The sequence below is a fragment of the Meriones unguiculatus genome, chromosome 19 (genome assembly GCF_030254825.1).
Source record: "Meriones unguiculatus strain TT.TT164.6M chromosome 19, Bangor_MerUng_6.1, whole genome shotgun sequence".
NCBI lineage: Eukaryota > Metazoa > Chordata > Mammalia > Rodentia > Muridae > Meriones > Meriones unguiculatus.
The window spans coordinates 49,306,055-49,376,610 of record NC_083366.1 but is presented as its reverse complement, the minus strand read 5'-3'; the positions used below and the strand labels follow the sequence as shown (position 1 = coordinate 49,376,610).

Sequence of the window (70,556 nt, the reverse complement as noted above, 5' to 3'; positions counted from 1 at the left end):
AGGTCTCAGGGTCCAGCGGCACTCAGCTGCCAGCCCAGAAACCTGCTTGCACACCCGACTCTAGGACCCAGACAGAACTGTGGGCCCCAGGGCACTAGAGACTGGGTTTCCCTGTTGGGAGGAAACCCCACAGTGAGGGAAACATCAGGTCCAACCTCAGGGCATTCGGCCAACCTCTGATTTGCAAAAAGTTCTCAGGAAAAGTTCCTGGGTTCCTGCAGGTGCCCAGGTGCCCAGTCGCCAGCACAGCAGAGCCACTCTCCTGAGCCTGTGTGCTCTACTTGCCATCCCAGACAGAACTGTGGATCCCAAAACACCACAGACTAGGTCTTCCTGTTGGAAGGAAACCCCACAGTGAGGGAAATATCAGGTCCAACCTCAGGATACCCAGTTCCAGAAAAGTTTCTGGGTTCCCACAGGCTCCAGGCTCTAGCCTCCTGCTTCATGCATGAGCGCTGCTCTCACTTGCCGTTGATTACCGCTTGGGTATTGGGGATACAAACCTCCAACCTCAGACCTACAGAAGCCTGAGAGCCACTGGATCAGCCTCCAGATACTACTCCAAGGTGCAACCAATTACCCCTAGCTAAACCGACCAAACCGCAAAGCTCCCTGGTTCTTCAAGAGGGCTGTGCCCAGCAAACACAGTGTAAGAACGGCAGCAGCAGCTCACTAAATTCAGAACAAGAAACCCAGCGACAGGTCAGCTGTCTGCAGGACTTCTCCTAGTGAGAGGACAGACCCCCTGGCTACCAACAACCGCAGTCACCACACAGGTCCATACTCCTGAGGTGAGCACCGCCATTTAGTTGACCATAGCCAAAAAGCTGAGGAAGCCTTCTTCAGAACCCAACCAAGGGGTCCCCATCCCAGGATTCCACAGGCACCAGAAACTAAAAGCCAATACCTGAGACAGCCAGATGGGTAGAGGCCAGTGTAAAAGCACAACCAACAAAAGGCAAAGCAATCTGGCATCTCCAGAACAGAGTTATCCAGGGGCAATAGCGCTCGACACCCTAACATAAGTGAGATTCAAGAAGATGATCTTAAATCTATGCTTATGAAGAGGATAATGGAGGAAACAAATAAAATGGGTAAAGAATTATAGGAAGATAAAGTCAAACAGATTATGGCCATCTGTAAAGAAATACAAGAAGATGCAGCCAAACAGTCTGTGGCTTTCAGAGAGGAAATGATAAATCACTGAAAGAAATAAAAAAAAAAAACAGAGAAATGTTCAAACAAACAGGTGAAGGAATAGAAGGAAAAACAGGAAAATACAGTCAGACAGGTGAAGGAAATCAACAAAACAGTTCAAGATCTGAAGACGAAATTGTAAAAATTAAAGAAAACACAAACAGAGGAAATCATGGAGAGGAAGAACTTAGGGAAGAAAACAGGAACTACAGATGTAAGCATAAGCAACAGACTACAAGAGATGGAATCAGGTGTGGCAGATACAATGGAAGAAATTGATGTATCTGTCAAAGAAAATGATAATTCTAAAAAAATTCCTGACACAAACCATCAAAGAAATCCAAGACAACATGAAAAGACAAAACCTAAGAACAGTAGGAATAGAGGAAAAAGAAGATTCCTGTCTCCAAGGCCCAGAAAATATTTCCAACAAAATCATGGAAGATAATTTCCCCAACTTAAAGGAGAGGTCTATAAGCATACAAGAGACATACAGAACACCTAATAAATTAGACCAGAAAAGAAAATCCTCCTACCACATAATAATCAAAACAGTAAGTATACAGAACAAAGAAAAAATACTAAAGGTTGCAAAGGAAAAAGGCCAAGTACCATATAATGGCAAACCCATCAGAATCACACCTGACTTTTCAACAGAGACTATGAAAGCCAAAATAGCCTGGACGGATATCATGCAGACCCTAAGAAAAGATGTCAGCCCAGGCTACTATACCCAGCAAAAGTCTCAGTCCTCATAGATGGAGAAAACAAGATATTCAATGACAAAAACAAATTTAAACAATATCCACCCACAAATCCAGCCTTACAAAAGATACTAGATACTAGATGGAAAAAAATACAATCCAGGAAAGCTAACTACTTTCAGAAAAACACAGGAAATAAATAACCTCACTACAGCAAAACTGAAAGTAGCCAAGCACACAAACATACTACCACAACCAACAGCAAAATCAAACCTCTAACAGCCACTAGTCATAATCTCTCTCAACATCAGTGGACTCAATTCTCCAATAAAAAGACACAGACTACTGTCTGTTCCAGGAAACAGCAACTGTGTCTCTGTTACAAAAAGTTATAAGCATCTTGTAATCTTACTTTTGTTTCAATCATGTCTTTGTTTTAGGTCATCATTGACCAATATCCTAAGCTTATGTTCTGTTACTCTGTCCCTCTTACTTGTTCACCAAATCCCCCACTTAGAAATCCCCTACACCTGAGCTATCTAAAACCTTCCCTTCTTCACATCCAATGGTGATCTCTTCAACCCTGCTTTTAGAGTGAGACAACCCATGTACATGAATAAAAATGCTTTCTTTAATTAAAATAAAAGAGAGAGACTAACAGAATGGATGTGTTAACATGACCCAACAATCTGTTGAATACAAGAAACACACCTAAGTCACAAAGATAGACATTACCTGAGAGTAAAGGGCTGGAAGAGAGTTTTCCAGGCAAATGGACCCGAGAAGCAAGCAGGAGTAGCCATTCTAATATCTAATAAAATGGACTTTTAACCAAAATTAATCAAAAGAGATGGGGAAAGGACACTTCATACTCATCAAAGGAAAATTCCACCAGGAAGACATCACAATCCTGGACATCTATGTCCCAAATACAAGGGCACCACATTTATATATATATAAAAAGCCATTAATACACTTAAACCACACATAGATCCCTACATATTAATAGTGGGAGACTTCAACATCCCACTCTTAACAAAGGACAGGTCAACAAAATAGAAATTAAACAAAGAAACAATGACTCTAACAGAGGTCATGAATCAAATGGATCTAACAGATATCTACAGAACCTTTCACCCAAACACAAAAGAATTTACCTTCTTCTCAGTACCTTATGGAACCGTTTCCAAAATAGACCATATACTTGCTCACAAAGCAAGCCTCAACAGATACAAGAATATTGAAATAATCCCTTGTATTCTATCTGACCACAATGGACTTAAACCTGGACCTCAACAATAACAGAAATGGCAAGCTTACACACACAAGGAAACTGAACAACTCACTGGTCAACTGAACAACTTCCCCGGTCAGGGAAGAAACAAAGAAAGAAATTTAAGACTTCCTAGAATTCAATGAAAATGAAGGCACAACATACCCAAACTTAGGGGATACAACAAAAGCAGTGCTAAGAGGAAAGTTCATAGCATTACATGCCTTCAAAAAGGAATTTCAAACATCTCATACAAGTAACTTAATTACTCACCTGACAGCCCTAGAAAAAAAGAAGCAGACACTCTCAAGAGGAGTAGATGGCTGGAAATAATCAAACTCAGGATTTAAATCAATAAATTAGAAACAAATAAAACAATTCAAAGAATCAATGAAACCAAGAGCTGGTTCTTTGAGAAAATCAACAAGACACAAAAACCCATAGCCAAACTAACTAAAAGGCAGGTAGACACTATCCAAATCAACAAAATCAGAAATGAAAAGGGGACATAATAACAGACACTGAGGAAATCCAAACAATCGTTAGGACTACTTCAAAAGTATACACACCACAAAATTTGAAAATCTAAATGAAATGGACAATTTTATGATTGATTCCACTTACCAAAGCTGAATCAAGACCAGGTAAATAAATTAAACAGTCCTATATTCCCTAAAAAAATAGAAGCAGTTATCACAAGTCTCCCATCGAAACAAATCCCAGGGCCTGATGGCTTCAGTGCAGAGTTTTACCATACCTTCAAAGAAGAGCTAACCCCAATACTCTTCAAACTATTCCACAAAATAGAAACAGAAGGAACATTACCAAACTCATTCTATGAAGCCACAGTCACCTTGGTACCTAATCCTCACAAAGACCCAACAAAGAAAGAGAATTTCAGACCAATCTCCCTCAGGGACATTGATGCAAAAATACTCAACAAAATACTCGCAAACCAAGAACACATCAAAGATATCATCCACTATGACCAAGTAGGCTTCATCTCAAGCATGCAGGGATGGTTCAGTATGTGGAAATCCATCAATAGATCAATTTAGCATATAAACAAACTGAAAGAAAAAAAAAACACATGATAATCTCCTTAGATGCTGAAAAAGCATTTGACAAAATCCAACACCCATTCATGTTTAAAGTCTTGGAGAGATCAGGGATACAAGGCACTTACCTAAACATAGTAAAGGCAATATACAGCAAGCCTATAGCCAACATCAAACTAAAATGAGAGAAACTTAAATCACTCCCACTGAAATCGGGGTAAAGCGAGGCTGCTCACTCTCTCCATATCTCTTCAACATAGTTCTCGAAGTCCTTGCTAGAACAATAAGACAATTAAAGGAGATCGAGGGGATGCCGATTGGAAAGGAAGATGTCAAAGTATTACTATTTGCAGATGACATGATAGTATATGTGAGTGACTCCAAAAATTTACCAGGGAACTACTACAGCTGATAAACACCTTCAGCAAAGTGTTTGGTGAGGATGTTAAATTAATCATTTCTGCATGGCTGTGGCCAAGACACCTAAGAGGTCAATTTAAAAAGGAGAGAGGCATTTAGCTCACAGTGTCAGAGGGTCTGGTCCATGGTGGGTTGGCCCTGGGGCCAACCTGCACTGGGGCAGAACATGATGTTTGTATGTAAGAGCATTAAAACATCAGTCTGGGTGCAGCATGGCCATCACCAGAGACTGAGAAGGGTCAGAATTAGAGGAAAGCTGGATAATGGCTACCAAAAATCAGAAGTAGTTCTACACATTGGGGGAAAACCATGGTTCACAGTAATCTGTTGTTTGTTTTATACATAAGAAGATAAGAGGAGCCTGAAGTCTTTGAACACAAATCAGTGACAGGGAAACAGAAACATTGCTCTGATCTGGTCAACACCGACTGCACACATGCATTGAAATGTCACCCTGGCATATCAGGAATACATACAAGTAGATATTTTAACCCAAAATAGGAGGGAAAAAATGTTTCCTACCATCATGTGACCTTTACACACTACATATGTATATCAAATTGTCAAACTCCCCTCCACAAGTTTGGACAACTAAAACAATAATTTGAAGATTTCTGTGCAAGGCTGAGGTTCACTTCTATACCATAACAGGAAATTTTCTGCCTTCTCTGGAAATTTTTTTTTTTTTAAATTGAAATGTTGGAATTGCACACAAAATATTTGAATACACAGGCATGGACTCCCAAGGTTACTAACTCGCAGTGTGCAGAGGTGGGAATGAACCCAAAAGGCTTTCTCGGGAAGAACTGAGGTGATGTCCGTCTTTCACTCGGTGTCAGTGTCTTAGAAACCTGGGATCTTCTGTAGGTCTAGAATCTTGTTGAGATGTGATATTAGTAATTGCTATTAGCAAGTGATATTAGCAATAAAGTGCACGATGGGATGGTGGGAGCTATGTCTGTCACTGCAAGTGGGAAGGTTACAGTGAAGAAACTGAAAAACACCTCCTCAGCCACAAGGTCATCATCACCTAGCACCTAGCAGCAATTAGTCACAGTGACATGACATGACAAGACGACAATGGCACATTGTCCTTGTGGTCTTCCCCCAACTCCCCAAAAGCCCACACTCTGGGTTGAACTATGAGAAAAAAGATATCACAGTAGGGAGAGGCTACAGGGGAGGGACCAGGATGTGGGGAGGACACACCCAGCCACATCCTGGCCCTCTCCTGTACCTTCTCTCTACTGCCTACTGCCACCCAGAGGTGGTAACTCAGACCTAGCATTGTCCTTGACTCTTCAACCTTTTTGCCACATAGTAGCAGTTGTATTTGGTGTCTGTTGACCTGCCAACAGAGGAACAAAGGCTAATGAAATTCCAGCCTCGCTGGTTCCTCTTCTCCCTTCTGCATTCTCTGCTTGCACTTTCATCTTAGAATTCCCCGTGGGAAACCTCAGCCCTTCTAACCACTGGGACCTGACCTTACCTGCTCGCCTTGCTCATCCTCTAAACACACAAGCGTCAGCCACGAGATCAGCCTCTTTGCATAGCAGCCACTTCTAGAGGGTTAACTCAAAGGGTGGCTCGCTTCCTCTGGGTTTATTTGGAAGGTGAGTGGAGCTAAGTTGCAAAGGCACCTGGACACACACAAGTGCCCCCCTGGGCAAGCAACAGGCCAACCATGTTCTAGTGGGAGAGGTTATAAATGAAGTGAGGCTCAGGGATAAAGCCATTTCTCTCTTGGTCCGTTTTAGGCTCCAATTAACTCATAATGGATTATTCCTGACAAACAGAAACCCATTTGGTGCATGTTTCTGAAGGCTGAGAAGTTCAGGGTCTAAGGGTTGTGTCAAGTCGGGGACTTCTGGAATTATTTCTCAGTGGAAAATGAGAGGGTGAAGGGGGCAGAGGGGGCTACAGAAAGCAAGAGGTCGGCATTAATCCATTCGTGAGGATGGAGTCCACATGACCCAATGGCTCTCTTCAGGACCCAATAGTGGGGACCAACTTTCCAATCCATGCCGTCAGAGTGACTATCCAAACCATAGCAACTTCAGTATTGAAGGCTGCACCATACTCTGTGAAAGGGTTTGTGCTGTGATATGAGAATACCAGGCAGGGCTGTGGAACCATGATCCGCCTCAGAGAGAGCTGACATATTAGGTTGGTACCCAACTGAGCCAAACTGGCATGGCATCTCTGATAGTCTCTGTTCAAGGAGTATCTGTCAGGCAAAGCAGCTGACCCAGATGATGGATAGAAACTTTGAAGTCCCCAAATGTCTCATTTCAAATCTGTCTCTTGAGCTCTCTATTCCTCTGAGTGTGCCAGTCTGCCCCTGCTGATGAGTGCCTATAAGTGTGAATCCATGGCTTACCCATCTTTATGCAAAATCTTTACACTCTTCTGGGGTTTCCAACATGATGGGAGTTTCTCTGGTTACTCACAAAATACCCTGGCCCTACCTGGGTGTTTTCTGGGATCCATGCCAGGGTGACAGGGAGTTTCAAGGTGAGAGGTTGATTGTGCCAAGTTGACCAAGTTGAAATTTTGAGGAAAATGATTGGGGGAACATTAGGTTCTTTTTTCTAAAAATTATAGCAGAGGAACTGTCTCCTATGTTGATTGAAAGAGGACATCTGGGACATTTGGTTGTGATTTTTTTTTCACTCCCTTTCTTTGGAAAACCAGAAAACACTTAGGATCAGTTTGGAATTTTAGCGTGAATGACTCCATTTTTATTTGTAGTCCAGTATGTTAGAGTCTAGTGTGGGAAATTAGTCCAAACGAAAGGCCACCTGAATGCGTGCTTGACAGGAGCTTCTTTGCTTTGGTGGCCACATCACAGCAGCATGGGGCAGAGAGACCACAGAAACGCTACAGCTCTCTCTCAGATCCTTGCCTAACGCATCCCCCCCCCAATAAAACTGATTCTAAGTATACAGTATTTCTAAGTTCTCTGGGTCAAATGAGAAATAATTAAAAAAAAAAAACAAAAAAACAAAAAAACATTGACCAGAGCAAAGGGGCACCGAGAGGAGATAAAAAACAAAAGGAGTTGGTTGTGCAGGCAGAGCTGGAGCTGGCAAGCCAAAAAAAAAAAAGTCAGTTCTCTAACCTGAGACAGTGAAAGTGGCTAGAGTGGAGGGAAATTTCACTGTCTTTTCCGTTCGTGTTTTGCAGGCATTATTGAGTTGTGGAATTCTAGCTGCCCGAGAGAGCTGAATAAATGTCAGGGATCTGTACCTTCCAAAAGTCAGCAGCCTTTGTTGTGGAGGGGTGAATGTCTGCTACCTGGAGGGAGACGCTGTGTTGTGCTGCTGAAACAATAAAAACGTGTGTTGTGTTCTGGGCGCAGGAGGGGGGGAGTGGGGGAGGTGGGGGATGGGGGGTGGGCAGATGAAAGAACGAGAAGAAACCCCAAAGTCTTATGTTCCTGTTCTTGTGACTTTGGTCATGCAACTCCCTGACTTATTCACAGAAACTTTTCTACGATTGCCTTGTTACCTACAACCACAGTCCAGGCTCCAAAACTGCTCAGTGGCAACCAGCATCCTTCTGCCATTATAGGGAAACTTGATCAGTTTGGTGGCTTTGAGTTATTTTAACAACCAAAAAACAAGTTATTAAAACAAGGTTAAAGGGCCTGTAGCTCAGAGGCAGAGTATGTGTCAGGTCCTGCATCCCATGTCCAGTAGTACCACAGGACACACATAGAAAAGAAAAAAAGTTCAATCATAATTTAGACAAATATTAAGTTTTCATATTTATTTCATACAGAAATATAGACTATGGAATACAAAATTCACTGTTTTAAGTTTGAATGTTTCACATTACCTGAATGCTTATGGGATTATGGCCAACTACGTTTAGACTTTGAGGTATTTTTGTCTAAAATAAAATATGTTAGGGGCCAGCAAGAGGGCTCATTGGGTAAAGGTGCCTGTCCCCAAGTCTAACAAACTGGGTTTGATTCCCTGGACACACGTGGTAGAAGGAGAGAATCTGTTTCTGTAAGGTGTCCTCTGACCTCCCTGGGTTCACTGTGTGTGCTGTGGTGCCCCACATGCTTGCACACCCACACACAATTGGCTAAAATGTAATACAATGAAAAATTATCACCCAGAGAGTACAATCAGGGAAACAATTTGCTTTACAATCATTTGTGTGTGTGTGTGTGGTATGCATGCACTGTGATGAGTGTGTGACTTAGCTGTAAAGAAGAATGAAATGATGGTTTGTTTGTTTGTTTGTTTGTTTTCAAGACAGAAAATAGAACTGGAGGTAACCATGCTCAGTGAAATAAGCCCAGTCTCAGACAGACACATTGTAGGGGCCCTTACAGTCAAGACAGACATGCCAAGAGCAAGTTTTCAGTCCCAGACGGGCAAAGGGCAGACAATAAGAGACAAAGAAGGGAGATAGAGGTCTAGGAAGAATGGGAAAGGACCAAGGGGGAAGAGGGAAGGGATATTTGCCCTGGGAACAAAGGACTGACTCTGGATAGAGAGGAAACAGATATGGCCCACAGGAAAATGGCAGTTTATAAAGGTGAAAGGGGAAACCCTGTGTTAAGATAAGGTGTTTAATTTTAATTGCACAAGTTAATTAGATGATCCAAAGGGGGCTTTTGGTTGCTGAATTTCAATAATTTGATAGCTGGACCTTGGCAGTTAGCCTCAGGAGGAGGAAGTGACCAAATAGGGACTAGACCTTGGTGGCTAGCTTTAGGAATGTAATCTAACAATCTTTAGGAAAGCAGAGGGAACGGTGGAGAAGAGCAAAGGCTGCCAGAGCCGTGTTTGCCATTCTCGGGCAGGCTAGAGTCCTTTCACAAATATAGCAATCAAGAGAAGCCACAAGACTGTCCTTCCAGCCACTTGAGAGTCTGAGACAGGAAGATGTCAATTTAGAGGCCATTTTGAACAACTTAGAGCTTTCTTCCAGATAAAAACAATAATGGTCTTCAGTCTCTCTCTCTCTCTCTCTCTCTCTCTCTCTCTCTCTCACACACACACACACACACACACACACACACACACACACACTGAGAGAGAAACATAGGGAGAGAGACAAAGAGGACCCCAATGCACCATGGGACTTGGGATAACAGAGAGACAAGAGACAGAGACAGAGACAGGGAGGGCGGGAGGGGCAGGGGGATGAGGAAGGGAGGACTGGTGAGCACAGAACTTAACGATTTGGGAAATCCTCCACCATGTAAAGAAAGAAAGCCTATGCTCAGGAAAGAAGATGAAGGGTGTGCCAAAACTAACCTTTGATAAGGAGATTAATATGGCAAGAAGCCAATGCTATTCATCTCCGAAAGGAAGTGAGTCAGAGCCATCAAGGGGTTATCCCAGTTGCCATGCCTGTCACAGGCCAGAATGCCTCAGGCAGAATTGCTTCAAGGGAGGCACCAGGGAGGGACCCAGTGCACTATGGGACAACTGCTCCCACATTCCAGTGCGGCACTCGTTGGTTCTGCTGTCCTGGAAATTCTTGATGTTGTCTCCAGGCATCTCAGGCCAGCTGATTGAGAGGTGGAGCAGGGTTGCGCATTCTCCTGGGTTTCGAGGAATGAATGCCCTTAGGAGACAGGTCCTAGGCAGAGCCGACTCCGAGCCTCCGCAGAGCGATGCCTATTAGAGCCAGGGCTTGTGCTACTGCAAAGTTCCCACCAGGAAGATGTTTCGTGGAACTAAAGGCGGCTCCTCTTCCATGGTTCCTGAACTCCAGAGCATTATTGTAAACAGCTGCAGCCTGGGGAAACCACTGGGCTCAGCCGGTCAGAGCTGCTGCGTGAGCGCCACCTAGTGGTCATGGGGATGGGGTCCGCCAGAACCCTGCACACCTAAACCACCCCGCGCTGGGCGCTGGAAGTGTGTCCGGGAGGTGGGACCAGAGAGACTTGTCGCGGTCATTCCCAAGACTCCTGCTGTCCTGGCGCTCCTAATGCTGGGCTTTGAAACTCGGTGGCGCCTACCGCTTTTTCCTTGCCTGGCACTGATTTTTAAAAAGGAAATTCTGTCCTAAGCTGGTCCAAATCTATCTTGGAAGAAACTAGCTCCTTTGATTTGACAGACTCACTAAGAATAATATGCTGAATCTCATATCTGATTTTGGTAATACTGGAATAAAGTTGTGGACACAGGAATTAATGCGTTTCTATGTGACTAGGACAGTGTCTGTGTTATTATAATAGAACACTTGGAGCTGGATAAGCACGAATTCTCCAGATTGAAAACATGGCATCTGAAATGGCATCTGGACAGCGTGCAGGAAGTGTCAGGCATCACAGAAAAGGAGCAGCGAGCACCGGTGTGGCTCCTCTGCTCTCTCCCCTCTAATAAAGCAGAGAAGGGAGGCAGAGGTGGAGCCACCGAAGAGCTTTGTCGGTTGGAGCCAGGATTTGCCCCACTGCTGACTCCCCACCGGGATGCCTTTCGCGGAGATAAAGGCTGGGCCTGCTCCGGGGTTCCAGAGCTGCACAACAACTAAGGTACCACAGCAGCAGCCTGGGAAAGCCACAGGCAGGCACTGGCCCACAGCCCTAAGAGCTGAGGCGTGCCCGCCACCTGGTGGTCAAGGGGATGATGTGCTGGTTTTCAGTCCGGGACCCCGCCCTGAGAGCCTTATGTAAGCTTCCTCACTTCTCAGAGCCTCCACCTCCCAACACAGAGCTCAGGTTTCTGCCTTCTGAAACCTCACAACGGCCATGATGTTTACTCCGTGAGTGCTCAGGAGACTCACTCCGACCATATCCAAACGGTAACAGACATGAGTTTGGGAAAAACAGGGCTGGGGGGGGGGGGGGAAATAATACGGTTTGAATGTTTGTGGTTCTAAATTTCATATGGAAAGTCAATCCTCAGTGTTAAACAGTATTAAAAAGTCCCTTGTGAGTGGGATTGGGACCTTATAAAAGCGGCAGATTTTCAGCCCTTTTAGGATTTCCATTTCCATCTTTGAGGACACAGCAACAAGACGATTTTTAACAGTTGTGTGTGTGCACGGACACAGATGTGCACACTGTGGCACTAGCACAGAGGTCAGAAGACAACTTTCTACAGTCACCCTTTGATTCTGCTGTGTGAGCCTCTCCAGCCAGCTTGGGCTTGCCAGGAGGACACGCCCCTTTCACTTTCTATAAGGGCTGCAGCTCCCTGGGCACTTTGCTTCCTCCTAGGTCTGCAGCAGCTGGAGCCTGGTCTTCTAGGCAGCAGGTAAGCTCCGCAGGTCTCAGGGGAGGTTGGCAACGTTGAGGTAGATGGTCCTGCTGTGTAGTAGTTGGCAATGCTGGTCTCCCTCTGTGTTGCAGCCTTCACCATGGAGCAGCTGAGTTCAGCCAACACCCTCTTTGCCTTGGAGCTGTTCCACAGCCTGAGTGAAAACAGCTCCACAGGAAACATCTTCATCTCTCCCTTCAGCATCTCTTCTGCCCTGGCCATGGTCTTCCTGGGGGCCAGAGGCAACACTGCAGCCCAGCTCTCTAAGGTTAGCAGAAGGAAAACTGGCCGCCTCTCTCCCCCCTCCCTGCTAACAGTTGCTCCTCCGAGCTCTTGCGCTGTGTCTTCTAAGCCATGAGGAACCGGGTTCAGTAGCTGCTCATGGTGTAGTCAGACTTTCAGAAAGGCCCAGGAACGGTCAGCTGTTCATTCACTACCAACTTTAACTGAGCAGGGGGCACTTTCTGTCCAGCCAGGGACACAGAGTGACCAAAGACAGTGACAATACCTGCAGGCTTGGTGCTCCCATTCCCAGGAGTGAATCTGACAGCTTTCCTATCACCTCCCTGCACCTCCCCTGAGCTAACTGTTTCCCGTTTTCCTTTTGCATGGACCACCACTACTCATGAATCATGCCTGTAAGACATGTCCTTCGAGCATGAGAGATATGGGAACATGTCACAGTAGGCAGCCTGGTGGTGGTGCCTGTGTGGGGACAAGGTAAAAGAGCCACCTGTCTGTGTTCCCAGGGTTAACCCTGTGCCTCTCTCCAGCCTGATTTGACTGGCTGTGGCTCTGCAGGAGGAGAGATTGGAGAGTCCCTGTGGCCTGCTGAACAGGACCAACACTTTATCACTGCACCTCTCGGGGACAGCAGGTCCCCTTTGCCTCCCTCCTCACAGCTTTCTGTCTTCCTTAAGTGGTGTGGAGAGGACTTCTGCTCTTGCTGTCCCTCATTCTGAGAGGGACTCTGCCCCCTTTGGAAGTGTGGACAGGAGTGGGAAAGTGTTTCCTAACGGACCCACCTGGCTACTGTGCACCTGCTGCTAGGGGCTGCTCACGGGTTATATCTGCTTCACTGTGGAGTCTTTACCAGTGACAACTTCAGGAAAAGAGAGTCTCCAGGCCTTTCCCTCCCCATTTCAGTCTAGTAGGTTCACGCAAGTAGCAATCAAACACTGCCTATCTTGCGAGTAGCGTGGACTGTGGACCCTGTGTGGTTTGTCTTTGGTCTTAGAATTGAGTAACCAGCCCAGGCCTCATAAACCATAAAGGGAGGGCCCACTGATCTGCAACAGACAGATGTGGACACACCCTCACCACAATACATTTAGGGAAGTTAGTTTTCAAGAGAGTGAGTTGTGGACCTTGGTAAGATAACCAAAGAAAAAGGCCTCAGTCGGTCCTACCTTTTGGGTCTCACACCAGGGATGTGTCTTATGTTCACTGTTGATTTTTTTCCTGAGGCTCTTTTTTTCTTTTAAGAAAAATTATATATGGCACAGAACATAAACATGAGCATATTTTTCCCAAATCTTTTTTTTTGGAAAAAAAATCAGATATAAATAGTGTTAATCATTCATACTTGTGGAACTATTAAAAATTATTTAAAACCATGTCTAATTATTATGTCTCAGTGAGCAGTACATTTCTGGTTTCATTTTGTTTGCTCTCCCAAGAACATATTAATAAAATGTTAGGCTGGAGCTACTCAGAATTAGGGAAAAAAAATAATTTGGTAGAAGCAGACACAAAGAAATCGCTTCACAACTGCAAAACAAATCATTGTTTAAAGAATGTTTTCTTCACTCTAGACTTTTCATTTTGACGCGGTTGACGACATTCATGCAAGGTTTCAAAGCCTGAATGCTGAAGTGAGCAAACGTGGAGCTTCTCACACGCTGAAACTTGCTAACAGACTGTATGGAGAGAAAACCTACAATTTCCTTCCTGTGAGTACCTAGCTCATCACATTCTCGAACTTCCTGAAGAGAAGCACAGCCATGTTGCAGGTCATTCATGAAAATAGCCAAGAATGGAGTTTCATTTCACAATGAAAAGGTAGTTCCTGGATTCATTTGATTTTATTTCATTAAAGCGAATACAAGGACTGAACCTGTGGCTCAGTGAGTAAGATAGGTTCTTATGCAGCCTGAGAACATGGCTGTGGCTCCCAGTGCCCATGAGAGACGCCAGGCATGGCTTTACACTCTCCTGTAACCCTAGAATGTGGAAAATAAAGCTATGGGGATCCCTTGGGTTTGTGGACCACCAGCCTAGTTCACTGAGAGACCTTGTGTCAAGAGAGTAAGGCAGAGAGTGAGAGCAGGACACCTGATGTCTTTCTCTAGCCTCTGTGATTGCACAGGTATGTACACACTCCGCCCGCACGCACACACACACATACACACACACACACACACACACACACAAAGCAGAAGAGGATCTGAAAAGCCACTTGAAGTATAAGCAACATTTGCTGATTTCTGAAAAAGGTAATGTGGGATTAAAAAGGAATTAGTAAACTTTGTACTAATAGCAGAAATATTAAATAAAGGGCTGTATTTACCACTACTGCACTGTAACCTGAAAAAATGGGTAGGACACAGCACAGGGCAGGCAAAGGTAGGAAGATATTGAGTTTGAGAAACCCTGTCTCAGAAAACAAAGAAAGACAGAAAGGAAGGAAGAAAAGAAGGAAGGAAGGAAGGAAAGAAGGAAACAGGACAGTACATTTAGTGTTAAGTTATATGATTTTCAACACAATAGCAAAATATAAAGTTTAGGTTTTAATGAACCTTTTCCATTTTAATAGCTTTTTTTTTTTTTTTTTTTCTTTTGGGGACTTTAGAAAACTTCTGTAGGGAATAGAAGTTATTCATGGCACTTCCTTTTTTAAATATAGGAGTTCTTGACTTCAACCCAGAAACTGTATGGTGCTGACTTGGCCCCTGTGGATTTCCAGCATGCCTCTGAGGATGCAAGGAAGGAAATAAACCAGTGGGTCAAAGGTCAAACAGAAGGTGAGAAACTGAGCAGCACTGGCTCCTTTAGTCACCTTTCCCTTGCTGTAGCTCACACCTGACACAATCAGCTTATGGAGAAAGGGCTCATTTTGACTCACAGTTTTGGAGGTTTCAGTCTATAACCACCTGGACTTATTGCTTTGGTTCTATGGCAACACTGCTCCTCCTGTTAAGACAGCATTGGAGAGGAGGCCTGTTCACCTCATTGGTGAATAAAAAGAAAGAGGGAGAGACCAGGGTCTCACAATCACTTTCAATAGCAGTACCTCTTCCCCAAGGTAGGTTTCTTGATGAAGACCTACAGTCCCAGCACTTGGGAGGCTGAGGCAGGAGGATTGCTTTGTGTACACGTGGCAAGACCCTGTCTCAAAATAAAAACACATAGAAAGAAAACACACTCCCCAACGACCTAATGACCCCCAGCTACGTCACACCTTTTAAAGGTTCCTCTGCCTTCCAGTACAGAATGGAGCAGAGAGCAAATCTTGAAGACACAGGCCTTTGGGTGACCCCTCTGAACCACAGCAGAGCCACTGTGCACAGACTCTTACTCCTCCTATACTCTCTCCCTGCATCTGCTTTCTCTCTTCCTCAGCTTCCCAAATCCTGGCTTATGTGCACTGACACTCAGAGGCTATTCCCTAGAATAAAGCATAATTTCAGATGTCAGAAACTTACCAGTGGAGAAATACAGACATGATTGAATGGAAGCAGTTGAGTGCCTATGGTTCCCCAAGCTACAATTTATAGTTAAAACCAACATGAAAATGCAGAATAAAGTTAATAAAAATGCCTGTCTGAAAGTGTTGGTGCTCATATGGAAAGAAACGAGATGTGAAACCTCACAGAATGCGTGAAATCAGTATTTAGAAATGGCTGAATTTAGAAATGGCTCAATTCAGCTTTGGAATGGCTCTGTCCTCAGACCTGTGTGAGTCAGCACCCAGCGCATCCCTGTCTCCAGTTCTATCAGTTCCCAGCAGGGCAGTCAGCCATGGGGAGAGTGGCTTCTGTTTCCACAGACTTACCCACTGGATAAGACTTAAGAATTGTCTTGGATATTTGTTCAAAGTCCTTTTCACAAGAGCAGGCTTCTACTTTGCAGATTGGAAGACATTGTTTACCAGTGACCAAAAACATTTCAGTAAGGAATTTTGTTTGTTTTCTACAAGGAACAACCATTCACAAAATAATGGTTATTGCCTCCACCCAGGAAAGAAGAACGGTCGTGTTTTAAACCTTAGAAGATATTTGCCTTTCTTTAATGATATTTTTCTTTCTGGGTCAAGAGATAGAACTTAGGGCCTCACTGAGGGCATAATAGGCACAAACCTTTTGGTTCTTACAAGTTGGTTTATTTAAAATGAAACTGGGACAAGTGGGCCTTTCCTAACTTAACACTGAGTTAAAACAAAATAAACTGTGAAGTCTAGGTTAGAATGACATTTTAGAGCTAATAAACTATCCGCTAAAATTTGGAATTTCAATATGGAATGTTACAAAAGCTGACCTTATCTTCCCAGGGAAAATTCCAGAACTGTTGGCTGTGGGCGTGGTTGACAGCATGACCAAACTTGTGCTAGTGAATGCCATCTACTTCAAGGGAATGTGGCAGGAGAAATTCATGAAACGGGACACAACCGATGCTCCCTTCCGACTGAATAAGGTCAGGTTCACCATCTACCTGGGATGTTCTTGGTTGTGTGGGTGAGTGCTGAGGATGTACCACAGCCCCCATCTCCATGCCAAGCCAGGGCTTTACCATGGAGTACTAAATGGAGACCCCAGGTTCTCCTCTCCTCTAAAAAACAAGAGGGAATAACTTGAGTGAGTCTTCTTTTTTGTAACCATTTCAGAAAGACACAAAAACAGTGAAGATGATGTATCAAAAGAAAAAATTTCCATTTGGTTACATTCCGGACCTGAAGTGCAAGGTGCTGGAGATGCCTTACCAGGGCGGAGAACTTAGCATGGTCATTCTGCTGCCTGAAGACACTGAGGATGAGTCCATGGGTCTTAAGAAGGTAACTGGCTCTCAACACCTTGGTTGGTGTTTCCTTTCATGGCATTAGATTTCTACTTCAGTATAAATGTGTGTACACTGCACTGTAAGCATTTGGTGTTCATCCAGACTTTACCCAGAATCCCTTGACAAAATGCCGCCATTTCCGTCAATATAGTCCATCAGGACTTACTCTTCTAAGGCCTTAATTATACAGTTATTAGTATTGTTATCACTGTTATTTATTATTTGCTGTGCCAAATACCTCGGGCTAGGTAAGTGTTCTGTCACTGAGACACAAGCCCAGGCCAGAAGCCTAAATATCAAATGTTCAAAATATTTGCTACCATCAGTGAACTATTGTCATGGAGGAATATCTAGAGATTTAGAAGTAAATGGAACAGTGATAAGTGGCCCCACACAGAAAGCCTCTTGAAATAACTTTAAAGGATTATAGTGAGAACTGATTTCTGTCTTTAGAGACTAGGTGTCTCCTGACAGGGACTGGACTCGACTCCACCCCATGGACAAGATTTTTCTCGGCAGCCTGGGTTGTCCTTAAGCTCACAGCCCTCCACAGTGGTCCCTGAATGCTGGGATTGCAGGATGTCTGCTCCCATGTCAGCTGCTTATCCTTGTTTTAAGTGAACTAAATCCCATACATTTTTGTCCCTCCACCACCTTTTTTTTTTTTTTTTTTACACAGGAGTTATTAAAGATTCCTTCAGTTCTGTGGAGTTTACAGGTTACTCAACTTTAGAATAAATAGAAGAAACTTCTAAAACTTTCCCTTGTACCATACAAGCAACTAAGGTTTTAAAAACTCTTCAGGCTCATTTGTCAAGTGATTCAGTGTGACAGGGATTTAAGAAATCTTGAGCGGATGGAAAAATGGATGATGGGTGGATTAAAAGATGGTAAAGGGGAAGAATGAAAAGAATAGAAAGAGAGAGTGAGTGAGACAGAGAGAAACAGATAGATGAACGGATGATGGATGAATGGATAGATAGAGATATAAACAGAAGGATAGATGCTGGGTAAATGGATGAATGGATAGACAGATAAATAGATGGTTGGATGAATGGGTGACAGATCTATTGTTAAATGTTTTTGTACTTGGACCCTCAACAACCTGGAAAATGGTTCTGCTGTATTTCACCAATTGTGAGACAAAAATGAAATGTAGGTGGAATCTGTTTGGGCAGAAACCGTGAAGGAAACCTAGGAGTAGTGGCCTTTGTGAGTCTGCTCATTTCAAGAGTACCTTCTTACAGTAAGAAATTAAATTCTTTCTGCCTTACATTAATTCCAGATTGAGGAACAGTTAACTTCAGAAAAACTGCGTGAATGGACCAAACGTGAAAAACTGGAAACCATTGATGTCCATGTCAAATTGCCCAGGTTCAAGTTGGAAGAGAGCTACACCCTTAACTCCAACCTTGGCAGCCTGGGAGTACAGGATCTGTTCACCAGCAGCAAGGCTGATCTGTCTGGCATGTCAGGATCCAGAGATCTCTTCATATCAAAAATTGTCCACAAGTCCTTTGTGGAAGTGAATGAGGAGGGAACAGAAGCAGCTGCTGCCACAGGGGGCATTGCTACATTCTGCATGTTGTTGCCTGAGGAAGAATTCACAGTGGATCATCCATTCCTTTTCTTCATTCGGCACAACCCAACAGCCAACCTGCTCTTCCTTGGCAGGGTCTGTTCCCCATAAAAGAGACTTTAGAAATAAAAGGCAGAGCTTAGAGCTTCATTGCCTGAGATTTTAACAGTGATTATTTTCATTTATCCTTGCCAATAAAACCTCTATCCAGAAACCAATCTTTAGTTTCTTTTGTATGTTCAACCATATTGTGTCTACACATCTTGACCCTGTGGTGACATATGAAATGGACACAGTCTCCTAACAGGCATGGAATAGTATGGCTTCTTCCCAAGTCAGTTGTTCCTCAGTCTAGAATTAGAAGAAGGCAAAAGTAAAGAGATAAAACTGACAAGTGGTAATGTACTAATGAAACGAACTGACCCAAAGTAGCAATTGCAATCTACTTTCTTTCATGGTTTGTGAAATAAAACCATGCCAGCTCTTTTACAAATAGTTTTGGAGGTCACAGCAGCAGAATGCATCCCTGGTTGTTTAAGAGGGTTAAAAGCAGAGATGCCATGGGAAAAAAGACACTGAAGGATTCCCTTCTTGTGAAGACGCACTGTCTCCATGATTCTGTCCTGGAGGATTAGTGTCCTCCTTACCCAGCTTCTGAGTGGTCTTAGATGAAGCCTCTTGACCTCCACTACTCAGGTTGCTATGGTGCTAGGATGGCTCTGTGCAGTGGTGAAGGGAGTTGGGCCAGGGACTCATGATTGGTGTGACCCTTTGCTGGAGGCACTCCTTTGATGGGGCTTCAGATTCTACATTTGTTCTTCCACAACATGGCTGGATCTTTACAAACTTAAGATTTGTTAGAATCTACAAGCTGGATGGTGCTTGTCCTCTCTCACCCTGGTCTTAGGGAAGCCAAGGCAACAGTCACAGGGGCAATAGGCTTGGCAATATGGATGGTGGTGAAGATTCCACAGGTTACAAACAAAACTGTAGCAGGTAAACCAGGAAGCTTTTCCTCCTGTTCTCCCCACTCTCTACCCACAATGCCAGCACTTACTATACTCCAGGTTTTCCTGGATGTAGCAGAAAAGGCAAGCAATGGGCACTGCCTCTGCAGCTCTCCCTCTTGGATTGCTTCCTTTAGTTTCAATCTGGAATGTTCCCCAAGACCCATGTAATAACAGTTTTGCCCCACTATAATGTTACTGGAAGGTAGAGGACGGGGCTCAAGGAAAGTTTTCAGATCATGGTGGGGTTGTGTCCCAGAAGAGGATGTCTGTACTCAGTGTCTTCTTCCTTCTACTCTGTCTTCATGTGACCAGTCTGGGTTTACTGCCTGGTCCTTGAGACTATCATCTGGCTTTGCCACCAAGATCATGTGATCATGGATAGGAGTCTGAGACTGAGACCAGGTCATCCTTTCCTCTTTATAGGCCTGTTATCTATGGTGCTTGTGATAGTAACGGGAAGCTGACTACCAAGGTCCTCCAGCAAAATCATTGTAAATAGTGTTCCTCATACAGAAACTACATCTAAGCAACTCTGCTCAAATGCTTTTTATCTATGAGGTAACTACAAGTAAGTTGTTAAAAGTCAAACACAATTTTAAGTCCCAGATCACAGACTAGACAGCAAGAAAACAAAAATAGTCAACAATAGGATGCTACGGAATGGGCAAATTATGGCAAAAGCCCAGAGAAACTCTAAGTCCAGGGCAAATTTAGCCACCTGTGCCTCAGCAGCACTTGCCAGTCTGGAGAAGGTACAAGAACTGTATGGTAGATTGTGTCACTGTTAGGCAAACAGAAACAGTTTGGCCTCCCAAGAATGGAACCCTCGTTTCCCTTTCCTGCTTTTGGGTGAGTGTGTGGATGAAAAGCTCACAGTGCAGCTGTCCTGCAGCCTCTGGACAACTCCTATTTCCAATCCTAAATCTGTCTGTTGGCACATGCAGATGCAAAACTAAAGTCATCTGTATAGGGAGCAAGCAAGTTATCCTTAAGCCTCAAATCATTATTACAATCTGCCTTTCAAATGCAGTATCCAGAGTATAATCAGAGATGACTGTGAATGGGGAGCCATGGCAACAGAGACCCAAAGCAGCACAAACAAAAGAGAATGGCAACAGTGGAGGATTCCAAATCTTGCTGCCTCCCATACAATCCAGAGAACAACAGTATTTGAAGATAAAGTTGATGAAAGCCAAGGTCAAACACTTTAGCAGGCAGTTGAAAACTTACAAAAGCCACCACACATCTGAATTAAAAGATACTGGAAACCCCAGAGCCAAAAAGTATAATAAAAAATTATTTCCTTAGAAAAGCTTAGATAACAGGAGAAAGAATTTGTGGATGTTTAAGAACTGATAGAGCAATACATTAAAATGGTTAAGTAATTAACTGATTTTAGCTTCTTCTAGAAAGTCAGATATAGTCAATAAATTCCCAATACCAAAAGTAAGTTTGGAAAATTCAGAAGGAATGATAAACAACTCAAAAGAGGTAGGATGAAGCCAAATGGTGTTATTCTCAGCACTCAGGAGGCAGATCTCTAAGTCTGAGGTCAGTCTCGTCTACAGAGAGAGTCCTGACTGCCAGGGCTATACACAGACACACTGTCTCACTCCCCTACACACACACACACACACACACACACACACACACACACACACACAAAGGGGATGAAGAGAGGGAGCATACAGAGCAGAATAATACATAACAAGCAAGCATTTGGGCCAGGGAGGTGGCTCAGTCAGTCAAGTGCCTCCCCTGCAAACATGAAGACCTGAGTTTGGATCACCAACAGCCACATAATAACCCTGTGTGGAGGGGTGAATCTGTCACTTCAGCCCTGGGGTGAGGGAGGAGAGAAGCTGATTTCTGGAGACAATTGGCCAGCTAGCTTTGCCAATCAGTAAGGTCCAGGTAGGTGCGGTAAGAGACAGTGTTCAAAATATACTGTGTGGAGTGACCAGCTGGGGCCCCAAATGCGCATGCATGCATGTACATGAGCAACCACATACGTGCACATATGTGTAGGCACATTCACGCTCACACAAGTTGTTCCCTCACCAACACATACAAATGCCCCACATATACATAGAGTAAAAGAATAAAAGCTAACATTCCAAATGCTTATTCCCGACTGGAGAAAAGGCCTGGGTGCATACTCTAAACCCTAGCAGAGGAAACCAAGCAACTCTGTCCTAGAAAGAAAACCAAGCAAAAACCTGTCCTAGAAAACCTGCAGAAATCTTAAGAGAAAACTCATAAAATCAACCGAATAAAAAGGACCCATGACAGGGCAGCACACTAACCGCACAGCCACTGCAGCTGGGGAAGCCAAACTACAGAGAGAGCTTCCAGTTTTCCTGGAGTAGCAAACTCCAGATCCTACCGACTTCAGCTTGGTTTGTGTTGGGGAAAGATAACCTCCAAGACACATTAGATAAAAACTAAGAGCATTGATGCAAGTAGACTTTGCCTCAAACCATACTGAGGAATAGTCTTTATGCAGCTAAATGTCACAGTTGGAAGACAAAATTAAAAAAGAAAAAATGGGCATTTGTGATGAATTTAAGTGAATATCGATCACATAAAATGGTAACAATAGTGTCTAAAGAGTTTCCAGTGTATACAGAATTAAAATCAATAGTGAGCAGGGTTGGGAGCTTGTCACCATAGTTGTAGATACCTAAGATGCTGATGCCAGAGGATGATTTCAGCTCATGTTTTCAAAGAGGCTAGCTGGCACAGCATCACAACACATTGAAACACATTTATTAGTTATAAATAAATAAAAAGAAGTGCTAATGTAGAAGTCAGAGACCAAGGAATGGAGTTTAACGCTCTTTGGTCCTTGGCCTAGAGGTATAGTTCAGTCTCTAGCACTTCCTTCCTTTAAAGAAAACTTTCCAAGGTATTTTCATGGTCTGGGGAGATAAGCCAGGGATGGAGGCTGCAATGTCCAAGGTCTGGGGAGACAGTAAAATGATTAGACAACTTCTGTATTAACCAAAGAGAAACAAAGAATGCGCCATCAATCCAAAGAAGGCACGAGGGAGGGAAGAGGTCATCATACAACAATCAGGAGAGAAAACAAGATGGGATGTGAAAGTAGGTTTTTTAAGTGACCACTTGCCATATAAACTGACTAAATGTTTTGGTTAAGAAGCAAAGGGGTCAGTCTGGGTTGAAAGAGTAGAAGAGTTAAAGAAAACATCATTTGAAAGGAAGAAGATATTCTACAGGTTTGAGTTGAAAGGTCTCTCACAGGCTCATGTGTCCTGTGAGAGACCTTTCAACTTGGTCCTTCGTGTTTGTGGCATCTATTGGGGAAAGATCTGGAAATTTTAGGAGGTGGGGCCATGTTGGAGTAAACAAATCACTGGGGTGTGTTTGGGGAGGTGCTGTTGTCCCACCTAGGTCCCTCTCTGTCTCTCTGCTTCTTGTCTGTCCAGCAGTAAATGGAAGTCTTGTCATGTGCCACCCACACCCCCTGCCATGGTGAACGCCAGGCACCAATGCTATGCAACCAGGGAGTGGGACCCCTGCGGCCATCAGCCCAAACCAATCTTTCCACCATTAAGTTGTCTCTTCAGTGTTTAGCTGTGACAAGAAGAAAAGTGACTGCTGGCTAGGCTCATGCCATCTTGTGTTTTGGTTGACCTGTGGCAGTTCCATGAACTATAGTCATTTGGTTTCTAGAACATAGTGAACTTGTTTCTCTAGGGTCTTGTCTTCCTGCTCCATGGGCCTCAGGTCATGACCAACCAGGAAGAATGTTTGTCAGCTGCATGACCCTCTTTATCTCCAACAAGGCCAACCTTGGGTTAAAAAGGGAAACACCTCAATCTACCCCCACCTCTTCCTCAAAAAATGTATAAGGATCCTTACTCCTTAACACACCTTTACACTCCTTTACACACGACATCTGCCCTCAGTGCCCAGCCATGCTGCTGTCTGTTTGTCCTTCTATGATGTTAATAAATCTTCTAGTCTCCATTCCAAAGAACTATCTGCCTTCTTGTCCCCTTAAACTCCAACTGGAAACATTTCACTGGTTAACACACAATGCAAACATTACCATAGGTATAGATGTAGCTATATTAATACTAGGCAAAAATAACGTTTTCTATCCTAGAAATAGACATTTTATAAAAAAAAAAGATTCAGTGCACTAGAAAAACATAAAAATTTTAAAATTGGATGCACTCAGTAGCATTCCCTCAAAATGAAAGAACAAAAATAGAAAGAAATTAAAGGAGAAATGTGTATGCAAATGAGAAAAGAATGCACACTCTCAGTAATTAAAAATTAATAAAGATAATTAAAAATTAATAAATAATCTATTGCATTTATAAAGAGTCTAGCTGATACAGGAACTCAAAAAAATGTGGAATTGTTTTGGAAAAGAAGAAAAACTTCATAATGTTTAAAAATTATTTTGCTAGAAATTTTAAATTATTAGTATTGAAAGGAATTAATTATGATACCTTGTTCATTTTGCAGACTAATTTTTATGTCCATTTAATCTTAACACTTACATTTTTAACAACAGCATGAAGAGTAAGTCTGAAAATACTCTAGTGCCCAATAATAAGTCCAATAAAAGATGTTCAAGACTCTATATAGGAAACTGAAATATCACTGATAGAAATATGAAGATGTGAACAGATAGAGAGGTACACTGTGGTCACCACTCACTGATTTTAAATTTATTCGTGTGTGTGTGTGTGTGTGTGTGTGTGTGTGTGTGAATACATATTTGTCTGTGTATCTGTATGTGGAGGCCAAAGGTGGATGTGAAATGTCTTCCTCTTATATTTTGAGATGACGGATCTCTTGGCACTTGCAGCTCCCAGCTTTGGTTAGTTTTGCTGTCCAGAGAGCCCCTTGCATCTGTTTGTCTATATTCTCCTAGTCTTGGGGTTAGAGATGACCACCTAGATGCTGGGGTCTGAACTAAGTTCCCCAGGTGTGTGATGCAAGCACTTTATTCACTAAGTCAACTCCCCAGCTTGTGATCTAGTATTTCAGAACACTATTTGATATCTGGAATGACACAACCTCAGTTACTTCCTTTTGCTTTACCTTTTGTGGTGGTTTGAATGGGAATAGTCTTATAGACTCATAAATTTGGTGGAAATGTTTGGGAAGGATTAACTGTGGTCTTGTTGGAGGAGGGGGTCAATAGGGGTTCACTGGTTTTCAAAAGCCCAGGCTACATGCTCCCCCTGCACTCTGGCTCATGGCTGTTGCCTCAGCCTGTAAGCTCTCAGCGACTGCTCCTCCAGCCTACTGCCCTGCTCCTCACCAGGATGGTCACGGACTCACTCTGAAACTGTAAGCAAACCCCAATTAAGTGCTTCCTTTTATAGGTTGCCTTGGTCATGGTGTCTCTTCAAAGCTGCAGGCGAGTAACCAAGACACCTTCTTTCCTGTGAAACGTGACAAGTACCTCTGATAGTTGTGTGACTTTGAAAGGCCGAGAAGGCCAAGACTAAAGGGAAGGTGGATCAGGTAAGGGACACAACTGAATGGAAGCCTAGGCTAATACTGTAGAAGCAGGGTAGAACCGGTCACAATCAGAGAGGCTTAAAAGCAGAGCAGACAGAGGCCTAGAAACCACTCTGCATGTTATGAGTCCTGCTTTCTGATGAGGACGACCATCACTCCTTTCCCTGAGCAGCCTGCCTGTGCCTCTAATCCTAGTGCAATCCCAGTTGCCCCAGGTACTTTGGCTCTACATAACAGACTCAACCAACTATAGATTAAAAATATGTTTTATAATGTGTCTGTACTAAGCACATATAGATATTTAGTTCTTGTTATAACTTCCCAATCAGTGAAGTATAATGATTTGCATAGTGTTTACATTGTATCAAGCAATGTAAATCATTTAAAGAGACCTAAATGTTTGATCTAAGGTTCATTAGCATCCTCTGCTTTCTATCCATGGAGACAGGAGGATGGCCATAGGGAGTGGCCTTGGGACCAAACCCCTACAGGTAGCTGGGGACAACTATTCCCAATGTTGCCTTTTACTTTCCACATTTAAGTGATTTGGACTGAAATCACCAGCATGTTTACCCTATGGCGGTGCTCGGGGCAGAAGATGAAAGGAGGATATTCTGCAGAAGTTGTTTTGGGACATTTAGGAACCTACGTGGGAAAAGATGAAATTGATTTTTCCCTTACACAAATTAACAATAGCAGAACTGTATACATAACTGTGAAAGCAAAACAATAAAGTGTTCAGAAAGGAACATAAGAACAAATGTGAGTTTTTATCAACTTTTGGAAAGAGTGATTTAGAACATACACATATGACACACATGTCTTTTAATTAATTTAGTCTTTTAGTGTGTGTATGTGTATGTGTGTGTTAGTATTTTACTTGCAAGTATGGCATGCCTATTGGTGATGGATGGAAGACAAAGACATCAATAATTGAGAAAGTTTTAAGTTGCCATGAGGATGCTGAACCCAGATCTTCTGGAAGAAGTGTGGGGGCTGGATAGATTGTTCAGCAGTTTAGAGCACTTGCTGTTCTTGGGGAGAACCTATGTTTCATCCCCAGCACCCATATGGTGGCTCACAACTATCTGTAACTCTAGTACCAGGGGATCCAATGCCCTCTTCCTGCTTCTGAGGGCACCATGCATGCACATGGTACACACACACACACACACACACACACACAAACACACACACACACACACACACACACAGCAACTCTCTTAAGTGCTAAGTCGTTTCTCTAGTCCTAACCATTTGGACTTTTCCCACCTCCTCCTTTCTTCCATCTTTATTTTCTTTCCTTGTTTGATTTCTTCCTTTCTTCCTTCTTCCCTAAACTCCCAGGATTAAGGCATCCTTCCACCTGAACCTTCCAAGAAGCTAGGAGTCTACAGGTACACCCCACCACAAAGCTTCGTTTTGACTTTTTTTTTTTTTTTTTTTTTTTTTGAGACAGGATTTCTTTGTGTAGCCTTGATTGTCCTGGACTCACTTTGTAGTGTAGGCTGACCTCAAACTCACAGAAATCTGTCTGCCTCTGCATCCCAGAGTGCTGGAATCATAGGCATGTGCCACTGAGCCCTTTTTCATTTGGGCATTTTAATATTTATATTAGTTAAATTTAGATTTAGCCAACTTAAAAGTAAAATCCCCAATTCCGCAAAATGCACCCTTTGAGTTAAATGGCATGTATCCTGATAATTTGGATGGGGCACAGCCCCAAGGACCTAAATAAGGTCTGAGAGAATGTTCTGTGAGAACAGGCCAATTCCAGAACTTTTCTCATTTTATCTCAACTGAAAGAAACAAAAACCACAGCTGAAGGCAGGGAGAGCTCAGTGATGGCAGAGTGGTAGAAAACTGGCTTTCTAACAGCTTCTGAGTTTTCATAAGGTAGAAATGCTGTCTTAAATGACACATGGAAAGGAATGGCTGATTCTAAGAGGGGAACGGGAGAGGAACCTGCCTGCGTTGTACAAAGCTGAGAGTGTGTTTGTTCACTTACCTTTTAAAGGAAGCTTTACAAATCATCAAAATAAGCTGGGTATTTGACACCTTTCACACTGCTCTGTTTCCTTAAACATGATTATTCTGTTCACTCCAAATTCCTCCCTAATTAAAAGAAAATCATAACTTTGTAACCTGGAAGTCTCATCTGAACAGGAGTTTTGTTTCCTGTTTAGGTTGGGAGAAGTCACTAATACAGAGTGAGAAATAGCGTGGTGTGAGCCTGGGGTCTGGAGCTGACATTTGTCTGTTGAGTATCAATCCTGACATCATGCCTTGGGCGTTACAGTTCTCCTTCCATAGAGGAGCTGAAAGGAGAATGGGAGAATACGTCTCCGAGCTCCTAGGTGCAGAAACCAACCTGACTCATCATGGCTGGAACCCCCGAACTTCCACATAGAATTGAGTCCACAGAGAAGAAGAGTAGGTTCTCTGCAATACTGTACGAGGTCCTAACGCTTCACCATCAATGCCCTTTCGCTTGCTGCCAATTAAAATGAGACGCTGATACTTTTACAGTCTCCAGTAACCTTGCGTTCAACACGGCAGCTGAGACTGATGGGAGGCGGAAAGTAACCAGCGTTCCAGTCGAGCCTGTTGAATGCCACCTTTCCGTGACAGCAATTCAGCATTCCACCTCCTTCCGGGGTCTCTGACAAAAGGCGAAATCGGTACCAACTGTCAATATCAACAATAAACCCCTGTTCACCTGGGACTGGGTTTATAGCTCAGTGGTTGAGCCTGGGCTTGGCGTGCCCAGGCCCTGGGTTTAATATCCAGCATTGAAAAAAATACATTGAGTGAGTGAGTGAGTGAGTGAGTGAGTGAGTGAGTAAGTGAGTGAGTGAATACATGAAATAAAAACAATTCAGGACAGAGGAAGGAGCTTTTATATTTCCACCTTAGAGACCCTGATGGCTCAGAGACATGTAGAGATTATAATGCATGAAAGAATTTCTACAACTGAACTCTCAGGGGCCTAATGCCACGTGGTGAAGGCGATAGCCAGAAAAATGAACACAGAGGTGTGAGGAGAGAGTGGGCACTGTGCGGGGAATGACCCCAAGGGTAACCAACAGTGTGCTATCTTTCACACTTCATTAAATTGAGCAACTTTCGAGGGTGCAGGAGAGCTGTGCATTGCAAGAGCAAGAGGATGTTACCGAATGAGGTTTTCAAAGGGTGCTTGCACCAGCCCTTCCTTCATTTTCTAGACTGTTAGGCCAGATCCTATTGGGACTTCATTTCAGAAGAGGAAATGGTTTTCCTGTATTTTAAAAATGTAAATATCTTAACACTGTGAAACATTTTGGTCAGTTTTATAAGAATGAAGACGCACCACAAATTTCAGGTTTCTGCGTAAAATAACATGTTAGTTAAAATGTTTAAGAAATTAAGTAAGATTCCTCTCCCCCCACTTTTAATAAAGCCAGGCTTCTTCCCTTTTCCTTCTCTTGGTGTCTTGAGACAGTCTTGCTATATGTCGTAGACTGATCCTAAACTTACAGTTCTTGAGCCGCAACCTTCCATGTGCTCATACTTCATACCTAAACCACTGTACCTGGCTGCCTGTATATTTTCATACAATACGGCTAATATTTACTATGCAGTTATATATACTAATAATTACAATGCAGTAAATATTAGTAATAGTTACCTGATTTCACATGACAGTGTGTGTGTGAACTTGCCAAGTATGTTAGGCTAAGTAGGCCAGAAAGCTCCAGGGATCTGCCAGTCTCTGCCCCTCCACAGATGGGATTACAAGTGCAAACCACCATGCTTAGATTTTTTTTTTTTTAACATAGGTTCTGGGCATCAAACTCAGGCCCTCATGGGTCAAGAAAGATACTTTACCAACTTCATTTGTGTTTATTTAGTAAAACAGCTCTCTAGTAACTAACTTTATTACTGATCCCTTTAGCTCACAGCAATTTGGATTGTGAGGGCTGGTAATTTTAAATCTTTGGAATCGAGTGCCAACATTCTAGGAAGCTTAACTCCTTATATAATCTAGTAAATTTGCATTCTTTGTACATTTCCTTTTGCTGTCACAAAATACTTGAGGCTAGGTATTGGCTTACTGTTCTAGGGGCTGGAAACAAAAAACGTACTATCAGCCTCTCTGCTCAAGATGTGAGGTAATTCCTGCTGCTTCATAACATGTGACAGAGACACCCTTCTGCCCAGATTAACCCATAACTCTATTGTAATCCCCACTTAGAATCCCAATTTGGTTTCTCTGGAAGGGTAAACAACTGACAGAGGAAAGGAAAAACAGCCAGACAGTCCAAAATGAAAAACTGGCAAGTTGATAGAGGAGGGGTGTATCAGGTACTAAGTCCAGGAGAGGATGTGGGAGTTAGCTGTATAAGGCGGTATCTAAAATCTGGGGAAACAGTGGGCCTAGCAAATGTTAGGGCAACTGCCTGTCCTCTGGGGAACAGTCTCATTTCATATCCTGAAAAATGTTCCAACAGATTGAAGAGCTAAATCTAAAAACCAAAATGCTATATGCAAAAGTACTGGAATGAATAAGTATTAACACACTGGCCTTCTGGGAGAAGCAACCTCAGGGGAGAAAATGCCTCCACCAGATTGGCCTGTAGGCAAGGCCATGAGGCGTTTTCTTGATTAATGATTGGTGAGGCCTAGCCCACCGTGGGTGGCTTCACCCTGAGCAGGTGGTCTCTGGTAGTTTAAAAAAGCAGTCTGACCAAGCCACGACTAACAAGCCCAGCAGTCAGCCTTCCTCCGCTTCAGCTCTTGCTCAAGGTTTCCACCTTGCGCTCCTGCCTTGACTTCCCTCAGTGAAGGACTGCAATCAGGACATGTGAGCCAAGTTGCTGTTGGTCAAGGGTTTTATCACAGGAATAGAAAGAAACTAAGTCAATTAGAGAACGTATTTAATACCTTTGAAGACTCTGAAACAGGCCAGGAAGTCAAATTTTAAGACAGAGGTGGAACTTTACCTGTCTCATTCTATAAAAATTCCTACCAACATTAAAAAAAAATGTTTACACGTGAGTAAACATGTGACCAGGAGGGATGCTCACCGGGGCCAGCCTTCGGGGATCAGAGGTTGATTGAATTGCCTGCCAGTCACAGCCTGCTACGCTTCTGTGAGGCCCAGGAAGTTCAGGATCCAAATGGGAAGGCCTCTGTCCATCTCTCCATTCAGCAGATGGATGAGAACCTCATACACATCCCTTCTTGCCGTAGCTGCTGACGATCAAGCTGCGAGTCTGACACAGTGAGTTTGCGGCAAGGCGGCTATTTGCAAAGACAAATCCTATCAGCAGTTCCTGAGAAAAGCGCATAGTGCAGAACAGATTCCGGAGAGAGCAGCTGGTGTTGGAACTGACCCCAACGTATTACCCTACAGTTCTCTTTGATAATGTCTCTTTTATTCGCTCATTGCAAGCACCAGGTTTTCCAAATAAGGGTTGTATTTAACTTGCAAAATGTATAAAACTCTTTGAAGACTTTGTCCATTCCAAGAGGTATGGAGTCTCTCTGCTCACAGACATGTCCTAGAGGAACCTGGAATGGTAAGCAAGCAGAATTGTTCCTTCAAGAGGAGGAACGCAAAACCTGCTTCCTGCCCAGAAGGCTAGAGCAGGTGTCCTTTCCAGCCTGGTCACATTTGTGCAATCTGTGTGGTCAGAGCTTTTCCCAAACTGGACCCTCCCAGACCCTTCTCAGAAATGTGTTTTTCTCTGTCAAAAAACAGAACCTGTCTTTATGAAGATGTCACATGTACTTTGCAGAGTTTCAATGTAGTCACGTCTGATCTATATTTAGCTTACTTTGCTCCTCAGAGGGACTTAGGTATACTTTATTGTACACACGAGATTAAGTTAATTATCACAAGAATGACATTCACCAGACTGTGCCTAAATATGCCTGAAATAAACAACTCAGGGTCAGACTCTACAAGTTTGAACCAACACCGGGCTACTGAGCTGTGCTGCCCCGAACTGCATTTTTTCCTTCTGCAGCTTGTCTCTCTTTGGCCTTGTCTCACAGAGGCCTCCACAATCAATGATTTGGAAAATGAGGTTGACTGCAAGCTGACTAGTATTTTATACTCATTATATTTATCTAGGATAGCTCAAAAATGACTCTCGGAAAGAACACACTCGTGTACTCAGATTCCAGATCAAGGATGTCCTCTTCCAGCACTCTGGGGGCTACAAATCTCTTCTAGAAACCACCAAAGCATTTTGTCTATGTATTATCATGTAAGCTGTATCCTGTGTGTATGTATGCATGGGAACCATGATCAAGCCACCTTGAGTGAAAAGCCTCCCTTGGGTAGAATGCAGCATCCTTTGGGACTAGAGTGGCGAGTTTTAGCTTTCTAGACTATCCAAAGAAACAAAGGAGTCTCACCTTAAAACAAAATATGTGAAATTCAAGAGCACCATCAAGGAAAAAGAACAGGAACAGTAGGGAGGGAATAGCCTGTGTGTTTGGAGAGAAATACGGTCAGACCCCGTATTTACATTTGTCACGATGAGACTCACTATTTTGTGCAATCATTATACATTAATTAAAAAAAAAAGAATTTTGATCTTGTTTTGTTTTTCCTTCCCTTTTCTTCGTTTTTCTCTTGCATGTTCAAAAAAACCATTTGCCCAAGATACAGGCAATCTTGTTTCCGGTTACACGGGAAACCATTTTCTTCCTGAGCGGCTCAACCACAGCTTTGTTGTGATGGCAAATCAAACCCTTGTGGGGGGCCCTCTTTGTCAGCTAATTTTCTGAAAAAGAAAAAAGAAAAGAAAAGAAAAACTGAAATTAGCGTCTTGTGACAGGTTCCAATGAAAAGAAGAACAAAAAAATGTTTGATACTGCTAAAAGTCCCACCAACCCAGCAGTCAACTTATAAGAAAAGCACCCATCCCACAGGAAAGATGCCTGTTGCCCAGCCCCACCCTGACCCCTCTTGACCTTGAACCTAACCTTCACTTTTGAGAACAAAATTTCCTGGTCTTCTGGATTCGAGGTTGCTTCATCTCGATTAAGAATATTGGCAAAAGTGCATAAAGCGTAATTAATAAAAAAATTTAAAAAAAGAATATTGGCAAAGATTCAAAAAGGAAGGTATACTTCATATGATATACTTACAAGAATTTTTTTAAGCTTCATAGACGCTTGTTTAATCCTCTCATCCCGCTAATGAGTTGGATATAATAACATGTCCTCATTGCATGGATGAAGAAACCGATGAATAGATGTTACACAATTGTCAATGGTCCCAAGAGCCAGCATTCAGCCCAGAAAGCCTGCTCTTGCATCTGTGTACTGACACAGCCTCACACAGGGAAGGGAAGGAGGGACCCTTCCAAACTTGTCAGGACAACCTCTGGATGACTAAGCTTTCCTGAAGGTCTTGCTCAGATCCATTTGTCAATGTTTCTGAATCCCGGAAACTGCTAGCTGCTGGAGACAGACAGGAGTAGAGCAGACCTTCCCACTATGGGGTGTTTTAACAGGGAAAAGGCAGGATGAGAACTCCAGACATAAATGCCAGGCTCTGTGGAATATAGATTCAAAGAACAAAGGAGATGGTCAGCCATACAGCACACCCTACAGCCATGGAAAGGAAGACTGTGGCCCAGGGTTCTGTAATGCTCCTTTAACTCCAACCTCCTACAGAACTCATGGGTCTGTGAATGGACTCACTGGCCAAATGTTGGTGATCTAACCAGTGCCAGGATGATAAAATAAGATAATTTGGCACAATCTGATTTAGGGAGTAAAGAAAGGCTTGAGTGAGTAAAAGCCAGAGTGAATGCCTCTCTTGACATGGCCAAGGCTTTGTCAAGGATAGAGAAGGCCTCTCACACACATGAGCAACTGGGAAATCTATTTCCCATATGGGCCAGGCTCAAGAGAAATTTCAAGACATTTCTCAGTAGTTCTGGAATAACTGTTTAGGATGATAGATCAGTATATACAGAGACTAGCAATTGTCATCTTCCTCATCCCCAGTGTTTACAGAGCGACACTGCTCACCTACAGAGACCTCCTACTCCATGACTAGCTAGCCCCTCCTCCTGTACCTATTTAATAAACAAGCCGTGTTTTCTAGTTGTGACAGTAGTGGTTAGAGAACACCCACCGGATCCCAGTCCCACTGTCTGTGTGCTTGTATGTCTGTCTTTTCTTCATTTCCTTGCCACCACTAACTAAGGTTCTGAGACCCAAGCAAGTATGGTGGTAGCAATCTGGGTTCACTGTACTAAAAAAAAAAAATAATAATACTACAGTCACAGTACAATTCTAAAAACACAAGAGACAGGACATTCTAGCCAGGGAAACAAATGTACAGTTCTCAAAGGAGCAGAGGTTGTATTTCCAGATGAAATGGTTGAGCTGAGGGCCTTGGTTCTTGGGAAGAGTGTCCACCCTGAGCCAGTCATGGCATAGTCATTCCTAGCTCAGAGATTTACAGCCTAATATTGAAGATTGCTGAGGGGTTGTTACTAATGGCTATCTCTTTGACAACCAGGTTGCCTAGCAACAATTTCTTTGTTGATTTAATATCTCTTCTTATCATCGTTTCTGTAACTTTCGCAAATCTGTCTCTATTCTGTTCCCTCCCACGTGAAATAAAGTGCCTTTATATTCTGGGATTGCCAGGCAGTAGGAGAAAATGATGGATCCATCAGGCTTAATTGTGACATAAAAAGCTGGACGGTTCGGTATTGTTGCCGCCCCGACTTCAGTTTGAATTTAAGGCATTACTTGAAAGTCCCGTTGGCTCTTAAAGCGCCACCCAGGAAGTCTGTGACAGCAGTTGCCATCAGGATGGAAGAAAGTAGGATGTGAAATCTCAGGGTTCGGCTGCACATGCTGGGAGGATTTGGTCGGAACTGGATTACCTACAGAACAGGGCAGCAGGGGGTGGGGTCTGATCTGCAAATAACATAAAGCAGGAAGGTTCCTTTTTCTAGTGGTCAAGATGCTGGAAGAGTTGAACTGTACATCTGTTTCACTGGCTAAAATGTATTGTCTCATGTGTTTTTTTTAATTGTACTGTAACCTTAGTAATTTTTTTTTTTTTTTTTTTTTTTACTACAATGGACCCAGATTGCCACCATCCTACTCGTTTGGGTTGTGGCAAGGAAATGAAGATCAGTTGAAATTTGAAGGACCTATTGTGATGGAAGCCCAGGTTTATTTAAGCCAAGAGGAATTAACTGTGTTTTCTCTCAGGAGAAAACGATGCCTGAGTTGGACACCCTTGTCATGCTATGACTTATGTAACACCGAATCCACAGATACCAATTACAGACTTATTTTGGTTTTTCCTTTTTCCTCTTCAGCATTCCTACTTTCTTCATCTAAAGATCTGTAGTTACAGATCCTCGTGGGAGAAAAAAAAACAAACTATAAACATAACATAACAGAGATTCAAAATACATCAGGACAAAACTGATAAAAATGAAAGAAGTTGGCAAATCCACTATTATAGTTAGAGACCATGACACACGTGGACTCTGGGGCTGTTTTCAAACAGACTAGCTTTGTAAGAAGGATGCCTGAGTTGGGTGGTTAACTGCAGAAGAGTTCTTCAGGGGCCTTGGACCAATCTAGTCCCTTACCTACTTCTTTTTCTCAAAAACAAGTGTTCGCAAGGATGTCAGAAACACAACAACTTGAGAAAGAGGACTCTTTTTGAGAAACTGGCTGTTTCTCTGTGCTTTAGTTCAGCCTGTCAATCAGCCCTGGGAAAATAACACCCAGGATAGGAGGCTTTCTGGGCTCTCCAGCCGGTGGTAAGTGGTAGAAAACCCATCTACTCTGTTAAGCATTCCTGAGCCTTAGGGCTCAGTTCCCAGGGCACCCCAGGCTTCCACTATTTCTTGCTACCTACCTATATAACACGTTTCTTACCAGATGCAGGTAAGTTGAATCCAGTGCACAAAAACCCTCCTAGACTTGTTTCCAGCAGAGATGGAGAAACTAAGGAACTAGACTGAAGGTCACTGGAGTCTGATTAAGTACCTAGAGTGAAGGAGCAAACTTGTTACTCACATGCTTATATGAAAGTGTCCTGTCTGATAACAGCCTCTGCACCTTTTAAAAATGTGCTATTTCTGTGCTTGCCGACACAGTATGAAGCCATTAATTCAATGAGGGCTTGGTGTTTGTAAGCCTGCATTGATGAAAAAAGTTAAGATCGAATGCATCATCTGTCAAACTGTAATTCTGAACCTTTTATCTCCACCACAGTCAAGCTGCTGTCACGCTGCAGGAATGAGATTAAGTGACTCAGACGTTCTTTTCCTGTCCTGTGATGATAGATGCTATGGCTGAATCAGAGACTGTCGCCCAGCTCCACGTACTTACAGTTTAAAACACAAGGAAAACAGTGTTCAGAAGGAAGTCACCGAATGAATGTTTCACAGGCCTGACTTTGCAGGAGTCAGAACAACTCTACCTGGACAGGTCCTAGCACAGCAAAGCACTGTCAGCCACGTCCATAAATGCTCAAGACCAGACAGGAACACCTTTACTGTGACCAGGGAAGTGACAACACAGGGGAGTTCGAGTTCTACAACAAACACTTTCCCTGTACCCTGGCATTTTGTCATTCTCAGTTAGTGCATGTTACATAGGATAACAGTGGTTTAGACTGGAATGGAGCTAACTTGTGGTGTGGGCTACCGCCAAGAGACATATACTCATTGCCTGGGTTATGAAAGATGCAGCTTGCTGAGTGACCGGACACGCTTGTTTTGAGGCAGGATCTCACAAACTGAAGAAGTCCATCCCCAAACAACAGCCAAAAGTATCCATAGCATGAGGACACCAGCAATGCAGCAGGTTTTTAAGGTTGTTAGCGGAAATAATACAAGCAGACAAGTCCAGCACTCCAAAAGCTGAGGCGAGACAATCAACACTGCAAGGTGAGACCCTGCGCATTTCAGTCCTCAGTGACGAGGGTCCGTTGCAATTAATCCTGATCTACAGATCAAGAAGGTGAAAAGCAAAGATGACATCCTTGTCCACAAAATGGCCCGACTGGGGTTTGAATTCCAGCAGACTCGCTCCTGGTCCGTGCTCTTTCACTGGGTATGGATGGCTGGGCTGTTGCTAGGACCCTGGAGATTGGGGGCAGAACGGCAAGGCCTGGCAGGGGGAGTGTGCAAAGGTCTCCATTCCTCTTACAAAGTCCAGTTTGTGGGCAGTCATCCTGTGGCGGCCTGTGTAGGCGGCACGCCAGGAGTTAGTTGTAGAGAAGATGGACTGTGCGCCCCCTGGTGGTTCTGATTGCAGCTGTTAAAAGTCTTGCGAAGACTGCTGTTGAGTTGAGTTTGGTAGGGTTTGAAGTTTACTTTTCCTAGCCAATTGGAAGAGCTCTCTGAGGCCTGGCTCTCACAGCTGCCCTGTCTGTGTATTGATAGTGTGGCTGCCCTGCCTCTGATCCCTTTTTATTTGGTTGATTTTATGATCTTTGTCTGAGACTTCTGCAGTTTTTCTAGGATACACTTTTTGTTTGGTTCTGTTTCTAGGATAGTGTTGTTTTGTTTCCTCTGCTAGGGTTTAGAGCACAAACTAATGCCATTTCTTCGATTCTTCAACATGTGGAATGCTAGCTTTTTTTCCTTTGTGTACATGTATAGGGGACATATGTGTGTGTTGGTGAGGGTATACTTGTGTGTGAATTTGTGTATGGGGGTGTGAACGCACATGCACTGGGGGCCAGAGCTCGTCACTCTCACTATATGTTTTTGAACACTGTCTCTTTTTACACCTACCCGGACCTTACTGATTGGCAAAGCTAGCTGGCCAATTGTCTCCAGGGATCCGCTTCTCTCTCTCCTCCCTCAACCCACGGCTGAAGTTACAGATGCACCCCTCCACACAGAGGATTCATGTGGGTGCTGTGCTGATCCAAACTCAGGTCTTCATGTTTGCAAGGAAGGCGCTTCAAGGACTGAGCCATCTCCCTGACCCAAATGTTTAGTATTTCTATATTATTCTGCTCGGACCCCCTTCCCCCTCTCCTACACATCTTCATACTCTTTCGAAGGGAGCAAGAATTGAGATGGAGTTTCTCAGTGTAGCCCTGGCTGTCCTGGAGTTTGCTCTGTAGACTAGGCTGGTCTCAGACTTAGAGATCTGCCTGAATCTGCCTCCTGAGTGCTGGGATTAATACCATCTGGCTTCATCCTAACTCTTTTGAGTGGTTTATTATTCCTTTTGTATTTTCCATACTGACATTTGATAATGGGGGCTTATTGACTGTATTTGACTTTCTGGAAGAAAATAAAGTCAGTTAATTACTTAATCACTTTAATGTATTGATCAATCTGATCTTAAAATCCTCAAATTCTTTCTCTTGTTACCTAAATTTTTCTAAGGTATTAAGTTATTCTTATATTTTTAAGCTCTGGGGTTTCCTGTCCCTTTTCATTCAGACATACATTGTATTTTGTAAGTATTCAACTGCCTGCTGAAGTGTTTGACCTTGGCTTTCATCAACTTTATCTTCAAATACTGTTGTTCTCTGGATTGTATGGGAGGCAGCAAGATTTGGAGTCTTCCACTCTTGCCATCTTCTTTTGTTCGTGCTGCTTTGGGTCTCTGTTGCCATGGCTCCCCATTCACAGTCATCCCTGATTATACTCTGGATACTGCATTTGAAAGGCAGATTGCAATAATGATTTGAGGCTTAAGGATAACTCCCTTGCTCCCTACCTAGATAGCTTTAGTTTTGCATCTGCACGTGCCCACAGGCAGATTTAAGGTTGGAAATAGGAGTTGTCCAGAGGCTGCAGCACAGCTGCACTGTGAGCTTTTCACGCACACACATGCAAAACGAGAGGAGGAAAACAGGGGTCCTACTTTTGGAGGCCAAACTGTTTGCCTAAGAGTGACACAATCTATTATACAGTTCTTGTACCTTCTCCAGACTGGCAAGTGCTGCTGAGGCACAGGTGGCTAAATTTGCCCTGGACTTAGTTTCTCTAGGCTTTTGCCTTACTTCCTCTCATTCTGTAGCATCCTATTGCTGACTATGCTTGTTTTCTTGCTGTCTAGTCTGTGATCTGGGACTTAAAATTGTGTTTGACCTTTAACAACTTACTTGTAGTTACCTCATAGGTAAAAAGGAGTTGAGCAGAGTTGCTTAGATTTAGTTTCTGTATGAGGAACACTATTTAGAATGATTTTGCTGGAGGAATGTGATGGTCAGCTTCCTGTTACCAGGACAAGCATCATAGATAACTGGCCTATAAAGAGCAAAGGATGATCTGGTCACAGACTCCTATCCATGATCACATGATCTTGGTGGCAAAGCCAGATGTCAATGGCAAGGATCAGGCAGTAAAGCCAGACTTGTCACATGGAGACAGAGTAGAAAGAAGAAGAGACTGAGGACAGATATTCCTTCTGGGATGCAACCCCACGATGATCTGAAGACTTTCCTTGAGCCCCTTCTTCTCCCTTCCAGTAACACTATAGTGGGATAATACATGGGCCTTGGTGAACATCCCAGACTGAAGCTAAAGGGAGCAATACAAGAGGAAAAGCTGCAGATATAGTGCCCACTGCTTATCTTTTCTGCTACATCCAGGAGAATCTGGAGTATAGTAAGTGCTGGCATTGTGAATGGGGGAATGGGGAGAATTGGAGGAAAAGCTTCCTGGTGATCTGCTACAGTTTTGTTTGTAACCTGTGGAATCCTCACCACCATCCATATTGCCAAGCCAATTGCCCCTGTGACTGTTGCCTTGGCTTCCCTGAGACCAGGGAGAGAGAGGACAAGCATCATCCGGCTTGTAGATTCTAACAAATCTTAGGTTTGTAAAGATCCAACCATGCTGTGAAAGAACAAATGTAGAATCTGAAGCTCCATCAAAGGAGTGCCTCCAGCAAAGGGTCACACTAATCATGAGTCCCCAGCCCAACTGCCTTCACCACTGCACAGATCCATCCTAGCATGATAGCAAATCAAGAGGCTTCATCTAAGACCACAGAGAAGCTGGGTAAGGAGGACACTAATCCTCCAGGACAGAATCATGGAGACAGCGCATTTTCACATGAAGGGAATCCTTCAGTATCTTTGTTCCCATGGCATCTCTGCTTTTTACCCTCTTAAACAACCAGGGATGCATTCTGCTGTGACTTCTGAAACTATTTGACAAAAACAAAAACAAACAAACAAAAAAACCAGCCATGGTTTCATTTCACAAAGCCTGAAAGAAAGTTGATAGCAATTTTTATTTGGGGTCAATTTATTTCATTAGTACATTATTACTTGTTGGTTTTATCTCTTCATTTGTGCTTTACTCTCTTTCTAGACAGAGAAACAACAGACTTTGGAAAAATCCGTACATATCCATGCTTGTTAGGAAGGTGTGTCATCTCCATAGGGTACTTCATAGTCAAGAATCTATATATCTGTTTTATTCTTTTGCGTTTATACTTAAGACAGTCGATAATGACATTTGGATTTTTTTTCAGTGTAAAAATAAAACAGATACACACATGCCAAAAGACATGGATATAAAAAGCCAACATGGTTGAACATACAAAAGAAACTAAAGATTGGTTTCTGGATAGAGGTTTTATTGGCAAGGATAAATGAAAATAATCACTATTAAAATCATAGGCAATGAAAACTCTAAGCTCTGTCTTGTATCTCTGAAGTCTGTTTTATGGAGAACAGACCCTGCCAAGGAAGAGCAGGTTAGCTGTTGGGTTGTGCCGAATGAAGAAAAGGAATGGATGATCCACTGTGAATTCTTCCTCAGGCAACATCATTCGGAATGTAACAATGCCCCCTGTGGCAGCAGCTGCTTCTGTTCCCTCCTCACTCACTTCCACAAAGGACTTGTGGACAATTTTTGATATGAAGAGATCTCTGGATTCTGACATGCCAGACAGATCAGCCTTGTTGCTGGTGAACAGATCTTGTACTCCCAGGCGGCCAAGGTTGGAGTTAAGGGTGTAGCTCTCTTCCAACTTGAACCTGGGCAATTTGACATGGACGTCAATGGTTTCCAGGTTCTCATGTTTGGTCGATTTACGAAGTTTTTCTGAAGTTAACTGTTTCTCAACCTGGAATTAATGTAAGGCAGAACGAACTTAATTTCTTACTGTAAGAAGGTACTCTTCAAATGAGCAGACTCACAAAGGCCACTACTCCTATGTTTCCTTCACGGTTTCTGCCCAAACAGATTCCACCTACATTTCATTTTTGTCTCACAATTGGTGAAATATAGCAGAACCATTTTCCAGGTTGTTGAGGGTCCAAGTACAAAAACATTTAACAATAGATCTGTCACCCATTCATCCAACCATCTATTTATCTGTCCATCCATTCATCCATCCACCCAGCATCTATCCTCCTGTTTATATCTCCATCCATCCATCCATCCATCATCCATTCATCTATTTCTCTCTGCCTCATACACTCACTTCTTCCATGCATTTAATACTTCCCTTATTTCCTCGTTCAATCCACCCATCGTCCATTTTTCCATACACTAAGGATTTCTTCAAGCCCTATCACACTGCATCACTTGACAGATGAGCTAGAAGATCTTTTATTACCCTAGTTGCATGTATGGTACAAGGAAAAGTTTTAAAAGTTTCTTTTATTTATTCTGGAAACTTCTAAAGTGATCTGTAAAGTCCACTAGAACTGAAGGAATATCTAATAACTCCTGGGTGAAAATGAGAAAGGCCCAAAATGGATGGGACTTGGTTCACTTAAAACAAGGACAAGCAGCTGACATGGGGGCAGACATCCAGCAATCCCAGCATTCAGGAGCCACTGATGGAGGGCTGTGAGCTTAAGGCCAATCCAGGCTGCAGAGCAAAATCTTGTCCATAGGGTGAAGAAGAGTCCAGGAGAGTAGGGTAGAGAAGAGTGGAATAGAGCAGACACAGAACAAAACAGGGATACTGATGGCACCAGCTTCGTAGCATTGTTGTGACTATTGAATAAGTACCATACAAATATCAGCTATTATTATTCCTCTATGGGACTAGAACAGAACCACTTGCCTTAGAGGCCATTTATTAGAGCCTCAATTTGTAACAAGATAAAACGCCAGCAAGAAAACACAACTGGCAACCAGACCGCATTCATGGCAGTACATGCTCCCTATGTTTGAATGACAGCAGGCTCCTTCCTGATTACAAGTGTAGGCTGGGGTGGGAACAAGAGCTAAGCCACAGGGCAGCCTAGACATTCTGAGCGAAAACAGAATCTTTACACAGTACACACAGGAAGTATTAGTACGGTAGTATGAAAGGAAACACGAATCACGGTGTTGAGAGCCAGTTACCTTCTTAAGACCCATGGACTCATCCTCAGTGTCTTCAGGCAGCAGAATGACCATGCTAAGTTCTCCGCCCTGGTAAGGCATCTCCAGCACCTTGCACTTCAGGTCCGGAATGTAACCAAATGGAAATTTTTTCTTTTGATACATCATCTTCACTGTTTTTGTGTCTTTCTGAAATGGTTACAAAAAAGAAGACTCACTCAAGTTATTCCCTCTTGTCTTTTAGAGGAGATGAGAACCTGGGGTCTCCATGTAGTACTCCATGGTAAAGCCCTGGCCTGGCATGGAGATGGGGGCTGTGGTATACCCTCAGCACTCACCCACACACAACCAAGAACATCCCAGGTAGATGGTGCCACCTGACCTTATTCAGTCGGAAAGGAGCATCGGTTGTGTCCCGTTTCATGAATTTCTCCTGCCACATTCCCTTGAAGTAGATGGCATTCACTAGCACAAGTTTGGTCATGCTGTCAACCACGCCCACAGCCAACAGTTCTGGAATTTTCCCTGGGAAGATAAGGTCAGCTTTTGTAACATTTTATATTGAAATTCCAAATATAAACTAATGGGTTATTAGGTGTAAATAGAATTTCATGTTGTTAAATACTAGCTCTAACAAAAAATCATGTGGGTACAGTACTCCGAATTCACCAAGATAGGATAAACAGTAGAGTACTGTCTCCTAAGTTGCCAAATGCACGTGGACTGGACACTGTGAATGTAAGTAAGTATTGCATGAATAGTTTTCATAATTGTTTCATGTTTGTTCTTACTGTATGTCATTTATTATTGTAAGAGAAAACTTTTTATTTAGACAAAAAGGGGGAATTATTGGGGGCTGGTCTGGTGCTGCTAATGTATTCATTTGTTAATTACTTGTTCCCCCACGATCTGGTTATACCCCAGGTGAGCACAATCTCACTATACCAAGTGATACTATGTATCTTTGCTCCCCAGTTATCTCTGGCCATTTAAAATAAAGTTGCTGACAGACTATAGCTGAACAGAAGAGAAGCAGGCAGGGTTTGGTTTCCCTGGCTTGGGGTCTAACAGGGACCAGGAGAAGAGAGAGGAAAGAGAAGATGTAGTAGGAGGAGAAACTGGGGAAGAGGGGAGTCGTCATGGGGTGATATGGACCATAAGCATGTGGACATGAAGGCTGGCTTGATGGAACAGAAGCAGCACAGGCAGGAACAATTATGGCATGTAATATTGGGGTACACGGCCAGGAAATAGCAAACAGCTTAGAGGGTTGATGTCTGCCCAGCTCTGGTGCTTTAAGGCTTGTTATAATAAATCTAGAGGGTCTCTAAGTCTTCTGTTTGGGAAGACTGAGTAGGGTAGAAACCATAGTTGATATTAAGAAGCAAAAGAGGATGTAGCAAACCCCTTGAAAAATAATGACTGTTACAACTGGACAAGATGTTGGACAAAAATACTATGGCTTCAGCAGTTTTTAAATACTGATTTCATAAATTCCACTAGGTTTGATGTCTCATTTCTTTCCATGTGAGCACTCAACACTGTTGGACAGGCATTTTTATCAGTTGTATCTGCGTTTTCATATTGGTTTTAACTATAAATTGTAGTTTGGGGAACCCATAGGCACTCAACTGCTTCCATTCAATCATGTCTGTATTTCTCCACTGATAAGTTTCTGACATCTGAAATTATGCTTTATTCTAGGGATTAGCCTCTGAGTGTCAGTGCACATAAGCCAGGATTTGGGAAGCTGAGGAAGAGAGAAAGCAGATGCAGGGAGAGAGTGTAGGAGGAGTAAGAGTCTGTGCACAGTGGCTCTGCTGTGGTTCAGAGGGGTCACCCAAAGGCCTGTGTCTTCAAGATTTGCTCTCTGCTCCATTCTGTACTGGAAGGCAGAGGAACCTTTAAAAGGTGTGACATAGCTGGGGGTCATTAGGTCGTTGGGGAGTGTGTTTTCTTTCTATGTGTTTTTATTTTGAGACAGGGTCTTGCCACGTGTACACAAAGCAATCCTCCTGCCTCAGCCTCCCAAGTGCTGGGACTGTAGGTCTTCATCAAGAAACCTACCTTGGGGAAGAGGTACTGCTATTGAAAGTGATTGTGAGACCCTGGTCTCTCCCTCTTTCTGTTTATTCACCAGTGAGGTGAACGGGCCTCCTCTCCCATGCTGTCTTAGCAGGAGGAGCAGTGTTGCCATAGAACTAAAGCAATAAGTCCAATTGGTTATAGACTGAAACTCCAAAACTGTGAGTCAAAATGAGCCCTTTCTCCATAAGCTGATTGTGTCAGGTGTGAGCTACAGCAAGGGAAAGGTGACTAAAGGAGCCAGTGCTGCTCAGTTTCTCACCTTCTGTTTGACCTTTGACCCACTGGTTTATTTCCTTCCTTGCATCCTCAGAGGCATGCTGGAAATCCACAGGGGCCAAGTCAGCACCATACAGTTTCTGGGTGGATGCCAAGAACTCCTATATTTAAAAAGGAAGTGCCATGAATAACTTCTATTCCCTACAGAAGTTTTCTAAAATCCCCAAAGGAAAAAAGCCATTTAAATGAAAAATATATTTTCTATTTTGTTAGAATACTCATAACACTAAATTTACTGTCCTAACCACTTTTTCAGGTTACAGTGCAATAGTGGTAAGTAGAGCCCTTTATTTAACATTTCTGGTATTAATACAAATTCAAATTTCTTTTGAATTCCACAGTAATGTTTTCATAAATCAGCAAATGTTGCTTATACTTCAAGTGGGGTGTATGTGTATGTACATATGGGTATATGCGTGTGTGTATCTGTGCATTTGTAGAAGCCAGAGAAGAATGTCAGGTGTCCTGCTTTCACTCTCTGCCTTATTCTCTTCACACAAGGTCTTTCATTGAACCTGGCTAGGCTGGTGGTCTGAAAACCCAAGAGATCCTCATCACTCCAATTCCCCACAATTCTGGGGTTACAGAACCGTAGGAAGCCATGCCCGGCATTTTTCATGGGTATTGGGATCCAGACTCAGATTCTCACACATGCACAGGAGCCTCTCATCCATTGAGCCACCAGTTCAGCTCACTTAAAAAAGAAATCCAGGAACCATCTTTGCATTAGACAGACTATGAGATGAAACTCCATTCTTGGCTGTTTTCATGAATGACCTGCAACATGGCTGTGCTTCTCTTCAGGAAGTTAAAAAATGAGATGAGCTAGGTACTCACAGGAAGGAAACTGTAGGTTTTCTCTCCATACAGTCTGTTAGCAAGTTTCAGCTTGTGAGAAGCTCCACGTTTGCTCACTTCAGCATTCAGTCTTTGAAACCTTGCATGAATGTCATCAACCGCATCAAAATGAAAAGTCTAGAGTGAAGAAAACATTCTTTAAACAATCATTTGTTTTGCAGTTATGAAGTGATTTCTTGGTGTCAGCTTCTACCAAATTATTTTTTTCCTAATGCTGAGTAGCTCCAGCCTAATATTTTATTAATATGTTCTTGGGAGAGCAAACAAAATGAAACCAGAAGTGTACCACTTAGCGAGACATAATTAGACATGGCTCTAAATAATTTTTAATAATTCCACAAATGTGAATTCTTAACACACTAAATATTTATATCTGATGTTGTCCAAAAATGATTTAAATGGTATGCTCATGTTTATATTCTGTGTCATATTCAGTTTTGCTTAAAACAATTTTCAGAAATAAACAATGAAAATAAGACTCATCCCTTGTATGAGACCAGAAAAACACTGACTGAGGCCTTTGTCTTTGGTTATCTTTTTAAGATCCACAACTTACTCCCTTGAAGAATAACTTCCTTAAATTTATTCTTTTGAGGGTTTAATACTTCTCAGACACAAAGAAGAAAAACCACACAGGGTCCACAGTCCATACTACTCCCGAGATAGGCAGTGTTTGATTGCTACTTGCGTGAACCTACGAGACTGAAATGGGGAGGGAAAGGCCTGGAGACTCTTTTTTACTGAAGTTGTCACTGGTAAAGACTCCACACTGAAGCAGATATAACCTGTGAGCAGCACCTAGCAGCAGGTGCACAGTAGCCAGGCGGGTCTGTTAGGAAACACTTTCCCACTCCTGTCCACACTTCCAAAGGGGGCAGAGTCCCTCTCAGAATGAGGGACAGCAAGAGCAGAAGTCCTCTCCACACCACTTAAGGAAGACAGAAAGCTGTGAGGAGGGAGGCAAAGGGGACCTGCTGTCCCCGAGAGGTACAGTGATAAAGTGTTGGTCCTGTTCAGCAGGCCACAGGGACTCTCCAATCTCTCCTCCTGCAGAGCCACAGCCAGTCAAATCAGGCTGGAGAGAGGCACAGGGTTAACCCTGGGAACACAGACAGGTGGCTCTTTTACCTTGTCCCCACACAGGCACCACCACCAGGCTGTCTACTGTGACATGTTCGCATATCTCTCATGCCCGAACGACATGTCTTACAGGCATGATTCATGAGTAGTGGTGGTCCATGCAAAAGGAAAATGGGAAACAGTTAGCTCAGGGGAGGTGCAGGGAGGTGACAGGAAAGCTGTCAGATTCACTCCTGGGAATGGGAGCACCAAGCCTGCAGGTATTGTCACTGTCTTTGATCACTCTGTGTCCCTGGCTGGACAGAAAGTGCCCCCTGCTCAGTTAAAGTTGGTAGTGAATGAACAGCTGACCATCCCTGGGCCTTTCTGAAAGTCTGACTACACCATGAGCAGCTACTGAACCTGGTTCCTCATGGCTTAGAAGTCACAGCGCAAGAGCTCGGAGGAACAACTGTTAGCAGGGAGGGGGAAGAGAGAGCGGCCAGTTTTCCTTCTGCTAACCTTAGAGAGCTGGGCTGCAGTGTTGCCTCTGGCCCCCAAGAAGACCATGGCCAGGGCAGAAGAGATGCTGAAGGGAGAGATGAAGATGTTTCCTGTGGAGCTGTTTTCACTCAGGCTGTGGAACAGCTCCAAGGCAAAGAGGGTGTTGGCTGTACTCAGCTGCTCCATGGTGAAGGCTGCAACACAGAGGGAGACCAGCATTGCCAACTACTACACAGCCGGACCATCCACCTCAACGTTGCCAACCTCCCCTGAGACCTGCAGTTCGGATTTATCCCCCTCCTTCCTCCCACCCTGTCTGGTTAAAGAGGACAAGAACATTCCCCCAGGCACACAAACCTGGGGCCAGACTTCAGCAGTGAGTTTCACAGGCCCAGGGCCCAGGTGTTTTGTGGCTCTAACCTTCCAGGCAGGTGTGTCTGGAGAGGGACCAGGCCAGTGACCTTGGCACAGTCCCCACACTACACAGCCTCTGTCTGGAGCTCACACATCTCTCTCCCAGTGGTTTGTCAAGTCCTCGTTCATCTGGGCAATGAACCCAGAAAACCCCGTCGACCTAATCTGAATACAAGGGAATTCTGGTACAGACAACCATGTTATCATTTTAGGGATTCAGGTCTTCATGCCTGAGGTCAAGGGCTGGAGTGGGGTATGCAGATTTAAGAATGCCACTCTGCCAGAGCCAAGCTGGGGGTGACAGGAAAGAGAACAGGCTCCTGTGTCCCCTTCACAAACAAGCTGGCGCCTGCAGCGGGTAAGTGCTGCTTGGTAAGTGCCATCTGCTAACCCATCTTGGTCTCCACACTCAAAGCCTCAGTTTGTCCACTTACTGACCAGTCACAGTGAGGTGGCTGTGGCTGTTTGTCCACCAGGGACACGTCCAGTGCTCATTGGTGAGGGTGTAGGATCTCATTGGCTTTCACTCCAGGCTCTGCCCCTCTGCTCAATGTGCAAATAGCCAACTGAGGGAAAGAGAAACTCCAGCTGCCACAGACTTTGCAGACCTGACCTTAGAGGAAGCGAAGGGCCCAGGGAGCTGCAGCCCTTACAGAAAGCAGAAGTGGAGTGTCCTCCTGGCAAGCCCAAGCTAGCTGGAGAGGCTTCTTCCCCATGACTTCTTAAAACTGAGTTTGCAGGGGCTGGCAAAATAAGAGCAGGAGCATGCCAGGAGACCCTTCTTTCCTCAGTCCCCAGGCCTTTCTCTACCTCTCTAAGCAGAGACCTTATAAATTATTTCTTCCTGAGCTATGAATGCCTAAGAGGATAAATGTCTTCTCTCACAAGTTAAATGATTCTCTTTTGAATTCTACTGAAACTCAGCATGCAGAACCCTAGGGGTCCTTTTCGTGGGGTGTGGGATGGGAGTGGAGAAGCACCTTTGTGAACCCTTGGATCAGGTAGCAGAGAGCTGGTTCCAAGCAACACCCCTGCCTGCCCTGCCTTTCAGATGCCAAGGCTAGCTCAGTGACCACACCAGGCTGAAGAGGCCCCCAAGCCGCCATTCTTGACTATTGGACTAAAACTTTGGACACATCTCCTCCCCATCTGAAGTTGGAACTGACTGGCACAGGCCATCATTACCTCGGTGGATTCGGTTTTATTCTCCTTGAAGTGTCTGGATCTGTCACAAAACTTTTCAGTGCTTGTTGGCTTTCTTCAGCAGGACAAAGGAAGAGTCCTACTATTTGTTAGAGAGGGTCACACCACGTGGATTGGTGTTGATGGGACCTGGGAACCTATTTCTAATGAAAAGAGATGGGAAAGGAGGATAAGGATATGGGTCAGTTGGAAATCCTTTACCTCCCAAGCCTGAGGACCTCAGCACCTGTAACCTCAGTGCTCAGGGTGGGGAAGGGACAAGCAGCTCCCTGAGAGGAGCTCAGTGGTTAGCTAGTCTTGCTCAACCAGTGGGCCCCCGGGTGGGTGAGAGACCTTGTCTCAAAAAAATAAGAGGGAGACTTCACAATGCTGACCGCCAGGCTTCCACGTGCACAGGTATCTGTGCACACAGGTGAAGGTGCACACACATACCACTCTCCCCAAAGGAAAAGAGGCGCAGCCTGAATGCAGGCAAGCAATAAGCAAACAGCCAAAGCAAAAACAGCAAGAGAATACAGTTTACAGGGCCTAGGTTGTCCTGATGTGATCAGATTTGGCAACCTCGCTGCTGTTTCCAACAAAACTAGAGAAACTCCTCGAAGACAGGAGGTCAAAAAGACTACAATAAAAAAAATCCAAACTCTAAAATTCAAGTCATGCAGCAGGAGGTGCACCTCTGTGAGAAAGCGCTTAACTGGATCACCCAATGGGCCCCGGGTTCTAGTCCAAGCACAAGCCAAAAGAAAGAGAAAACATCAGTCTGGAAAGAACAAACAAACAAACAAACAAAAACATTGTTTTGACATGTGTTGGTGCTCACTTGAATGCTAACACATTTGGACCAAAACTGCTTCGTGTGTGTGTGTGTGTGTGTGTGTACACATATGCATATATATTTTGAAATTGAAGAAAAATGACCTTTATGTCAGGTTCCAAAGAAACAAATGGCTGGGTGTCTGTTAGCGTACCAAAGTGCTTGCTGGTTCTAGTCTCCCTTAGTAAACCTGTGTCTCTTCTCGGATCTTCTCACTGGGCCTACCCTCCATCTCCCCAGCCCAGGACCCCTGCTTCTCTTTCCCGAGTTTCCCGTTCCCATATAACCCCGCCATTGTCAGCCATGTGCTTTCTTGGCTCTCGGTCTCTCCTCTTGGACCTCTCACCTCTCTCTTCTTTTCCTGTCTACTCCCCCACCCCCGCTCCCCACCCCCCATAGCCTGGCTCAGTCTTCTGGCCATGTTTAGCCCACTTGGAGCTGTCATGACCTCATTTCATTCACTTTATTCATCAGTCCAGTCCAGTACGGGAAGTCACCTCTGCACAAACCTGACAGCTGTGATAGTGTCACTGGTTCTCAGGAATGATCAGGTGACTCTGGTGGGGGGGTTAGGGGGTCTAAGGAGGGGTGAGGGGGTCTGAGCGTCTTGGCTTCCTTTGTTTCTATTACTACGGCCCCATGGAATCCCCTTGAAGGAAGGTATCAGAGGCACCATTGCCAGGACAGAGCCAGACATAGCTCCTATCTGGGGTGCTGGAGGGCCTGAGCTACAAGCAGCCGCGAGGTGTGTGCTCTAAAGGGACAGTGTAAGGCTGGAGCTGAGGCCACCTGCCACCCCAAGCCCCCTGCAGCCGATGCCCCAGGCTGAGGCTGTCCCAAGCCACCCCAAGGCCTGGGGCAACCCACCAAGCTGACGCAGTCTGCCACCCCAAGCCATCCTGATGCCCCACCAGCTGGTGTCGCCCACTGCCGCCCCTCCCTGCTTGTGGCAGTGGGGAAATCTGCACCCCTCCCAAGAGCTATGTGTAGATCACAATTAAATACATAGGAGCCAGTGGCGTGCTGCCAGTTCCCCCTTCCTGCCTTAGGACAGCTCCTCCCTACCCTGGACTGTGGAGGCAGGAGACAAAAGAGAAGGCAACTCCCCAGCCACACCTCAGCAGGAACCGTCCATGGTGATTCTTCCTGCCTCAGCCTATGGGAACCAGCTTTTCCGCCCCAGAAGGCCTACAGCCTCCGCCCTGGCAGCTGTCCATGATAAAGACAACCTTTCCACTTTCCTACTTCAGTCTGCTGCCTTCACAGTGAACTCTTTCGGAATTCTGGACACTTTATATACTTTATAACCCCTCACGGCAGAAAAGTGGCCAGACCTCTGCCTGATGAAGCTCCAGCAAACCATTCCCCCGCCACCCAGACCTCTGTAACTGTCATCTCCAGCCCCTCAGTAGGAGTCATTCTACATTATGCAAATTGGAGGTGAATAGTCTGGACAAAACCCCACCAATCCCTGAGCAGGGTAACTGACCAATCCCTGAACAGGAAAGCCCACCAATCCCTGAGCATACCAAAGCTTAGGACTTGAAATTCTACCAATCTACACTCTGGAAATCCCTGTCCCAGAAAGCTCCACCCCTTAAGAAACCCTATATAAAGGCTGTGTTTGCCTCACTTGCCTGCTGTCTTCTGCAGGGAGCAGAAGCACTCCTGGATTAGTGCCTTTACTAAAATCTCTTTTAAGAGATTTATTGCCTGCTGTGATTCAAATAGAGAAGAAAGAAGCAAAGAATAAGGAACGAAGCTCATGTTCCTAGGCTCTGAGATAAGTCTTCCTCTGGGAACTGTGTGGTTCCTGGGCTCCTGTACCTCGGGGTACCCTTGGGACACTGTCCCACCTCAGAGCTGGGATACCTTCCCAGTCCTTGGAGCTGTGACTGGGATTTGAGGCCTTGGAGTTGTGGAGTTGTTGGTTTCCTTGATACCCTTCCATCCAAGTACTAGAAGACAGGCAACAAACCAATAATAAAACAAACAAACAAAAACAGAAGTTAAAGAACGGTTAGCACACCAAAGCATGGTAGTCAAGAGGCTGTCCTGTCCACATCTACGTAAAAGCTCTCAGCATGTGCAACAGGGCGCTTCCTTCTGATGGAAGTGCAGGGTTAGATGTCCTTGTGCCCTAGTCTGATGCTCTCATCCCACTAGCTGGTCAGTTGTCCCATTGTCAGTTGCTATGTTTCATCCTTCAATGATTCCTTTGATCTGAGAGTGACTGGGTACGCAGATTTATCCTGAGTTCGCTGTCACGTTGCTTGGGTAGGAAAGGATAATTCTTGGTACCAGTGAAGGAAGTCTCCCAGGAGATCTCAACTTTACAAAACATAGTTCTTTTAAGGGTGGTCATGAAATCTCAACCTCCACACAAATGACATGTCTGTGTCCCCATTGAGCAGCACTTGCCACTGGTCCTTGTTTCCACACAGGGATCCTGAAACAGTCCATTTATTCAGCTGCCACACTGACCAGGTGTTCAGGCTGTTGGCACAGGAGTCGGAGGTAAGGCAGCTGGATGTGGTGGCAGAGATGGTCAGAATGGCCTTTATGGTGCTGGGTCTGGTGGGTTTACGTCCAGTCTGGGTCAGAAGATAGCCATAGAGTGGCCGGATGACAGCCAAGCCCAGTGCTCCCATGACTGCAGTTTTACAGTGCTACCAGTGGGCACATCTCTGAGTCCTAGACCCTGAGGCACAGCAGGAGCCAGAGCATCCACTATAGGTCACTTGGTCTCTGCTGGTAAGCTAGCCATTAGCCTGTAGAGCCGGCTGGTTCCTTCACACCTCATCTGGGCCCAAGTTTTAATATATCGTTTCCATTCAGCAACTGAATTCTGTTGGGCCGATCCATTCTAAACCAATTATGCTACTTATCAAAAGACCCAAGGCCAGGAAGATTATAAATGACGAAACTCTGTCTCATGGCTCTGCAAGCTGAGGAGTTCCAGATTAAGCTGCCAGCAAGTTTGATGTCTGTTTTCAATATGGTACCCTGTGAAGATGGTGACATGGTTCTGCGGGTCTAGGTGCTTGCCGCTAAGCCTGATGATCCAGGGTTGAAGCTTGGCACTCACTCAGTAGAAAAAAGGACTGACTCCAGAAAGTTGTCATCTGACCTCTGTGCAAGAGCCACAGCATGCACACCCCATGCCCTTGCAAACACACACACATACACACACACACACACACACACACACACAACTGTTAAAAAACCCCAAAGCCCCATCCTCCTGTCCCCATGGATAGAAAGCAGAGGACCCTAACATACCTTAGATCAAATGTTTGAGAAGTCTTTAAATGATTTACATTGCATGATAAATGTAAACACTATGCAAATCATTATACTTCACTGATTGGGAAGTTATAACAAGAACTAAATATCTATGTGTGCTCAGTACAGACACACATTAAAAAACATATCTTTAATTGATAGTTGATTGAGTCTGTGATGTAGAGCCAAAGTACCTGGGGCAACTGGGATTGTACTAGGATTAGAGGCACAGGCAGGCTGCTCAGGGAAAGGAGTGATGGTCGTCCTCATCAGAAAGCAGGACTCATAACATGCAGAATGGTTTCTAGGCCTCTGTCTGCTCTGCTTTTAAGCATCCCTAATTGTGACCGGTTCTACCCTGCTTCTACAGTATTAGCCTAGGCTTCCATTCAGTTGTGTCCCTTACCTGATCCACCTTCCCTTTGGTCTTGGCCTTCTCGGCCTCTTCAAAGTCACACAACTATTAGAGGCACTTGTCACGTTTCACAGGAAAGAAGGTGTCTTGGTTACTTGCCTGCAGCTTTGAAGAGACACCATGACCAAGGCAACCTATAAAAGGAAGCACTTAATTGGGGCTTGCTTACAGTTTCAGAGTGAGTCCGTGACCATCCTGGTGAGGAGCAGGGCAGTAGGCTGGAGGAGCAGTCGCTGAGAGCTTACAGGCTGAGGCAACAGTCATGAGCCAGAGTGCAGGGGGAGCATGTAGCCTGGGCTTTTGAAAACCAGCGAACCCCTATTGACCCCCCCTCCTCCAACAAGACCACAGTTAATCCTTCCCAAACATTTCCACCAACTGTGGAGTAAACATTCAGCTTATGAGCCTACAAGGCTATTCTCATTCAAACCACCACATGAGGTAAAGGAAAAGGAAGTAACTGAGGTTGTGTCATTCCAGATATCAAATAGTGTTCTGAAATACTAGATTACAGCTGGGGAGATGGCTTAGTGAGTAAAGTGCTTGTATCACACACGTGGGGAACCTAGCTCAGACCCCAGCATCCAGGTGGTCATCTCTAACCCCAAGACTAGGAGACAAACAAATGCAAGGGGCTCTCTGGACAGCAAAACTAACCAAAGCTGGGAGCTGCAGATGCCAGGAGACCCCTTGTCTCAAAATATAAGGTGGAGAGCAATAGAGGAAGACATTTCACATCCACCTTTGGCCTCCACATACACACACACAGAGAAAAATGTATACACACACACACACACACACACACACACATAAATAAATTTAAAATCAGTGAGTCATGACCACAGTGTACCTCTCTATCTGTTCACATCTTCATATTTCTATCAGTGATATTTCAGTTTTCTATATAGAGTCTTGAACATCGTTTATTGGACTTATTATTGGGCACTAGAGTATTTTCAGACTTACTCATCATGCTATTTTTAAAAATGTAAGTGTAAAGATTAAATGGACATAAACATTAGTCTTCAAAATGAACAAGGTATCATAATTAACTCCTTTCAATATTAATAATTTAAATTTTCTAGCAAAATAATTTTTAAACATTATGAAGTTTCTTCTTCTTATCCAAAACAAGTCCACATTTTTTGAGTTCCTGTATCAGCTAGACTCTTTATAAATGTAATAGATTATTTATCAATTTTTAATTATCTTTATTAATTTTTAATTACTGAGAGTGTGCATTCTTTTCTCATTTGCATACACATTTCTCCTTTAATTTCTTTCTATTTTTGTTCTTTCATTTTGAGGGAATGCTACTGAGTGCATCCAATTTTAAAATTTTTATGTTTTTCTAGTGCACTGAATCTTTTTTTTATAAAATGTCTATTTTTAGGATAGGAAACATTATTTTTGCCTAGTATTAATATAGCTACATCTATACCTATGGTAATGTGTGCATTGTGTGTAAGCCAGTAAAATGTTTCCAGTTGGAGTTTAAGGGGACAAGAAGGCAGATAGTTCTTTGGAATGGAGACTAGAAGATTTATTAACATCATAGAAGGACAAACAGACAGCAGCATGGCTGGGCACTGAGGGCAGATGTCGTGTGTAAAGGAGTGTAAAGGTGTGTTAAGGAGTAAGGATCCTTATACATTTTTTGAGGAAGAGGTGGGGGTAGATTGAGGTGTTTCCCTTTTTAACCCAAGGTTGGCCTTGTTGGAGATAAAGAGGGTCATGCAGTTGATTAACATTCTTCCTGGTTGGTCATGACCTGAGGCCCATGGAGCAGGAAGACAAGACCCTAGAGAAACAAGTTCACTATGTTCTAGAAACCAAATGACTATAGTTCCTGGAACTGCCACAGGTCAACCAAAACACAAGATGGCATGAGCCTAGCCAGCAGTCACTTTTCTTCTTGTCACAGCTAAACACTGAAGAGGCAACTTAATGGTGGAAAGATTGGTTTGGGCTGATGGCCGCAGGGGTCCAACTCCCTGGTTGCATAGCATTGGTGCCTGGCACTCACCATGGCAGTGGGTGTGGGTGGCACATGACAAGACTTCCATTTACTGCTGGACAGACAAGAAGCAGAGAGACAGAGAGGGACCTAGGTGGGACAACAGCCCCTCCCCAAACACACCCCAGTGATTTGTTTACTCCAACATGGCCCCACCTCCTAAAATTTCCAGATCTTTCCCCAATAGACGCCACAAACACGAAGGACCAAGTGTTTAACACATGCGCCTGTGAGAGACCTTTCAATGCAAACCTGTAGAATATCTTCTTCCTTTCAAATGATGTTTTCTTTAACTCTTCTACTCTTTCAACCCAGACTGACCCCTTTGCTTCTTAACCAAAACATTTAGTCAGTTTATATGACAAGTGGTCACTTAAAAAACCTACTTTCACATCCCATCTTGTTTTCTCTCCTGATTGCTGTATGATGACCTCTTCCCTCCCTCGTGCCTTCTTTGGATTGATGGCGCATTCTTTGTTTCTCTTTGGTTAATACAGAAGTTGTCTAATCATTTTACCATCTCCCCAGACCTTGGACATTGCATCCTCCATCCCTGGCTTATCTCCCCAGACAATGCAAATACCTTGGAAAGTTTTCTTTAAAGGAAGGAAGTGCTAGAGACTGAACTATACCTCTAGGCCAAGGACCAAAGAGCGTTAAACTCCATTCCTTGCCCTATAACCTCTACATTAGCACTTTTTTTTATTTATTCTTAACTATAGTTTCAATGTGTTGTGATGCTGTGCCAGCTAGCCTCTTTGAAAACATGAGCTGAAATCATCCTCTGGCATCAGCATCTTAGATATCTACAACTATGGAGACAAGCTCCCAACCCTGCTCACTATTGATTTTAATTCTGTATACACTGGAAGCTCTTTAGACACTATTGCTACCATTTTATGTGATCAATATTCACTTAAATTCATCACAAATGCCCATTTTTTTCTTCTCCTTTAATTTTTGTCTTCCAACTGTGACATTTAGGTGCATAAAGACTATTCCTCGGTATGGTTTAAGGCAAAGTCTACTTGCATCAATGCTCTTAGTTTTTATCTGAATGCATCTTGGAGGTTATCTTTCCCCAACACAAACCAAGCTGAAGTCGGTAGGATCTGGAGTTTGCTACTCCAGGAAAACTGAAAGCTCTCTCTGTAGTTTGGCTTCCCCAGCTGCAGTGGCTGTGCGGTTAGTGTGCTGCCCTGTCATGGGTCCTTTTTATTCGGTTGATTTTATGAGTTTTCTCTTAAGATTTCTGCAGGTTTTCTAGGACAGGTTTTTGCTTGGTTTTCTTGCTAGGACAGAGTTACTTGGTTTCCTCTGCTAGGGTTTAGAGTATGCACCCAGGCCTTTTCTCCAGTCGGGAATAAGCATTTGGAATGTTAGCTTTTTTTCTTTTGTTCTATGTGTATGGGGGGGGCATTTGTATGTGTTGGTGAGGGAACAAACTTGTGTGGGCATGGATGTGCCTACACATATGTGCATGTGTGTGGTTGCTCATGTACATGCATGCATGTGCTTTGGGGGCCCCAGCTCGTCACTCTACACAGTATATTTTGAACACTGTCTCTTACTGCACCTACCTGGACCTTACTGATTGGCAAAGCTAGCTGGCCAATTGTCTCTAGAAATCAGTTTCTCTCCTACCTCAATCCAGGGCTGAAGTGACAGATGCACCCCTCCACACAGGGTTTTTATGTGGCTGTTGGTGATCCAAACTCAGGTCTTCATGTTTACAGGGGAGGCACTTGACTGACTGAGCCATCTCCCTGGCCCAAATGTTTGCTTGTTATGTATTATTCTGCTCTGTATGCTCCCTCTCTTCATCCCCTTTGTGTGTGGAGGTGGGGAGGAGGTGAGACAGTGTTACTCTGTGTAGCCCTGGCAGTCTCGGGACTCTCTGTAGATGAGGCTCGCCTCAGACTTAAAGATCTGCCTCTTTAGTGCTCAGATTAACACCATTTGGCTTCATCCTAACTCTTTTGAGTTATTTATCATTCCTTCTGAATTTTCCAAACTTACTTTTGGTATTGGGAGTTTATTGACTATATCTGACTTTCTAGAAGAAACTAAAATCAGTTAATTACTTAACCATTTTAATGTATTGCTCTATCAGTTCTTAAACATCCACAAATTCTTTCTCCTGTTATCTAAGTTTTTTTAAGGAAATAATTTTTTATTATACTTTTTGGCTCTGGGGTTTCCAGTATCTTTTAATTCAGATGTGTGGTGGCTTTTGTAAGTTTTCAACTGCCTGCTAAAGTGTTTGACCTTGGCTTTCATCAACTTTATCTTCAAATACTGTTGTTCTCTGGATTGTATGGGAGGCAGCAAGATTTGGAGTCTTCTACTATTACCATTCTCTTTTGTTCATGCTGCTTTGGGTCTCTGTTGCCATGGCTCCCCATTCACAGTCATCCCTGATTATACTCTGGATACTGCATTTGAAAAGCAGATTGTAATAATGATTTGAGGCTTAAGGATAACTCGCTTGCTCCCTATACAGATGACTTTAGTTTTGCATCTGCATGTGCCAACAGACAGATTTAGGATTGGAAATAGAAGTTGTCCAGAGGCTGCAGGACAGCTGCACTGTGAGCTTTTCATCCACACACTCACCCAAAAGCAGGAAAGGGAAACGAGTGTTCCATTCTTGGGAGGCCAAACTGTTTCTGTTTGCCTAACAGTGACACAATCTACCATACAGTTCTTGTACCTTCTCCAGACTGGCAAGTGCTGCTGAGGCATAGGTGGCTAAATTTGCCCTGGACTTTCTCTGGGCTCTTGCCGGTATTTGCCCCATTCTGTAGCATTATATTGCTGACTATGCTTGTTTTCTTGCTGTCTAGTCTGTGATCTGGGACTTAAAAACGTTTTTGACTTTGAACAACTTACCTGTAGTTACCTCAGAGGTAAAATGGATTTGAGCAGAGTTGCTTAGATTTAGTTTCTGTATGATGAACACTATTTAGAATGAGAACAGTTGATTTTGCTGGAGGAATGTGATGGTCAGCTTCCTGTTACTATCACAAGCATCATAGATAACCAGCCTATAAAGAGGAAAGGATGACCTGGCCTCAGTCTCAGACTCCTATCCATGATCACATGATCTTGGTGGCAAAGCCAGATGACAGTGGCAAGGATCAGGCAGTATACCCAGACTTGTCACATGAAGACAGAGTAGAAAGAAGAAGAGACTGAGGACAGACATCCCCTTATGGGACACAACTCCACCATGATCTGAAAACTTTCCTTGAGCCCCGTCCTCTACCTTCCAGTAACGCTATAGTTGAGCAAAACTGTTATTACATGGACCTTTGGGGAACATTCCTGATTGAAACTAAAGGGAGCAATCCAAGAGGAAGAGTTGCAGAGGCAGTGCCCACTGCTTGCCTTTTCTGCTACATCCAGGAAAACCTGGAGTATAGTAAGTGCTGGCATTGTGGGTACGGAGTGGGGAGAACAGGAGGAAAAGCTTCCTGGTGATCTGCTGCAGTTTTGTTTGTAAACCTGTGGAATCCTCATCACCATCCATATTGCCAAGCCAATTGCCCCTGTGACTGTGGCTTGCCTGAGACCAGAAAGAGAGAGAGAGAGAGGACAAGCATCATCTGGCTTCTAGATTTTAACAAATCTTAAGTTTGTAAAGTTCCAGCCGTGTTGTGGAAGGACAAATGTAGAATCTGAAGCCCCACAAAGGAGTGTCTTCAGCAAACGGTCACACTAATCATGAGTCTCCAGCCCAACTGCCTTCACCACTGCACGAAGCCATCCTAGCAACATAGCAACTTGAGTAGTGGAGGTCAAGACGCTTCATCTAAGACCACAGAGAAGCTGGGTAAGGAGGACACTAATCCTCCATGACAGAATCATAGAGATGGTGCATCTTCACAAGAAGGGAATCCTTCAGTCTCTTTGTTCCCATGGCATCTCTGCTTTTAACCCTCTTCAACACCCAGGGATGCATTCTGCTGTCACTTCTGAAACTATTTGTAAAAGAGCTAGCATGGTTTAACTTCACAAGCCATGAAAGAAAGTAGGTTGCAATGGCTACTTTGGGTCCATTTGTTTTATTAGTACTTTATCACTTGTCAGTTTTATCTCTTTACTTTTGCCTTCTTCTAATTCTAGACTGAGGAACAACTGACTTGGGAAGAAGTCATACTATTCCATGCCTGTTAGGAGACTGTGTCCATTTCATATGTCACCACAGGGTCAAAATGTGTAGACACAATATGGTTGAACATACAAAAGAAACTAAAGATTGGTTTCTGGATAGAGGTTTTATTGGCAAGGATAAATGAAAATAATCACTGTTAAAATCTCAGGCAATGAAACTCTAAGCTCTTCCTTTTATTTCTAAAGTCTCTTTTATGGGGAACAGACCCTGCCAAGGAAGAGCAGGTTAGCTGTTGGGTTGTGCCGAATGAAGAAAAGGAATGGATGATCCACTGTGAATTCTTCCTCAGGCAAAAACATGCAGAGAGCAATGCCCCCTGTGGCAGCAGCTGCTTCTGTTCCCTCCTCACTCACTTCCACAAAGGACTTGTGGACAATTTTTGATATGAAGAGATCTCTGGATCCTGACATGCCAGACAGATCAGCCTTGCTGCTGGTGAACAGATCCTGTACTCCCAGGCGGCCAAGGTTGGAGTTAAGGGTGTAGCTCTCTTCCAACTTGAACCTGGGCAATTTGACATGGACGTCAATGGTTTCCAGGTTCTCACATTTGGTCCATTCACGCAGTTTTTCTGAAGTTAACTGTTCCTCAATCTGGAATTAATGTAAGGCAGAAAGAACTTAATTTCTTATTGTAAGAAGGTACTCTTCAAAAGAGCAGACTCACAAAGGCCACTACTCCTAGGTTTCCTTCACGGTTTCTGCCCAAACAGATTCCACCTACATTTCATTTTTGTCTCACAATTGGTGAAATACAGCAGAACCATTTTCCAGGTTGTTGAGGGTCCAAGTATAAAAACATTTAACAATAGATCTGTCACCCATTCATCCAACCATCTATTTATCTGTCCATCCATTCATCCATCCACCCAGCATTTATCCTTCTGTTTATATCTCCATCTATCTATCCATCAGTCAATCATGTATCCATTTCTCTGTGCGTCACTCACTCACTCCTTCTGTTCCTCTCATTCTTCCATTTTTCCATCTTTTAATCCACCCATCATCCGTTTTTCCATCCGCTCAATATTTCTTAGATCCCTGTCACAATGAATCACTTGACAGAAGAGCTAGAAGAGCTTTTAAAACCTTAGTTGCTTTTATGGTACAAGGGAAAGTTTTAGAAGTTTCCTCTATTTATTTTAAAGTTGTAGTAATCTGTAAACTCCACAAGAACTGAAGGAATCTCTAATAACTCCTGTGTAAAAAAAAAAAAAAAAAAAAAAGGTGGTGTGGGGACAAAATGTATGGGACTTAGTTCACTTAAAACAAGGACAAGCAGCTGACATGGGGGCAGACATGCTGCAATCCCAGCATTCAGGAGCCACTGATGGAGGGCTGTGAGCTTAAGGCCAATCCAGGCTTCAGAGCAAAATCTTGTCCATGGGGTGGAGAAGATTCCAGGAGAGTAGGGTAGAGAAAAGTGGAATAGAGCAGACACACAGAACAAAACAGGGATACTGATGGCACCGGCTTCGTAGCATTGTTGTGACCATTGAATAAGTACCATACAAATATCAGCTATTATTATTCCTCTATGGGACTAGAATAGAACCACTTACCTTAGAGACAGCTTATTAGGGCCTCAATTTGTAATATGATAGATTGCCAGCAAGAAAACACAAGTGACAAACGGACCCCATTCATGGCAGTACATACTCTGTACATTGGAATAACAGCAGGCTCCTTCATGATTACAAGTGTAGGCTGGGGTGGGAACGAGAGCTAAGCCACAGGGCAGCCTAGAAATTTAAAGGGAAAACTGCAATCTCCACAGTTTTCTCTGCTTCTGACCCTGTCAGGAGACACCCAGTCCCTAAAGACAGAAATCAGTTCTTACTATAATTCCTTTAATGTTACTCCATGAGGCTTTCTGTGCGGGGACACTCATCGCTGTTCCGTTTAATTCTAAATCTCTAAATCTAAATTAGATTAAATTCTAAATCTAATTCCTCCATCACAATGGTTCACTGAAGGCAGCAAATATTCTGAACATTTAACCGTTAGACTTTAGGCCTGGGCTTGTGGTTCAGTGACAGAACACTTACCTAGCCCAAGGTATTTCGCACTGCAAATAATAAATAACAGTGATAATAATACTAATAACTGTATAAACACAGGCCTTAGAGGAGTAAGTCCTGATGGACTATATTTATGGAAATGGCGGCATTTTGTCAAGGGATTCTGGGTAAAGTCTGGATGAACACCAAATGCTTACAGTGCAGTTTACACACATTTATACTGAAGTAGAAATCCAATGCCATGAAAGGAAACACCAACCAAGGTGTTGAGAGCCAGTTACCTTCTTAAGACCCATGGACTCATCCTCAGTGTCTTCAGGCAGCAGAATGATCATGCTAAGTTCTCCGCCCTGGTAAGGCATCTCCAGCACCTTGCACTTCAGGTCCGGAATGTAACCAAATGGAAATTTTTTCTTTTGATACATCATCTTTACTGTTTTTGTGTCTTTCTGAAATGGTTACAAAAAGGAAGACTCACTCAAGTTATTCCTCTTGTCTTTTAGAGGAGAGGGGAATCTGGGGTCTCCGGGTAGAGTACTCCATGGTAAAGCCCTGGCCTGGCATGGAGATGGGGGCTGTGGTACACCCTCAGCACTCACCCACACACAACCAAGAACATCCCAGGTAGATGGTGCCACCTGACCTTATTCAGTCGGAAGGGAGCATCGGTTGTGTCCCGTTTCATGAATTTCTCCTGCCACATTCCCTTGAAGTAGATGGCATTCACTAGCACAAGTTTGGTCATGCTGTCAACCACGCCCACAGCCAACAGTTCTGGAATTTTCCCTGGGAAGATAAGGTCAGCTTTTGTAATGTTCCATATTGAAATTCCAAATTTAAGCGGATAGTTTATTAGCTCTAAAATGTCATTCTAACCTAGACTTCACAGTTTATTTTGTTTTAACTCAGTGTTAAGTTAGGAAAGGCCCATTTGTCCCAGTTTCATTTTAAATAAACCAACTTGTAAGACCCAAAAGGTTTGTGCCTTTTATGCCCTCACTGAGGCCCTAAGTTCTATCCCGTGACCCAGTAAGAAAAAGTAAGGCAAATGTCTTCAAAGGTTTAAGACACGAACGTTCTTCTTTCCTGGGTGGAAACAATAACCATTATTTTCTGAATGGTTGTTCCTTATAGAAAACAAACAAAATTTCTTACTGAAATGTTTTTTGGTCACTGGTAAACAATGTCTTCCAATCTGCAAAGTAGAAGCCTGCTCTTGTGAAATGGACTTTGAACAAATATCCAAGACAATTCTTAAGTCTTATCCAGTGGGTAAGTCTGTGGAAAAGAAGCCACTCTCCCCAAGGCTGACTGCCCTGCTGGGAACTGATAGAACTGGAGACAGGGATGCCCTGGGTGCTGACTCACACAGGTCTGAGGACAGAGCCATTCCAAAGCTGAATTGAGCCCAAAGGTGAGTCACTCCATACCTGCTACTTTACAGATACTGGACAAAATATTCGGCAAAAATATTATGAATTCAGCCATTTCTAAATACTGATTTCATGCATTCTGTGAGGTTTCACATCTTGTTTCTTTCCATATGAACACCAACACTTTCGGACAGGCATTTTTATTAAGTTTATTCTGCATTTTCATATTGGTTTTAACAATAAATTGTAGTTTGGGGAACCCATAGGCACTCAACTGCTTCCATTCAATTATGTCTGTATTTCTCCACTGATAAGTTTCTGACATATGAAATTTTGCTTTATTCTAGGGAATAGCCTGTGAGTGTCAATGCACATAAGCCAGGATTTGGGAAGTGAGGAAGAGAGAAAGCAGATGCAGGGAGAGAGTGTAGGAGGAGTAAGAGTGTGCACAGTGGCTCTGTTGTGGATCAGAGGGGTCACCCAAAGGCCTGTGTCTTCAAGATTTGGTCTCTGCTCCATTCTACACTGGAAGGCAGAGGAACCTTTAAAGGTGTGACCTAGCTGGGGTTCATTAGGTCGTTGGGGGGGGGTGTTTTCTTTCTATGTGCTTTTATTTTGAGACAGGGTCTTGCCACGTGTACACAAAGCAATCCTCCTGCCTCAGCCTCCCAAGTGCTGGCTGGGACTGTAGGTCTTCATCAAGAAACCTACCTTGGGGAAGAGGTACTGCTATTGAAAGTGATTGTGAGACCCTGGTCTCTCCCTCTTTCTGTTTATTCACCAGTGAGGTGAACGGGCCTTCTCTCCCATGCTGTCTTAATGTTGCCATAGAACCAAAGCAATAAGTCCAGGTGGTTATAGACTGAAACCTCCAAAACTGTGAGTCAAAATGAGCCCTTTCTCCATAAGCTGATTGTGTCAGGTGTGAGCTACAGCAAGGGAAAGGTGACTAAAGGAGCCAGTGCTGCTCAGTTTCTCACCTTCTGTTTGACCTTTGACCCACTGGTTTATTTCCTTCCTTGCATCTTCAGAGGCATGCTGGAAATCCACAGGAGCCAAGCCAGCACCATACAGTTTCTGAGTTGAAGTCAAGAACTCCTATATTTAAAAAAGGAAGTGCCATGAATAACTTTTATTCCCTACAGAAGTTTTCTAAAGTCCCCAAAAGAAAAAAAAAAAAGCCGTTAAAATGGAAAAGGTTCATTAAAACCTAAACTTTATATTTTGCTATTGTGTTGAAAGATCATATAACTTAACACTAAATGTACTGTCTTGTTTCCTTCCTTCTTTCCTTCCTTCTTTTCTTCCTTCCTTTCTGTCTTTTTTTGTTTTCTGAGACAGGATTTCTCAAACTCAGTCTCTTCCTACCTTTGCCTGCCCTGTGCTGTGTCCTAACCATTTTTTCAGGTTACAGTGCAGTAGTGGTAAATGCAGTCTTTTATTTAACATTTCTGGCATTAATACAAAGTTCACAAATTCCTTTTTAATCCCACATTACCTTTTTCAGAAATCAGCAAATGTTGCTTATACTTTAAGTGGCTTTTCAGATCCTCTTCTGCTTTGTGTGTGTGTGTGTGTGTGTGTGTGTGTGTGTGTGTGTGTGTGTGGAGTGTGTATGTATGGTGTGTACATACCTGTGCAATCACAGAGGGTAGAGAAAGACATCAGGCGTCCTGCTCTCACTCTCTGCCTTACTCTCTTGACACAAGAGAAGTAGTTCACGCTCAGTGAACTAGGCTGGTGGTCCACAAACCCATCAAGAAAGTAGGTTTCATCAAGAAACCTACTTTGGGGAAGAGGTACTGCTATTGAAAGTGATTGTGAGACCCTGGTCTCTCCCTCTTTCTGTTTATTCACCAGTGAGGTGAACGGGCCTTCTCTCCCATGCTGTCTTAATGTTACCATAGAACCAAAGCTATGGGAACCAAGGGATTCCCATAGCTTTATTTTCCACATTCTAGGGTTACAGGAGAGTGTGAAGCCATGCCTGGCATCTGTCATGGGCCCTGGCATCCACACCCAGCTTCTCAGGCTGCACAGGAACCTATTTTACCCACTGAGCCACAGGTTCAGTCCTTATATTCGCTTAAATAAAATAAAATAAAATAAAATAAATCCAGGAACCACCTTTGCATTAGACAGACTGAAATGAAACTCCATTCTTGGCTATTTTCATGAATGACCTGCAACATGGCTGTGCTTCTCTTCAGGAAGTTCAAGAATGCGAAGAGCTAGGTACTCACAGGAAGGAAACTGTAGGTTTTCTCTCCATACAGTCTGTTAGCAAGTTTCAGTTTGTGAGAAGCTCCACGTTTGCTCACTTCAGCATTCAGGCTTTGAAACCTTGAATGAATGTCATCAACTGCATCAAAATGAAAAGTCTAGAGCAAAGAAAACATTCTTTGAACAATCATTTGTTTTGCAGTTGTGAAGCAATTTCTTGGCGTCTGCTTCTACCAAATTATTTTTTTCCTAATGCTGAGTTGCTCCAGCCTAATATTTTATTAATATGTTCTTGGGAGAGCAAACAAAATGAAACCAGAAGTGTACTGCTCACTGAGACATAATAATTAAACATGGTTTTAAATAATTTTTAATAGTTCCACAAGTATGAATGATTAACACTATTTATATCAGGTTTTTTTCCATAAAAAGATTTGGAAAAGATATGCTCAGGTTTTTATTCTGTGCCATATACATTTTTTTTCTTCAAAAAAGAAAAGAGCCTCAGGAAATAATAAAATAATAAACAGTGAATGTAAGACACATCCCTGGTGTGAGACCCAAAAGGTAGGACCGACTGAGGCCTTTTTCTTTGGTTATCTTACCAAGGTCCACAACTCACTCTCTTGAAAACTAACTTCCTTAAATGTATTGTGGTGAGGGTATATCCACATCTGTCTGTTGCAGATCAGTGGGCCCTCCCTTTATGGTTTATGAGGCCTGGGCTGGTTACTCAATTCTAAGAAAACAGACAAAACCACACAGGGTCCACAGTCCACGCTACTCCCGAGATAGGCAGTGTTTGATTGCTACTTGCGTGAACCTACTAGACTGAAATGGGGAGGGAAAGGCCTGGAAACTCTTTTTTACTGAAGTTGTCACTGGTAAAGACTCCACAGTGAAGCAGATATAACCTGTGAGCAGCACCTAGCAGCAGGTGCACAGTAGCCAGGCAGGTCAGTTAGGAAACACTTTCCCACTCCTGTCCACACTTCCAAAGGGGGCAGAGTCCCTCTCAGAATGAGGGACAGCAAGAGCAGAAGTCCTCTCCACACCACTTAAGGAAGACAGAAAGCTGTGAGGAGCAATGCAAAGGGGACCTGCTGTCCCCCAGGGGTGCAGTGATAAAGTGTTGGTCCTGTTCAGCAGGCCACAGGGACTCTCCAATCTCTCCTCCTGCAGAGCCACAGCCAGTCAAATCAGGCTGGAGAGAGGCACAGGGTTAACCCTGGGAACACAGACAGGTGGCTCTTTTACCTTGTCCCCACACAGGCACCACCACCAGGCTGCCTACTGTGACATGTTCGCATATCTCTCATGCCCGAACGACATGTCTTACAGGCATGATTCATGAGTAGTGGTGGTCCATGCAAAAGGAAAACAGGAAACAGCTAGCTCAGGGGAGGTGCAGGGAGGTGACAGGAAAGCTGTCAGATTCACTCCTGGGAATGGGAGCACCAAGCCTGCAGGTATTGTCACTGTCTTTGGTCACTCTGTGTCCCTGGCTGGACAGAAAGTGCCCCCTGCTCAGTTAAAGTTGGTAGTGAATGAACAGCTGACCGTTCCTGGGCCTTTCTGAAAGTCTGACTACACCATGAGCAGCTACTGAACCCGGTTCCTCATGGCTTAGAAGACACAGCGCAAGAGCTCGGAGGGGCAACTGTTAGCAGGGAGGGGGGAGAGAGGCGGCCAGTTTTCCTTCTGCTAACCTTAGAGAGCTGGGCTGCAGTGTTGCCTCTGGCCCCCAGGAAGACCATGGCCAGGGCAGAAGAGATGCTGAAGGGAGAGATGAAGATGTTTCCTGTGGAGCTGTTTTCACTCAGGCTGTGGAACAGCTCCAAGGCAAAGAGGGTGTTGGCTGTACTCAGCTGCTCCATGGTGAAGGCTGCAACACAGAGGGAGACCAGCATTGCCAACTACTACACAGCAGGACCATCTACCTCAACGTTGCCAACCTCCCCTGAGACCTGCGGAGCTTACCTGCTGCCTAGAAGACCAGGCTCCAGCTGCTGCAGACCTAGGAGGAAGCAAAGTGCCCAGGGAGCTGCAGCCCTTATAGAAAGTGAAAGGGGCGTGTCCTCCTGGCAAGCCCAAGCTGGCTGGAGAGGCTCACACAGCAGAGTCAAAGGGTGACTGTAGAAAGTTGTCTTCTGACCTCTGTGCTAGTGCCACAGTGTGCACATCTGTGTCCGTGCACACACACAACTGTTAAAAATCGTCTTGTTGCTGTGTCCTCAAAGATGGAAATGGAAATCCTAAAAGGGCTGAAAATCTGCCGCTTTTATAAGGTCCCAATCCCACTCACGAGGGACTTTTTAATACTGTTTAATACTGAAGATTGACTTTTAATATAAAATTTAGAACCACAAACATTCAAACCGTATTACTCCCCCCACAAGCCCTGTTCTCCCCAAACTCATGTCTGTTACCGTTTGGATATGGTCGGAGTGAGTCTCCTGAGCACTCACGGAGTAAACATCATGGCCGTTGTGAGGTTTCAGAAGGCAGAAACCTGAGTGAGGTGTTTGGGAGGTGGAGGCTCTGAGAAGTGAGGAAGCTTTCATAAGGCTCTCAGGGCGGGGTCCCGGACTGAAAACCAGCACATCATCCCCTTGACCACCAGGTGGCGGGCACGCCTCAGCTCTTAGGGCTGTGAGGCCAGTGCCTGCCTGTGGCTTTCCCAGGCTGCTGCTGTGGTACCTTAGCTGTTGTGCAGCTCTGGAACCCCGGAGCAGGCCCAGCCTTTATCTCCGCGAAAGGCATCCCGGTGGGGAGTCGGCAGTGGCGCAAATCCTGGCTCCAACCGACAAAGCTCTTCGGTGGCTCCACCTCTGCCGCCCTTCTCTGCTTTATTAGAGGGGAGAGAGCAGAGGAGCCACACCGGTGCTCGCTGCTCCTTTTCTGTGATGCCTGACACTTCTGCACTCTGCCCAGATGAAGGCCATTTCAGATGCCATGTTTTCAATCTGGAGAATTCGTACTTATCCAGCTCCAAGTGTTCTAATACAGTTACACAGACACTGTCCTAGTCACATACAAGATGCATTCATTCCTGTGTCCCCAACTTTATTCCAGTATTACCAAAATCAGATATGAGATTCAGCATATTATTCTTAGTGAGTCTGTCAAATCAAACGAGCTAGTTTCTTCCAAGATAGATTTGGACCAGCTTAGGACAGAATTTCCTTTTTAAAAATCAGTGCCAGGCAAGGAAAAAGCGGTAGGCGCCACCGAGTTTCAAAGCCCAGCATTAGGAGCGCCAGGACAGCAGGAGTCTTGGGAATGACCGCGACAAGTCTCTCTGGTCCCACCTCCCGGACACACTTCCAGCGCGGGGTGGTTTAGGTGTGCAGGGTTCTGGCGGACCCCATCCCCATGACCACTAGGTGGCGCTCACGCAGCAGCTCTGACCGGCTGAGCCCAGTGGTTTCCCCAGGCTGCAGCTGTTTACAATAATGCTCTGGAGTTCAGGAACCATGGAAGAGGAGCCGCCTTTAGTTCCACGAAACATCTTCCTGGTGGGAACTTTGCAGTAGCACAAGCCCTGGCTCTAATAGGCATCGCTCTGCGGAGGCTCGGAGTCGGCTCTGCCTAGGACCTGTCTCCTAAGGGCATTCATTCCTCGAAACCCAGGAGAATGCGCAACCCTGCTCCACCTCTCAATCAGCTGGCCTGAGATGCCTGGAGACAACATCAAGAATTTCCAGGACAGCAGAACCAACGAGTGCCGCACTGGAATGTGGGAGCAGTTGTCCCATAGTTCACTGGGTCCCTCCCTGGTGCCTCCCTTGAAGCAATTCTGCCTGAGGCATTCTGGCCTGTGACAGGCATGGCAACTGGGATAACCCCTTGATGGCTCTGACTCACTTCCTTGCGGAGATGAATAGCATCTGGCTTCTTGACATATTAATCTCCTTATCAAAGGTTAGTTTTGGCACACCCTTCATCTTCTTTCCTGAGCATAGGCTTTCTTTCTTTACATGGTGGAGGATTTCCCAAATCGTTAAGTTCTGTGCTCACTAGACCTCCCTCCCCTTCTCTCCCTCTTTCCTCCCTCTTTATCAGTGTGTATGGGTGTGTGTGTGTGTGTGTGTGTGTGTGTGTGTGTGTGAGAGAGAGAGAGAGAGAGAGAGAGAGAGAGAGAGATTGAAGCAGACAGACAGACAGAGACTGAAGATAAGACCACTAGATTCATCACTGCTTTATCTGGGAGAAAGCACTAAGTTGTTCAAAGTGACCTCAAAATGGACATCTTCCTGTCTCAGACTCCCAAATGGCTGAAATGACAGTCACCACACCTAGCTTCTCTTTTGATTGTAACTTGTCTTTAACTTTTGCCTTCTTTTATTGTACCTTAAGCAATCAAGTCCTCTCAACAATTTGCTCAGAGATTTTGTTTGTTTTGATTTCCACCAAATATTCTAGTTCATTGCTTTTACATTTTTTCACCCACAAAGCATCAGGGCACGAGCATAATTCAGCCAAGTTCACCCACTTTGTGAGAGGTCAGTCTTTCCTTGGGCTTCTGGCATCTTGTTCCTTATTTCTAACTTATGGTTGGAACTGCCTTTACCATTCATGTTTCTGCCAGCATTCAGATCTAAGCCATTTGAGAAATCTCTCCTAAGTGTTGGGCCCTTCCTAAAGTTCCCCCTTCGGAGCTGTCAGCATTGTGAGCCCTAATGCTCCATCAAAAGACTGTAAGTAAACAGTGAAACTGGGTAGTTTGTTTCACTTTTAGAAGCTGAAAACTTGAGTTCAAGGTGCTGGGAAGTTCTATGTTTGGCAAAAGCTTCCCTGTGCTTCCAAGATGGTGCCTGATTGCGGAGTGCTCCGGAGGGAAGAGGATCATATTCATGAAACAGAAGAGATGAAAATGGCAACCCATCCAAACCTTCTGTCTTAGGGTTTCTATTGCTGTGATCAAACACCACGATCAAAAGCAACTTGGAAAGGAAATGGTTTATTTCAGCTTACACTCAGGTCATATTCTATGACTGAGGGAAGGCAGGGCAGAGGCTCACGGTAGGAACTAAAGCAGAGGCCTTGTCGGAGTGTGGCTTCCTGACTTGCTTTCCATGGAATATACTGAAAGTGATCTTCCATACAATATGTTCTGATCATGGCTTCCTCTCCCCAACTCCCTAGATCCTCCCTCACCCACCTAACACCACACCCTTCTCTCTCTCTCAAACAAAAAATCAAATAAACCAGAATTAAAAAATTTAAAAGCAGAAGAAGCACATACACAGAAAGAAAGAGACAGAGAAAAATCCCAAAACTGGAAGCCATAATATACAAGTGAAATGCCAGTAAGAAAAAGAAAGAAAGCCCAAATAACCCACATGAGACATAAAGTTTACAAAAATAGCACTGAGCTCATTTTGTGTTGTCCATCTACTGCTGGGCACGGAGCCTACCTTTAAGAGCCATTAAGTGTTTTGAACAAAATTTTAATCATTCGATTTACCAATACTAAGGAGCTAGATGCTGGGGTTAAAGCCTGCTAGCTCACAGAAGCAGCAAAAGCACCCAGCTGGCCTTTCTCCACATCCAATGTCCCAAAAGACATCTCAAAAAAAACCCTCAAGCTGAATGTCCTTCCCTTCTACTTCCTGTCCATCTCTCTACCTGTCCTCTGGACTTCCTCTCAGTCCCTACTGTTTTTTCCCTTGTTTACTCCCTGTCAACTGGTTGCTTGATCTGTCTCTTGACCTAGTGTTCACTTTACCTAATCTTGTTTACAATCCTTTAGCAGAAAGGTGTGTGGTAAGGCTGAACCACACCACAACTAAAAACAGGTTTTCCCAGTAAACAACACAGTCTTGGGGTTCAGAGTATGATCAAATACCCTGCAACATACAGGTCAGTAAGACAATAAAATAAACACACAAAAGCCTGACCACCCTTTTGCATTCTGAATTAGCATTTTCAAAATCCAAAGATTCAGCTAATACTTTCCTGACTTGTGAATCTGATACTATTCTATTTACAGTTAAAGTTAATCTTTGCATGAAAATCAGTGAAGGCTTCCTTTGGACCTTGTACAATATTAGTAAATGACTCAGACCTCTTTCCTGAATCTTCAGCCTTGTCCAAAGGATTTGAAGCTGCTGAATATGTGATTATCAGATTCCAGGTGCCTTTGTAACTCAACACATTGATCTTCACTGATCCTGGGAAGTGTTAAGAATACCTCTAGTCTTCTTTTGCTGTTCTATGGTCCTAGCTTCCTCTTTCCATCATGTTCACCATTGTAACTGAGGACCAGCTTCCAATATTGCTGTTGCCAAATCTTTCCAGTCTTGGGGGGATAAATCTGTTCTGAGTTGCCAATGAATTTAATATCTGCTTCACATAGGGTGAATGCATGCCATATGAAATTATTGCTTCCTTAAATCTCAGATCTAATATTTCTATAGGATTCCACTTAACTTCTTCATAACCTTGGGTGTGCCTTCCATCTCCTGGTAGATCTCGTATACTA

The 70,556-nt window shown here is 43.9% G+C and overlaps 3 protein-coding genes across 12 annotated transcripts; 1 reads left to right on the top strand and 2 right to left on the bottom strand.

The window, feature by feature from the left end:
* Positions 1-11,138: 11,138 nt before the first annotated feature.
* Positions 11,139-18,736, top strand: LOC110541952 (leukocyte elastase inhibitor A). Of its 6 annotated transcripts, none has more exons than XM_060373115.1 (9): positions 11,139-11,157; positions 11,316-11,426; positions 11,629-11,881; positions 11,977-12,152; positions 13,699-13,836; positions 14,790-14,907; positions 16,434-16,576; positions 16,767-16,934; positions 18,225-18,736. In XM_060373115.1, exons 4-9 carry the CDS (start codon positions 11,985-11,987, stop codon positions 18,627-18,629), a joined length of 1,140 nt encoding a protein of 379 aa, XP_060229098.1. In that variant the 5' UTR covers positions 11,139-11,157; positions 11,316-11,426; positions 11,629-11,881; positions 11,977-11,984; the 3' UTR covers positions 18,630-18,736. The 6 variants fall into 6 exon arrangements, with proteins under 6 accessions (XP_060229098.1, XP_060229099.1, XP_060229102.1 ...); XM_060373116.1 differs by having other exon boundaries at positions 11,141-11,157; positions 11,598-11,881; XM_060373118.1 differs by lacking the exon at positions 11,139-11,157 and having other exon boundaries at positions 11,259-11,426; positions 11,845-11,881.
* A 20,935-nt stretch (positions 18,737-39,671) lies between these two features.
* On the bottom strand, positions 39,672-46,324 carry LOC110541953 (leukocyte elastase inhibitor A-like). Its single transcript, XM_060372376.1, has 6 exons — positions 46,147-46,324; positions 44,545-44,682; positions 43,691-43,808; positions 41,726-41,868; positions 41,365-41,532; positions 39,672-40,129 (listed from the first exon to the last, which is right to left on the bottom strand). The coding sequence occupies exons 1-6, from the start codon at positions 46,312-46,314 to the stop codon at positions 39,725-39,727; spliced, it is 1,140 nt and encodes a 379-aa protein (XP_060228359.1). The 5' UTR covers positions 46,315-46,324; the 3' UTR covers positions 39,672-39,724.
* A 12,217-nt stretch (positions 46,325-58,541) lies between these two features.
* Positions 58,542-66,727, bottom strand: LOC110558631 (leukocyte elastase inhibitor A). 5 transcript variants are annotated; one of them, XM_060372510.1, is made up of 8 exons: positions 66,499-66,726; positions 66,050-66,086; positions 65,779-65,954; positions 64,090-64,227; positions 62,827-62,944; positions 61,117-61,259; positions 60,755-60,922; positions 58,542-59,046 (listed from the first exon to the last, which is right to left on the bottom strand). In XM_060372510.1, the coding sequence occupies exons 3-8, from the start codon at positions 65,944-65,946 to the stop codon at positions 58,645-58,647; spliced, it is 1,137 nt and encodes a 378-aa protein (XP_060228493.1). In that variant the 5' UTR covers positions 65,947-65,954; positions 66,050-66,086; positions 66,499-66,726; the 3' UTR covers positions 58,542-58,644. The 5 variants fall into 5 exon arrangements, with proteins under 5 accessions (XP_060228493.1, XP_060228491.1, XP_060228489.1 ...); XM_060372508.1 differs by having other exon boundaries at positions 66,050-66,341; positions 66,499-66,725; XM_060372506.1 differs by having other exon boundaries at positions 66,050-66,333; positions 66,499-66,725.
* Positions 66,728-70,556: the final 3,829 nt, after the last annotated feature.

Bases quoted from the DNA above. Each gene is read 5' to 3' on its own strand.
- LOC110541952 (XM_060373115.1), top strand. From the start codon at position 11,985: ATGGAGCAGCTGAGTTCAGCCAACACCCTCTTTGCCTTGGAGCTGTTC. The intron at 14,908-16,433 runs GTGAGAAACTGA...TTATCTTCCCAG, and splicing joins GGTCAAAGGTCAAACAGAAG to GGAAAATTCCAGAACTGTTG. The intron at 16,577-16,766 runs GTCAGGTTCACC...TAACCATTTCAG, and splicing joins CTCCCTTCCGACTGAATAAG to AAAGACACAAAAACAGTGAA.
- LOC110541953 (XM_060372376.1), bottom strand. From the start codon at position 46,314: ATGGAGCAGCTGAGTACAGCCAACACCCTCTTTGCCTTGGAGCTGTTC. The intron at 44,683-46,146 runs GTTAGCAGAAGG...TCTTCACTCTAG, and splicing joins CTGCAGCCCAGCTCTCTAAG to ACTTTTCATTTTGATGCGGT. The intron at 41,533-41,725 runs GTCAGGTGGCAC...TAACCATTTCAG, and splicing joins CTCCTTTCCGACTGAATAAG to AAAGACACAAAAACAGTGAA.
- LOC110558631 (XM_060372511.1), bottom strand. From the start codon at position 65,946: ATGGAGCAGCTGAGTACAGCCAACACCCTCTTTGCCTTGGAGCTGTTC. The intron at 61,260-62,826 runs GTGAGAAACTGA...TTATCTTCCCAG, and splicing joins GGTCAAAGGTCAAACAGAAG to GGAAAATTCCAGAACTGTTG. The intron at 59,047-60,754 runs GTAACTGGCTCT...CATTAATTCCAG, and splicing joins AGTCCATGGGTCTTAAGAAG to ATTGAGGAACAGTTAACTTC.